Genomic DNA, 60,196 nt, shown 5'->3' with positions numbered 1-60,196 from the left:
GATATTGCACGCGTCGTTGATGGCACAACGGAAGGCCATGGCCGCCAAGCAGATGTCGGTGGCCTCCTTGCCCTCGAAGACCCCATCGACATATGGATTATGGGGCCTCGTCCCTATCCTCTTCTTCTATGATGAGTGCGAGCCAACAACGGGCGGAGGCGCCAAGTTCAAGGCGTGGCATCACGAGAAGCCGTGCAAGGGTGCGGTGTCGTGGAGGATGCCAGGGCAGTGTGGAAGCCGTGCGGGGGCACACGGAGGAGACTGGAGCGCGCACGCAAGGCTTGGAATTGAGAGCGCGAAGTATGTTGTAGGACCGAGAATGATGACTAGAGTGGGGTGAATAGGCGTCTCAATAAATTTCTTTCAAAATAGATGATATTTTTCTATTTCTCACACGCACCTCAAAATGCTCAAGTGGAAGCAAAATAATTAGAGAGACAAGATAAAAAGATTAGTTTCATGGCAACATGACTCCACGAATAGAATATGAACCATATGTTCCATTCAAGATCATTCCATGTTGTGCACAAAAACTTGCAACTTTCAAAGAAACTAAAGAAGATGGACACCGGACAAAATTATCCTCCAAGATGATAGTCTAGTGGCAAGGGGACTCAAGACCCGCTCAAATACATGAGTATATGAGTGTTGAAGTCACTAGCATCAAGAAAAATAACTCTGCAAAGGTGAAAAACTGTAGCTCAATGAAAAGATCACCAGGTAAAGAATCTCTCCAAGTTGATGATTTAGAGGCAAGGCTACTCAAGACCCATGAGCGTACACTCATATGTGAGTTTTTATGCTTCTAGCAACAAGAAGAATGACCTCACAAGGTGCTGAAATTTCAACCCAAAAATCAAAACGAAATCAAAACCGAAAACCAAAAAACTTGCAAGGGTACCAATAGAGAGAAACTAGAAGGAGTGGAATTCAAGCATATGCAAAAAAATATAAACTTCATTATTCAAAGAGGTCAGACCTATTTTAAACGGATTACAAAGATTTATCTTTTAAAACTCTCACCTATTACATAAGCTAAGCACCCATCCTTCTCTCCTCTAAAACCCCAGCCCTAAGGCTCTCAAATAAGTGGCACAAGAGGGCTCAAGTGGCTAATTCAAACTCTCTCATAGCCCTATCCCTCTATTTATAGGCTAGAAACTTGACCCCTAAATTTACTAGCTTTTCCTCAAAATACCATTCTCTTGTAGTACACTCCTATCTATCACCGATGGCATTTTAATCTATTTTCTTCTCCATTCGTCAGACGGTCGAGACACCTGCACGACTTAGCTTCGTCTCGACGCAAGCTTTGTGATGGTGCCACGTACTCCTCCAGCCTTCCCATGGTTTTAAGGTCAAACCGCGAAACCACATGCACGCTTCTTAAAGTATGACTCACCGTCTTATTTACACCTTAAGCAAGCACTTTGATATTGACGCGTGTACTCCGTCATGCGATCCTGACCGCCGGCAAGTTTCTCCCTCTCCCGATTTCTCGGGCCACCTTATCACTTGCATCAGCATCTCCTTCGCTTGACTTTTTCAACACGCTGTCTCCATCCGCCTTCAGTGCTTGACCTCCACGTGTTCAGCTAGGATCACTCTTGACTTTGCTTGGCCTCCTTGATCGTTAGGCACCAAATACTCCGCTTGACCCCGATCATCCTACCGTCAACTGCCAAGTTGCATCCATCACCTACACACCATGAGACAAGCAAACATATATCTCTAACTCCAATTAGTCTATTATCAATATGCTCAAATAAAATCTCAAATCAATTCAAATCACATCAAAACTTATGCAATACCGAAGATCATCAAACTAAATAAATGACAATATCAATTACTCATCACAAATAAACCAAAATACATTTCAACTTGATTTATCAGATACCGATATAGGAGCTTTGAGCGTGCTTCAACCATGGAGTGCAATGCAGCGCACGCGAGTGGGGAGGTGATAGACCAAGGAAGAAGATTAAGAAGGGAAAAAAGAGAAATCGGCTTCAGCCAAGAGCAACACATGTCATTTTGTGTCTCCCTTAATATTGGCATAGCTAGGTGGCACTAGAAAGTGAGGAAAATGGCGTACAAGTGATAAACTTTCTCTTCGATGACAAAAACTTAAAAGACAACAAAGTCGATGGTATTTGAATAATAACCATTCTTTATGATGACAAAAGGTTAAATATTTCGTTGGGAAGTTGACGAAGTAAGCAAAGCAAAGAGAGCAGCCAAGTGCAAAAGATAAGAAAGAAAGAAAGTAGCAGTTCGACCTCTCGATTCTATCGACGTCGTCTATCTATTGGGTTTGATTGTTTTGCGTTTTGGTTTCTCCCTTTCGTCACTTTCGTGCTCTCTGTAGCCATGGTGTACTGTTCTCCGAGGGTTATTGCTTGGTGTACGCAATGTTGCTATATTAATCCCGTAGAGAAGTACTCTTGTTCTCAGAGGATATTTTATGGTGGAAAAAACTAGATTACTTGCTCCAGTCATGAAGACTTGCCACTGACCTTGACCTATCGAGCTTTGGCAGCATATTTTTATATTAAGGGCTAATTAATATTAAACGATGCTATTAGATTTTATCAGAGTTGTATTAACAATATTGTACACTTGAGTTATTTACACATATCCAAAACGTTGCCATCAAAGTTCCATCAAACAATCCAACAGTTAGGGCCTGTTTGTTTCAGCTAGAGATTCTGAAAAGCAGCTTATAAAAGCTGGATTGTTAAAAGCTGAATTGTGAAAAACTGGATTGTTAAAAGCTTTTAGACTGTAGATTCTAAAAAAATTTAATGGACAGTTTAGTAAAATGGACTTTCACAGTCTATCAAAAGCTGAGAAAAACCAGCTTCTCAGATTATCACAATCCAACCAGCAGATTTTAAAAAGCTATAACCAAAAGCTGCCTGTTTGTTTCAGCTTCGGATTATAAAAGCTGAAAGCCAGAATCCGAAGCTGAAACAAACAGGGCCTTAGAAGTGCTCGCGAATGGAGGGAGATGGGAGGCAGGGTGCACGTAGCAAGCTTTTGCTTAAGCATGAAGTCAGAGAAAGACAATTTTGTTTGGCAATCTTATCGCTTAATAGCAAAGCATGTATGTATAGATTTTTTTTTAACACAGTAGTACAACCCAAAGATTAACATCTGAGTGTCTTTTGGATTTTGTTGCTTTGCTCTCTAGTCCCTCGCTTTCGTCGTTTTTTCTTGTTTTGGTGTATGCGCTGGTGCTATCGTTTTTTCCTTTGCTCTATCACGAACTATTGATCGAGCTTTGATCAGTATTTTTCTTTACGTTAATTCTAACATGACAATGGTATATATGTCAGACTTTGAACTGAAAGCTGTTTACTTTAGAATTTTATCATAATCAATAATAGATAGATCAGTTACGGATGCAGATGAGCCAAGAAAAATCACTGGAGAAGGGATGAGGAGACAGTAAGGAGTCCGCTACAATGGGGCAGCGAGACGAGCTCACCTCCCACTGTAATACCCATATTTTAGGAAGTGCTAATTATCTAATATTAATTGTCACTTAATTTTAATTAGATTTGAGAGCTAATGCTAAGCTAGCATGTATAGTACCTCACTAGCCATATTCTTTAATAAACATGCATGGCATTTGTTTGTTACTGCATGTATTTATGCTTGAATGTTTGTATCTACAACAGTTAGAAAAGATTTGTAGTTTGGCCTGTGTATGATTGATGGGGCCATGCTGCCAGATACAGAAGAATTTGTCCTGCTTGCCACAGGAGTACTTATATGACTTTGCTTTATAAATAAGCTATGTGTAGTAGGACCAGCTGTAATAGGAGAAAGAACCATAATAGCCGGCACCTATTTCTTCTTGCACCAATAAAATAATCGGCATGGGCCTAAGACAGTGAGCATGAGCGAAACAGAGGTCTAGACTGGTCTGTCAACATGTTTTCTTACACATATGTATCACGACTGCATTTTTTTCGTTCACGTCAGAGTGTTGGAGTTTTAAATTGAGCTGATCCATTTCACTGTCCGGTTAGATGACTGCCCGAGTGCTGCCCAGTTCTGTAGAAACCGCCTTCCGGATGCTACAAAAAGGCATGGCCTCCATTTGAGCGGTGCTCGCGCAGGCAACATCGAGCAAAGTTCTCGCATACTGCTAGCCCATGGGAGAAGCAGTAGAAGCTTGCACTTGTTTTAAGTTGTGATAACTAAGGTAAGAGAGCTATATGTTATTGGCATGCCTTTTCTTTTAAGTTGTTATATTGCTTATTTTCTACGTACATTCTGTATGTGTTTTACTTTTAAGCAGTGATGTTACTAATATTATATGAGCTGCTTAGATTAAGTATGTGTTTTACTTTCTAAGCAGCACTGTTATCTACATTCTAAGTATGTTTTACTTTTATAGTCGTGAAGTTACCTACATTTTATGCGCGTCTTATATTTGAAGTTGTTTATACCATCTATATTTCATGTGCATTTCTATTTATGAAATTATATGGACCTTGTATTACGACGGTAATAATATTGTATTGGTTGGGGCTGTCAGAATTTTCCATCCAAAATAGTTCTTGTTCTCAATAAAGTACTAGGTGATAGATCCGTAGGAACGACAAGTATTAGCGTAAGGGGGTGTTTGGCAGGATTTAGATCTTAGATTTTTTGAGCTGGTCATATCTAGCTCTAAAAAATCTAGGATCTCAACTGTGGTTGGATTGAGAGTATTTGGTTAAGAAATTCAAGAAAAAATAAATATTTAAATCACTTTATTTTATTATATAAACTCCAGATTTAACATGGATCTCGGATTTAGAGCTGTGCCGAACAGACCCTAAGTCAAGAAATATATTCCTTGGAGGGTGTAAGGGCTCTATTTTTCTAGAATGTGACATTTTAGTTAAGATTGTGATATCAGAATACCCCTTTATTGTGTGTAAAAGTGTGAAATTTCACCCCTTAACTCTCGAGTAGGGAAACTTACGATCATGTTTAACACCAGTTAAATATTTGTTTTGCTAATATCATATACTTGTTTGCTAGGTGTGATCTATCACACTCACCCTTGATGTATCTACTTTTTGCCGCTTTAAAAATATAGATTAAGGTAGGCGAGAAGGAGATGAATGATTAGGTATAGCAAGAGCCTTAGTTTATATATTTGTTTTTACTCACATGTAAAATATTACTCAACTATAAATAAAGATAAAAAACAATTTGTTCCATTTCTGATGTTTAATTATAGCCCTACATAATTATAAGCTAATGCGTATTGTGTAGTGGATGTCGTGTTTAGATCCTAATCGGAGGCGTGACAATTGGAGTGGTATGCGACCAGGTTTATAAAATAAAAAAATTACGTGGGGATAAATGGGTAGTACGTACTAATTGGATATTCACTTCTTGAATTATTTATGTTCTTATTTACATAAGTTTATTGTTGTTCTACAGGGAATGGCGATCAATCTTTTTAGCCTCTTGTATTCTTTTGTTTGCTACAGCCTTCACCCAAGCATTTTATTCTCTGGTTATATCGAATATTTTCTTTCTGGTCATCCAGCCGTTCACTTTTTGTGTTCACATGACAGGGAATCAGGGATGGCTTCTCCAACCATCCTTCGTGTCAACTTTGTGAAGGTCCTAGAAGAAGAAGCAGCTGGTCACTTCCATCTTGAACCACCGGTCTTTTCAGTGGCAGCTAACACTAGCGGAACTGGGTTCAAAGGTGCTGTGCATCTGCATCTTCGCCCACAGGATCATGGATCGTACAACACCTTTTATGGCAGTGACGAGTGCCAAACTGCCAACATGAACCTGTGCAGTATGCAGCACTTGCAGCTCTGCAACAACTTTTGCGCTCCATGAGCTTTGCTTTTGACGATCTGCATTTCCTTGCATATAGCAACTGATCATGGCAGCACGAAGGGAGCAGCACCATCGGCAAGCCATAGTCACTACCACGGTTAAAAAGCCGATGGTAACTGCTTAAAAACCATGATAACCGATCTTCTCAATCCGTTTTGGTCCGGTTTCAGAAACCAAACGGTAACTGAATTTGAATTAAAAAATCCGAAAAAATAAAAAAATAAAAAAATCTTTAAATAAACTAGACACAATTCTAAGACCTTTTGTGAAATTTTTTTAAAAATAATATCATTTGCATCATATTTTTTCTGGTGTAAAATGTATTTTAAAAGAATCTTTAAAATTGATTTCACGTTATTTAGAGTTTTATTAATTTCTCTATGATTTTTATAAGTTCACCAGCATAAAGTGAATATGCTAAGAAATAGCACTGTAATAACTTTTTCATATCTACTATTATTTTTTCTACGTAAATCATAGTATAAATAAGCTAATCAAAGTGGTTTCACTAATTTTTGAGATATGATGTGTCAGTTATGAATTAATCTAGCGCAACATATTTACATAATCATGCATGTTACAATAACTAATTCATGAGTTCATGTATTTTTAAAAGATATAGGATCATGTAATAAGACTAACAAAATTAGTTTTATGATTTTTGGATTAGCAAAGAATAAACTATGCATTTAACTTGGTTTAACAAATACAATTTCTCATAGAAAATTTTGAACTTTTTTATGAGTATAAATACTTTTATCATGTAGATCATGTTACAAGAAAACCAACAAAATTTGTTTCATTTGATTTGAAGCTCAGATGAATTAGTTATTGATTTTACAAGATTGAGATAATTTTTGGGTTTTTTGTTGAACTTCACTGAAAATCGAGAAAGCCGCTCGATAAATCGAGAAAACCGAGCGGTTACCGAGAAAACTGAGCGGTTACCGACAATGCGGAAAATTTGAGAAAACCGCTCGGTAACCGATCGAACGGCTAAAATCGTGATTTTTTTTTCAAATTTCAAATTTTGCCAAATGAATTTTGTCCGAAATTTTGATCGGTTACCGCGGTAACCGTGAATTTTCGGTTACCGCTAGAGCTCGGTAACCGAGCTCCAGTCGGTAAGGTGAACCTTGGTCACTACTACATTAATCACAAGTATCGGCTCATCTGTGTTGGGTAGGTTAAAATCGACATTGATAGACTATCAGACTGTTTCGTAGTGAAATCAAACATCCACCTATCTATTCAGGTAAAAACCGACCTTAATAAGTAGTATCAATACCGGTTAGTATATCAGTGCCGATTTTTAATACTAATTGGCACTGATACTACTTCTGGATCCAAGATTTTATTTCACTGCTGTTTTGGCTCTGGTTGTGTCCACTGTCTCTCCCTCCCTTATCTCTTCGCTCTCTCTGTTCAACCACAACCACTCGCTCATCTCTCAGTCTCTCTCTTCCTCTCTCCCTCTCTCTTCCTGTGCTGCGGAGCTGGACAGAGTTGAAGCACGCCAGGGCCGGGGGCTCCTCGCCTGGGACCAATTCTACGCTTGGTGGGGACCAGTTCGACGCAGCCGACCCCGTGGAGTAGCTCCAGGAGGCAAGCTTCTTCAACTAGTATACCTTGACCGGGGAGGTGAGCTTCATCAGGCGATTTCGTGGGGCTCCTGTTCGTCGTGTGGGTGGAGAACAGCAGGGGATGAGATCTCGAGTTCACCATGTGCGCTTTGTCCGTGCTGATGGGCGCTCCTCGTAGTCTCATGCCATTTATTTTTGCGCTACCCCATAATCTGGGTTTGAGTTAATTTGTTTTTGTTAGTATATGGATGAGATAGACGTTTTGATTGTGTTTTTGTGTTTGAGACGAGTATATGGATAAGATGAGTTGATTTGTGCTTGTGTTTGTATGGATGAGGTGTGTCGATTTATGCTTGTCTTTGTATGGCGGGAGAGGTTGACGGAGGAGCAGCAGAGCAAAGGAGAGAGGGGAGCAGGTGCTCGTCGAGGATGGACGTCGCGTGGCCGAGCCGCTGCTGCTTCTGGTGGCGGTGGAGCACGGCGGCGTACCGGCAGCTGACTCGAATCGGCTCTTATTTAGCTCGCAATCCACTTATCATTGCTGGTTCGTGACTCGAATCGATAATGATAGTGAATTTCTGCGTCGGCTGCACAACCGATACTGATACTAGCTGAGTATCAGTGCCGAGTAAAGAACTCTGATTGAAAAATCAGCACTGAAGCCCTTTTTCAACCGGCACTTTTGTATCTTTTTGCAGTAGTGAGCATAACTCCACCTGTATCATGAGATTCGTAGGAAGCGAGATATCCATGAACTGGAGCAAGAACACGATGGGCAAATGTTTGAACTTCAACAGCTTAAACCCCCTGCATTTTCAGAGAGTGCAAACCATTGCATGCAGAAGATTGGTTAATTGAAATAGAGAAAAAATTTGAGGTACTAATGCACTGTCCAAATCTCGAAAAGGTTACCCAGGCTACTTTCATGCTTCAAGGGGGTGCCTTTAATTGGTGGGGTGCATGTAGGAAAAAGTACCATGAGAATACCAATATTACTTGGGAATCATTTAAGGAGGAATTTTATAAGAAATATTTTCCACCGACGGTGCAATGTAAAATGGAGCTTGAATTCTTACAGTTAAAGCAAGACCGCAATAGTGTGACAGCATATGAAATTGAGTTTTCACGACTTGCTCGTTATGCTCAAACATATGTGCACCAAGATGAAATCAAGGCTCGTCATTTTGAGCAAGGATTACGTCAACCCATCAAGGCACGCGTGGAAGTGTTTGAGCTCAAATCATTTCTTGAAGTGGCTAACAAAGCTCTAACAGTGGAACAAGCATATGCTGGGGGGGGGGGGGGAGTGTGCAGAAATTGAACAACAATATAACGGTGCATTTAGCTGGAGAGCAATATCGAATGGGTTAGAGTCATTCATATTTTTTTAATGAGATAATTTAATTTTCTGTTTGGTTAGGATGGATGGGATGAGTCGGTTTTCTGTTTAGTATATGGATGAGATAGTCGTTTTGATTGTGTTTTTGTGTTTGAGACGAGTATATGGATAAGATGAGTTAATTTGTGTTGTGTTTGTATGGATGAGGTGTGTTGATTTATGCTTGTCATCGTATGGCAGAAGAGGTTGACGGAGGAGTGGCAGAGCAAAAGAGAGAGGAGAGCAAGTGCTCGTCGAGGATGGACGACGCGTGGCTGAGCTGCTGCTGCTTCTGGTGGTGGTGGAGCACGGCGGTGTATCGACAGCTGACTCGAATCGGCTCTTTTTTTAGCTCGTGATCCACTTATCACTGCCGGTTCGTGACTCGAATCGGCAGTGATAGTGAGTTTCTGCGCCGGTTGCACAACCGATACTGATACTAGCTGAGTATCAGTGCCGAGTAAAGAGTACCGGTTGAAAAACCGACACTAAAGAAAAATCGACACTAAAACTATTTTTCAACCGACACTTTTATATCTTTTTGCAGTAGTGAGCATAACTCCAGCTGTATCATGAGATTCGTAGGAAGCTGAGATATCCATGAACTGGAGCAAGAACACGATGGGCAGATGTTTGAACTTCAACAGCTTAAACCCCGTGCATTTTCAGAGAGTGCAAACCCATTGCATGCAGAAGATTGGTTAATTGAAATAGAGAAAAATTTTGAGGTACTAATGCACTGTCCAAATCTCGAAAAGGTTACCCAGACTACTTTCATGCTTCAAGGGGGTGCTTTAATTGGTGGGGTGCATGTAGGAAAAAGTACCATGAGAATACCAATATTACTTGGGAATCATTTAAGGAGGAATTTTATAAGAAATATTTTCCACCGACGGTGCAATGTAAAATGGAGCTTGAATTCTTACAGTTAAAGCAAGACCGCAATAGTGTGACAGAATATGAAATTGAGTTTTCATGACTTGCTCGTTATGCTCAAACATATGTGCACCAAGATGAAATCAAGGCTCGTCATTTTGAGCAAGGATTACGTCAACCCATCAAGGCACGCGTGGAAGTGTTTGAGCTCAAATCATTTCGTGAAGTGGCTAACAAAGCTCTGACAGTGGAACAAGCGTATGCTGGGGAGCGTGCAGAAATTGAACAACAACATAAGAGACTTAGGTTGGATGGTCATACTCAAGGAACTAACCAGAGGAAAATGTCAAGGCATACAACTAAGATTGAAAGGACACCATTCCAGTTTGAAAATACTGGATGTGATATATGCCAAGGCAAACACTTGGCCTCTCAATGTGAACATCTTAAAGGGAAATGTTTTGGTTGTGGCAAGGAAGGCCATGTTCTTGGTCAATGTTAAAGATGGTCAAATGGGCCAATCGAGTCGGCCCGGCACGGGCCCATCTCGGCACGGCCCGAAATCGGCCCGGCCCGATTGGCCTATTTACTGTTACGGGCCGTGCCGTGCCGGCCCGCGTGCCGAGCCGTCGGCCTACGGCACGGCCCAACTGTCACCGTGCCGTGCCGGGTCGGCCCACGGCACGGTCGGCACGATGGGCCCGACCGGCACGATGGGCCCGTTCGGCACGGTGGAGGCACGATAGGCCCGTTTGGCACGACGGACCCGACCGGCACGGTGGAGGCACGACGGGCCAGGTCGGCACGGGAAGGCACGACGGGCCCGGCCGACACGGTGGAGGCACGTTGGGCCCGTCAGCATTCAAAAAAATAGGAAAAAATCAAAAATAATAGCTAAAAAAATCCAAAAAACAATAAAAAACATGGAAAATAAATACATAACATCTTTATTGATTGGTTGCCTCGTTAAAAACCTTTCTACTAGAAGAAAAAAAGAGTACAACCAATGATTATGCTCCGAAAATTACATGGTTTCATTAGAAACCCCAGAATTTTGCTTGCAATTTTTAATATGCTTCCTCAAGTGTCCCGTTCCATGTGAAGATCTGGCACATATTTCTATACTGCATATATTACACTTAGCAAATCTTACCTGTTCCCCGTTAATTTCTTTGAAGACCTTTTCAAAATGTTGCCACACTTGGGACCATGCACCTGAGTTCTCGGCGTCTTGATCCATGAATTGAAATATGGAATTAGTTTCTTGATGTGAAGTGAATACTGGCTACTTGGCTAGTAAATAGGAAAAGAGAGATGGGTGGGCAGGGTGGGCAATGAGAATACATGGAGTTTGAGATGGAGTAGATGGTATTTATAGGCCACGATGAGAGGAGAGGTAGGTGGGGGTGGGGCCGCGGGGGGTATTTTAAAAAAATAAACAAAAAACATGAATAAAAAAACTTAGAAATAATAGGGGCACATGATTAATTCTAAAAATAAGCTTTATTGATAGGTTGCCTCATTAAAAACCTTTCTAGCAAAGGAAAAAAGAGTACAACCTAGCTCAGAAAATTTAAAATTACACGTTCTCATCAGCATCTAGATACAAATTTTGGAATGATTCTTCAAGCTCAGTATTTTCTGCAGTGTGTTGCATTCGTGCTTCAGCTTGTTCCCAATCCTTTACTATGGTGAGTATTTCAACCATCTCACTTGACAGATTTGTTCTTCTCTCTTCGATTATCCTTCCTGTAAGACTGAAGGCAGCCTCAGAAGAAACTGTAGATACAGGAACCGTTAACAAATCTCGCGCTAACAGTGAAAGGACTGGATAATTCGTCTTGTGCTCATGCCACCATTGCAGTATGTTGAAGTTTTCTTGTTCGTGGCTGATAACGTCACTGTCGATGAAGGTAATTAGCTCCCCTCCGGATGTTGGAATTCCGGTGCCCGTAGACGATCGTGACGAAGAGTCTGAACTTCTTGATGAAGAACCTGCACCAAATATTTTCCCCCACGTTGTCGTCTTCTTACTTGTTGTGGGTGTTAGTGGAGGTCGTTGCAGGCGAACTCCGCCATACTTTGTTTCATATTTACTATAAACTTCGAATAACTTAGAACGAACATTAGTATAATAATTAGAATAATCATGGCCAAGAGCATCACCTAGAATTGCAAGAACTCTACAGAAAGCTGCAATTTTAGCTCTAGGATCTAAAATAAAGGCAAAAGCGTATAACAAAGGAATTTCTTTCCAATACTTTAAGAATTTAGATTTCATAGGAACTACACAATCTCTTAAAAGATTGTCATTTTCATAGTTGTTTAAATGAGTAGCAATTTCAACAATATTATGCACTACTAAACAAGATGTTGGATAATAAACTCCTGATAAACTCACAGTTGAATCATAAAAAAATTCAAGAAACTCCAGTATCCTTTCAGCAACATACCAATGCGCTTCCATGAGTAAAGTTTGACCCCCATGCTGATGGTAATGTGTATGAATAAACACACCAAATGTGCTTTTATATGGTATAATATTTTTAAGCATAAAAAAAGTAGAGTTCCATCTCATCGGCATGTCCAGAGCAAACTTACGTGGACGCACACACATTGCAACACAATACTGTTTATATGCTGCAATTCGTTGGTTAGAGGAGTTCACAAAAGATATTGCAGTACGAAAATCTTCTAAGTATCGTGATAACCTCTTCAAACCGGATTTTACTATAAGATTGATAATATGACAAGCACAACGTTGATGTAACAAGAAAGATTCAGCATAAGTACTAAACAACGGAGTAAGAATATCCATTGCTCTAGAATTTGCACCGGCATTATCTAAAGTGATAGAAAATATTTTATTCGTGAGACCAAAGTCTGCAACTACTTGAGATATTTTTTCAGCAATATTTTCGCCGGTATGCGCGTTGTCAATCAAGCGAAAACCTATTATTCTCTTTTCTAATTCCCAATCATTATTAACAAAATGAGCAACCACACTAAGATAATCCTCTCTAGCCCTACCTGCCCATATGTCCGAGGTCAAAGCAACTGAAAATGTACATGTTTGCAACATTTCTTTAAGTTTGCTACGACACGTATTGTAGTATTTTACCATATCCCAACTAGTTGTCTGTCTAGAAACATACGTGAACCTAGGATTATGAGCTTGCTTAATGTAATCTTCAAATGCAGCAGACTCACCGATATTGAGTGGTAGATCCGCTCTTGCAATGAAGCGACATAGCTCTTTTCGAGCATTGGCAGAGTCGTACTCCCAATGATGAACAGAGCCGTCGGGGTTGTACTGCAATACCGTCTGCTTCATGGCTGCTCCACTCTTTCGCTTGCAACTTATGACGTGCCTCTTCAAGTGCCCCGTTCCACCCGAGGGCTTTGCAGATAATTCATTTTTACATATATAACACTTAGCATACCTGACACTTACCCCATCCTCCTCTTTGTAGATCCTTTCAAAGTCTTGCCAAACTTCGGAAGTACCGGCTCTTGATCTTTTAGACCCGCTGCTTGCTAATGTGTGCGCACTTGTAGAGCCTGACGATGGCACTCCTGCTGCATCACCTGGATCTGGATGTGAACCAACCGGAGGTTCACCGTCGGATCCATCATCACCTGCAGCACTAGTATCAAAGGGGCCGTAGTCCCCTGTGAGTCCTTGGAGAAAAAAATCATGATCTATGGATGTATCATGATCACCGGCATCCATGATCAATGTCGAATGACACTACAAAAATTGCAAATATTCAGAGTTAGAAATAATCAAATAATAAAACTAATAATAAAATAAGACTCAACAACGATGCAAAAAAATCACCAATATTTCTTCAACTTCAAGATAGCAAATCAGCAGGATGACGATTTTGGAATTGCTCGGATTTTTTTGCAACAATTCAAACTAATTTTGCCAAATTATCGCTAATTCTCACGAACTTTGAGACAAGAATGAGAGGAGGAAACAAGAGAGAAAATGGTGTTGCTGGTGTGGAATGGAAGGGCAAGGTGCTCCTCTATTTATAGGTGAAAAATGGTGATTTTTGCAATTTTTTTCAAATTTTTTGGAGCTCAAACGGTCACAAAACGGCTATAAAATTCAAAAAATATCGGGTTAACGGGTTAAACGGGCCCCGCGTGCCCCCGCCGGCCCATCGTGCCCCACGTGCCGGCCGGGCCGTGCCCCCCGCGGTGGGCCGTGCCGTGCCGTGCCGGCCCGGCCGTGCCGTGGGCCGCCGCGTGCCGAGCCGGCACGGTGGGCCGTGCCGTGATGGGCCGCCGCGTGCCGTGCCGGCCCGGCCCGGCCGTGCCTCCTGGGCCACCCGTGCCTGAGCCGGGCCGTGCCGTGCCCGTGCCGCCTGTGGGCCGGGCCGTGCCCGTGCCGGCCCGCCGTGCCGCGCGCTCGGCCCAGGCCCGACCCGTGGCCTCGTGCCGTGCCGGCCCGGCCCATCTCGGCTCGGGCCCGACCGTGCCTAGGCCATGCCTACAGTTCCATGCCTCGGACCGGCTCAGTAAGCACGGCCCATTTGGCCATCTTTAGTCAATGTCATATTGTGAAAGATCAGACTTTTGTACCACAGTTACTCATGCCTAATGCAGCTCCTCCACAACTACCAGCACCACAACAACCACTTTATTTACCCGTTCGAGTGCAAACCAATACAAACGTCCATCGCTAGACAAATTCTGGAAAGCGTCAACCAGCACCTCGGGCCAAAGTGAATAATGTAACCTATCAAGAAGTAGTAGAAGGTAACACAGTGGTGGCAGGTACACTCCCGATATGCTCTTGGAAAGTTTTAGTTTTATTTGACTCAGGTGCCCTCATTCTTTCATATCATTAGCCTTTGTGAGTACCCATGATATAAATAATACATCCTTAAAGAAAAGGCTCTTGGTAGAATCACAAATGGCTAAAAAGGATAGCTAAGAGAGTTTGAAAATCATGCCCAACTGTAATAAAAGGAACTGGGTTTAAGCGGATCTAATAGTGTTGGATATGCATGACTTTGATGTAGGAATGGATTGGTTGTCAAGAAATTGAGCCCTCATTGACTGCCATGGCAAGAAAGTGACTTCTCATATACCTGGTCAGCGTAAAATAGTATATCGTGGAGAACCTAAAAAAGGTGAAAACTTCCAAATGATCAGCTTAGAGATAAAGGAAAAAGATATACAAAATATCCTAGTAGTCAATGAATTTTCTAATGGTTTTCCTACTAATTTACCAGGACTTCCACTGGATCTAGAAATTGAATTCACTATTGATCTAGTTCCAGGAACTAGTCCTATATCTGATGCTCCATATAGAATGGCACCTGCAGAATTGAAAGAGTCAAAGGATCGGATACAAGAGATAGAAGATAAAGGATTTATTAGGCCCAGCATGTCACCATGGGGAGCATTAGTAGTCTTTGCCAAGAAAAAGATGGAAGTTTACGGCTTTACACAGATTATAGAGAATTGAATAAAGTAATGATAAAGAATAAATATCCATTACAAAGAATTGATGATTTATTTGATCAACTTCAAGGCGCATGCGTATTTTCAAATTTTGATTTGCAATTAGGATATCATCAGTTAAAAATGAAGAAAGATGACATTTCAAAGACGGCATTTCGTACCCTATATATATGGTCACTATAGCCATGTTTGACACAACTAAAATTTATGGGCTTTTGCTAAAAAGCTGTTTATACTTTCTGAGAAAAGTTGTTAACTTATGGTCTTAATTTTTAGGCTATCAGTACATTACTTTTTAGAACCGTCACTCTTAGCCAGCTTATTAACTTTTAGTTCATTTTATCAGAAACTAGCTTATCGACTCTTCAAAAAACAGCATAAGCTCAGCCTGTTTGGCACAGCTTACGGCTTATGAGAAGCTAAAGCTGCTGATAAGCTGTGCTAAACAGAGTCTGTGAATATATAGTTATGCCATTTGGATTAACAAATGCACTGGCTGCATTTATAGATTTGATGAATAGGGTATTCAAACCATACTTTGATCAGTTTGTTGTGGTATTTATAGATGATATATTGATTTATTCCAAGGACAAAGAGGAGCATGCTACACATTTAAGGATAGTCCTTCAGACTTTAAGGGACCATAAGTTGTATGCTAAACTCAAGAAGTATGATTTTTGGATGGATAAAGTATCATTTTTAGGGCATGTCATTTCAGGAGAAGGAATATCAGTTGATCAAAAAAAGGTTCAGATGTAGTAAATTGGAAGAAATCAACAACTGCTACAGAAATAAGAAACTTTATTGGATTAGCCGGATACTATAGGAGATTTATTGAAGGATTTGCCCAACTGGCTGCACCACTGACACAACTCACATGTAAAGGGGCTAAATTTGTTTGGACAAATAAATGTGAAGAAAATTTTCAAGAATTAAAGCGTAGACTAGTAACATCTCCAGCATTAGCAGTACTAATTAGTGGAATAGACTATTCTATTTTCTGTGATGCTTCCAAGATTGGCCTAGGTTGTGTCCTTATGCAGAATGACAAAGTTATTGCATATGCCTCCCGCCAACTTAAGTTGCATGAGAGAAATTATCCAACACATAATTTAGAACTAGATGCAGTTATTTGCTTTAAAAATTTGGAGACATTATCTATATGGAGAATATTGTGAAATTTTCACTGATCATAAAAGTTTGAAATGTATATTTACCCAAAAGGAATTAAATATGCAACAACGAAGATGGCTCGAATTACTTAATGATTATGATGTAAATATTAATTATCACCCATACAAAGCTAATGTAGTAATTGATACGCTTAGTAGGAAAGCTAATTGTAATCTAGCTACCCTGATTACCTATCAAGGGGATATTCTTAGAGACATGGAAAGATTAAACCTAGAAGGATACATACAAAGTCCATTAAATATTATTACAGCTTTATATGTTCAGCCTGAACTACATAATATTATCAAAATAAAACAATCAGAAGATCCTTTCCTTACAAGGATAAAAGATGACATAGAAGGAGGCAACCCCTCAGAATTTCAGAAAAGAGAGGATGGTTCTATTTGGTTTAAGAACCGTCTTTGTATGCCAACGAATTTAGACATAAAACAACAAATATTAGAAGAGACCCATAAATCTCCGTACACAATGCTTTCGGGAAGCACAAAAATGTATCGAGATCTAAAAGGTACATTTTGGTGGTCAAATATGAAAAAGGAAATAGCAAAATATTTTATAGAGTGTCCAATATGCCAACAAGGAAAGGCTAACCATCGGAAACCAGCGGGCACCTTCCAACCATTGCCCATCCCAGAATAGAAATGAGAACAAGTTAGTAGGATTTTGTTATAGGGTTACCAAGAACCTCTTGAGGGTATGATGCAATATGGTCATAATGGATAGGTTAACCAAAGTAGCCACTTTTATCTCCATCAAGAAAACCTACTCGCTTGAGAAGTTAGCAAAGCAATATATCAAGGATATAGTCTCAACCTATGGAGTTCCAATCAACATTGTATCAAATCAAGACCCAAGATTTGTCTCTAGATCTTGGAGGAGTTTACACAAGGCATTAGGAACAAAACCAGATTTTAGTACAACTTATCATCCACAATCAGATGGACAATCAGAATGAGTTATTCAAAGTTTAGAGGACATGTTGCGTTCTTGTGCACTAGATTTCAAGAAAACTTGGGACGATTCACTCTCACTAGTTAGGTTTGCTTATAATAATAGTTATCAATCCAGCATAAAAATGGCTCCGTATGAAGCATTATATGGGAGAAGGTGTAGGTCCCCAATATGTAGGGCCTAAGATAGTACAACAGGCAGAGGAAAAGGTACATCGTATTCATGAACATCTCAAATTATCACAAGATCGACAAAAGAAACAAGCAGATGTTAGAAAAAGGGAATTGGAATTCCAAGCTAGTGATTTTGTCTATTTGAAAGTTTCCCCAAAAAAGGGTACAAGATGTTTTGGCTTACGAGGGTAGCTGTGAGATCATGTGATGAAAAATTAGTTTGATTGATGAAATTGGCAGAGCAAAGTGATTTAGCATAATGACATTTGGTTGATGTTCATGAGTTGCTAAGATATGTTTGGATAGCATAGTTAGTTTGATACGCTATCATTAGTTGGGTATGCTTATGTTAGTGTGTTGGTTTTGCTTGGAGTTTGTGTGGTGTTACGTGAAATTATTTTTAGTCAAGTCAGGAAGGATTTGTGCTCGTACTCGATTATTGTTTGATTCATGTGCATGTGTTGCTCGAAGGTGAACATGGTCGATGACGGATCGACAGACTAAGTTCAGGGAGGAACTGAGGTTCGACGACTAGGTTTAGGAGGAACTGAGGTCATGGTGATCGAGGATGTCATGCGTGATGTTTGAGCTGAGAAAACAATGCATATGTAGACAAGACTTCGCGGTGGACGCAGGAGGCGATCTGATCGTGGGAGGACGTAAAGACTAATTCGTGTTCAAGCCAGAGCAGGCTCCAGGGAGTCGAGTGGTGGCTGGACTTGAGACAAGAGTTAGTGTCAGAGATGAACTCTGAGTTGGTTACGTATATGCATGTATGTGTGGGAGATGTGCATGCATGATTACGTAAGAGTTGTTGGCTAATTAGCTTAATTAACAGAAGTTATTTGTTCTCTTGTGATTAGAGGAGGATAGAGACCAAATTGAATACGACAGGGAGTTTTAGTTCGATTCAGTCACGTTTGTGCGTGTGGCTACCCTATAAATAGAGAGATCTGTTGTATTGGGTAGGAGAGCGCAGAACAGGGCAGCACAACACAACAAAGAGATAGAGAAACTCAAGAGAGAGCTATTTTGGGATTTCGTGGAATTCCTTGTTGGATGCTTTGGAGAGGCATCTTGTAAACTCATCTATGCAATGAAAATCAAGTTTCGTAAGTTGATGAGTTGCTGATTCGGAATTTTCTCTTTGTTCTATATTCTGCATGCTCAATTTTGATTTTCAATTAATTTCATGCTTCTATGAAGTTTCATCTTTGTTTAATCCATCCAAAATCTTGCTAGAATATCTAGTGTTTGATCTAAGAAAATTTCCAGTGGATTTAGTTTGATCTCAAGTAGCTTTTTGTCAATTCGACTAGGTTTTTATCTACTCGATTCTGGTTGACATAGTCTTCTTCTATCATGAATAACTTTTGATCCATATATCCAATTTACTTGATTCTTGTTGGGCTAGTTTTTTTATTTGAATCTAATTTCTGCTGACCAAATTTGAGAGCAATCCGACCAGTAGATCTTTCTGTACATCATTTTTACTAGAGCTTGTGCAATCTGTTTTGAGTGGAATACTGAGTTTAAATCGAGTTTCGATTTGTATGAGTTAATCTTTACATTTGGTTTTCGCAATCATTCACCCCCCTCTGATTGGATATTTTGCACATATTTGATCCTACTGTAGCTAAGCCCCCGCTATGTTGGACCATTCCAAATTATGGGCATGGTAGGACCGGTAGCATATCATCTAGAACTACCAACAAATTTATTAGGAGTGTACAATGTGTTTCATGTCTCCATGCTAAGAAAGTGCCTTAGGACCCCTTTCGAAATAGTTGAACTTCCGTTAATATAACTTCAAATTGACTTGTATTACAAGGAATATCCTATCAAAATACTTGATACTAAGGATTGAGTTATGAGACGTAGAACCATACGATTTATAAAAGTACAATGGAGCAACTGCAATGAAGAGGAAGTAACATGGGAAAAAGAGGAAGATCTATGAAAATACTTTCCATATCTATTCGAAAATAATGAGTAAATTTTGAAGACAAAATTTATTAAAGGGGGAGAGGATGTAATACTCCATATTTTAGAAAGTGCTAATTATCTAATATTAACTACCACTTAGAATAATGAATTTTAATTAGACTTGAGAGCTAATGCTATGCTAGCATGTATAGTAACTCACATATTCTTCAGTTAACTGCATGCATTTGTGCCAGAATGTTTGTATGTACAACTGCTAGAAAAGATTTGTAGTTTAGCCTGTGCATGATTGTTGGGGCCATGCTGTCAGATAGAGAAGTATTTGTCCTGCTTGCCACACTAGTACTGTGTGACCTTGCTCATAAATAAGCTATGCGTTGTGGGACCCAACTGTAATAGGAAAGAACAATAATACCCGTCACCTACTTCTTCTTGCACCAATAAAATAATCGGCATGGACCTGAGATAGTGAACATGAGTGGAGGAGAGGTCTAGACTAGTCTATAAACATTTTTTTCTTACCGCATACGTGTCACGACTGCATTTTCTCCTACACGTCAGAGTGTTGGAGTAAGGTAGGCGGGAAGGGGAACGACTAGGCGTAGCAAGAGCCTTAGTTTATATATTTGTTTTCACTCACATGTAAAATATTGAGCTTCATGTAAAATATTACTTGAATATAAATAAAGATGAAAAAATAGTTATAATCCACTTCTCATCTATGTTTAATTATAGCCTTACATAGTTATAAGTTAACACTTATACCTATGTGGCGGCTGTCACATCTAGGCCCTAGTCGGGGGCATGACACCCATCACGCCCCTCTCCTCCTCTTCTCACCGCGGGCCACATCCATGCCACAACAAGCGTTGTGATAACACCACAGAGGAGGATAAAGTTGGGGCTAGGGTGCGGCGACTCACACTATGCCCAGGTGCGTTGCTGGAATTTCATGATGTTGATTCACGAATTCAGCGGATGGATCAGTCAACTCTCGGAGAGGCATCAACACCAGAGTGGCAGGTACGTGTAGTTAGTAGTGTTGAGGAAGAGAAGGTTGATGCGTTCGGTTTTGCGATTGGGGCCTCAACGCTAGGTTATGAGGGCAATCGTGATGGGGAATTCCGACGCATGGAGTAAGAAATTCTCTACGCGCTATGAAATCTGCCTCCGCCACCCCCAAAACCAAAGTGGATGGTTGATGCGGAGAGGAACAAGTGTGCGAGGGAGATCCAGGAGCAGTTGTTTGTGACCCCATCATGGGAGGAGGAGGGATTGAAATTGTGAGAGGCTGCGGAGGAATTAGAAAATACAGTTAGGTGTATTCCTAAATTGGGCATTTCGTTGGAGAGGATTCCATTTAGAATGGCTTCTGTTCATCGTTCATCGATGATGCATCCGGTAGGGTCATCGAAGAGGGGGAAGAAATGCGATGAATGTTCTAGGTTTCAGGTGAAGATTTGTGAGATGGGCCAGGGTGAATTTTTGCGGATGGGCCAAAACTTCTGTTCATCTAGGCTGACGACCCACACAAGCTCTGGCATATATGCTCACTCGAGCAGACCTGTGTTGGCGTCGTGGGTGTGGATATGCAAAGCGAGTGCATTGTTAGGGATAGGGTTTCCGACGAGGAAGAGTGAAATCCGACGATTTGGGTCATTTGCGTGCAAGGTGCGTCACATCGGTCCTCCTCCCTCACTCCCCCTCCCCTTCTTGTTTGCTCAAGTGGTGAGAGGCGAGGAGATGGCGAAACATCCAGATCAAGGTCAGGGTCGCGGTTAGGGGAAAAAGGATATCTGATGAGGAGCAGTGGATGGATGAAGAAGATCTACTTGGTAGTGACTTCAATCAGGAACAAGATCTTCATTAGAAGCTCCAACGGGGGTTGGGTCCTTCGCAAGAAAGAAGGGGGAACCAAATATATGGAAGAGAGAGTCACCAGCAAAGAGACCAAGTTGGTCGTTGAAACTCTATGCAAGAAGGTACAAGCATGAATCCACAGAGTGGATGGGGTGGCAGGAATCCTTCTCAAGATGCTCATGAGGGAGCCAGATTTCAGAAGGCGGAGGAACCTCCAAAGAAAGATTCTGTTGACCAAAGAATAGATCCAGCTTGAGGTAAAGCTCCTAAACTAAAATAATCCAAGATTATTATATGTTTTCATTACCAGTAAGAGGGTCATCACCAAATTGATTGTAGCAATGACTATGTGTGTCACAAATGTAAGAAATCTGGGCATATGGTTGCGGAATGTAGTTCTCTAGCTTCTAAGGAGAAAAAACTCAAAATATATGGTTTTAGTATTCCTAGGTAGGATTTTTATTGTCTTAATATTTCTGAATCTAAGACTAAATCTTTCTTAACTACTGGTGTGATTTCTGTCATCAAGGGTGATGCTAATGAGGGAAAGCTGGAAACTGAACTTAAAAACCTCATTGACTCTAAGTGGAACTGGAATGTTAGGATGCTTGAGTGTAAAGAATTTCGTGTGGTTTTTCCTACAAAGGAATCATTGGAGATTTTTTTCAAGGCTTTCTATGGTTGAGTTAGCTATTCATTGTCCAGTTGTTAAGATTTCTAAAAGAAACATCAATCCAGTTGTGACTAACTTGCTTTAATCAGCTTGGGTCAAGATCTATGGTATACCTGACTTTGCTAAAGAGGAAGAGTTGATCAAGGAGATCACTGCTCTTGTGGCTAAGCCTATTGTTGTTGATGAGTTAAGTCTCTTGAGAACATGTCCAGCTAGAGTGAAAGTTAATTGTAGAGATCCTTTGAAGATAAGAACTACCATTGAGATTTTCTTCAACAAAATGGGTAAGGAAATCACCTTTGTTGTTGAAAGATTTGTGGGTAAGAGGCAGAAGGATGGATCTCCTAAGCCTGATCCTAAGGATCAAGAAGATGAGGAGGAGGATAATGAAATAGATGATGTTCCATCAACCGATGATAATAACCCTAAGAGAAGTCATAAATGAGTATATAAATTACATCAAGAGGGAACTTATAAGGAAGATAATTCATCAAAATTCAGGAAATGCTAAGATAATGTGGTTTTGAAGGAGTCAACTCCATATGATGTTGTGGCTCCAATTGCAGCTTTTGATCCCAAGGAGGGAGTTATAAGGGCCATTTCAGATTTTAAGAAGCATTTGGATGAGGGTGAATCAAACTTATCTCTGGTCATAGACAGTGGACCTGAGCAAAGTCAAGATTGTGAGAAGTGGATTACTCCCATCATGCCTCAAGATGATGTAATGTCATCTCATGATAATCAGCAGGGTTCTATACAATTAGACAATGTCTCCACTGTTAAGGGAGAGGGTATGCATAATGAGTATGTCCAATCATAGTTGACTGATGGTCAAATTGTGGTTCATAGTTTAGAAGGACCTTACCTTATGGAGATTTCTAAATGGATTGTTATAAAAGATTCATAATGAGGAGGTGGTTAATCTAGGAGAAGGTTAGTCTGCCATCATTTCTGGGGTTGAATCTCAGCATATGCATACATGTGTCAATCACATCTCAAGTCAGATCATGGCTAATCTTGATGATGGTTTGGAAGGTTTGGAGCCTGAGACTCAGCCAGAGCATAAATGTCTAGAAGATGATGATGAAGTTAAGGATGATAAAGGCCAAGGGTGGTCTATCCCTGCTATGAAGAAATCTAGAAAATAGCTAAACAAAACTTGGTAGCTACTAGATTCAGTGCAAGAGCCCCAAGGATGGTGTGCCCATTCAAGAGAAGGTCATGGCTAGAATGAAAGCCAAAAATCTGGAGGACCAAGGTAATAATTCTTCTTCTAACCCTTTTACTATTCTCAATAATGCTTCCAATAATCATATTAGATCGGTTATTGATCAATTAGATTCAGTGCAAGAGCCCCAAGGATGGTGTGCCAATTCAAGAGAAGGTCATGGCTAGAATGAAAGCCAAATATCTGGAGGACCAAGGTAATAATTCTTCTTCTAACCCTTTTACTATTCTCAATAATGCTTCCAATAATCATATTAGATCGGTTATTGATCAATTAGATATAGAAGTAGATGATGTTGAAGGTACTATTTCAGCTTTTAAAGCTAAAGAATGTGCTAGAGCTGTTATTGCTGAAGCTAACTATAAAGCCTATTTACAATCTCTAGCTGACAGGGATGTTAGAGATAATGAAAAGTATTTATCTGATATGACCATGGAGGTCATTGATGATAGTAAAAGAAATGTTACAAAAAGCAACCAGACTGGTAATACAAGGTGTGTTCTAGATAGAGCTAAGAAGAAGAGGTCAGGTAGTAAGAAGATATTAAAATGAGATTTCTTTTCTGGAATGTTAGGGGGCTAGCTAGAAAGGCCAGAAGAGGTCAAGTGAAAGAGATTATTAAGCAAGACAGATTAGATGGAATTAGACTGCAAGAGACCATGAAGGCTGAATTTGATAACAAGGAGTTATCTCTGCTGGTTGGTAATCTAGACTTTTTTTTGGTTCTGGTTACCTTCTAGGGGTCTCTCTGGGGGTATTCTGGTGGGCATCAAGGGAGATGCTCTTGAAGTGGAGGACCATTGGGTGGGGGTGTTTTGTACCAAGGTGACCTTGAGAGATAGAAGGTCAAATTTTATATAGGGTATGGTTACAGTATATGGGCCTGCCAATCGTGATTTATCAAATGATTTTATTAAGGAGTTGTAGGGGATTTGTGACAAGGAGTCACTTCCTCTTATTTTTGGAGGTGATTTTAACCTGGTTAGATCCAAGGAGGATATTAATACAGGTAATATTAACCTAAGACTTGTTGATTTGTTTAATGGTTCCATTGATCTTAATCATCTTATTGAGCTAAGAAGGAAAAGGGGAGGTTCACTTGGACTAATAAGTAGAAAAACCTGGTAATGGTGAACTTGGATAGAGTGATGATATCTTGTGATTAGAAAACAAAATACTCTCTTAGTATTGTAACTATCTGACCAGGATTGGTTCAGATCATACTCCTATTGTGTTGGACTTGGGAGAATAGCATATGTCTAGGCAAAAATATTTCGTTTTTGAGAAATAGTGGCTGCTGTAGGATGGTTCCAAAGATATATTGCTTAAAAAATGGGATGAGTGGAAGGAAATAGTGCCAGATCAGATTTGCTCCTTGCACAAATAGCATGGGTGCCTGTCTAAAGCTAGGCAATTTCTCAAAGGGTGGCAGTTAGCATAGATTGGTGATAATAAAAAAAAAGGAGAAATGAAAATATTGAGCAGTTGGTTGATCTTGATCAAAGAGCAGAACAAGGTGGTCTTATGGCTGATGATAAGGGTCTTAGATATAAGTTAGAAGAAAAAATAGAACATTTATATCTCATGGATGAAATATATTGGCAGTAAAGAGGTGGTCAAGATTGGATCTTACATGAAGATAACAGTACTTGGTTTTTTCATCGATGTGCTAAAGGTAGAAGAAGGAAGTGTTCCATTTTCACTTTAGAAACTGAGAATGGGCTGATTTTAGAGCAGGGTGATTTGGAAAAAAATTTATTGTGAGTTTCTATAAAAAAAAAACTGTTTGGTTCCAATGATAAGGATCTAATTCATATCAGAGAGTCTTTTTGGAGCATGGGGCAACAGATTCAAGACCATGATAGGAATTTTTTTTATCAGAGAGATTACAGAAGATGAGATGAAAGGTGTGGTGTTGTTTAACATGAAGTTGGACACTGCTGCCAGCCCAAATGCTTTTGGGGTCTCTTTCTTTAGAAATTTCTGGGATGCGCTAAAAATGATATTATGGATATGGTGTAGGATTTTCATAAAGGTGTTCTTGATCTTAGAAGATTAAACTATAGAGTGACTACTTTGCTTCCTAGGTTAAAGATTCAACTAACATCAAACAATTCATACCTATTTGCTTGCTAAATGTTAATTACAAAATGTTTATTGAGTTGATGACAGATAAGATAAGTCCTTTGGTTGACCAAATTATCAAAAAAGAGCAAACAATTTTTACTAAAGGAAGAAACATTTTGGAGGGAATAGTGATTATTCATGAGGTTTTACATGAACTCAAGCATAGCAGAAGACAAGGTGTCATTATGAAAATCAATTTTGAGAAGGCTTATGATAAAATAAAATGGAACTTTCTACAGGAAATATTTGAGAGAAAAGGTTTTCCTGCACTTTGGATCAAATGGGTTATGCAATCTGTCCAAGAGAACCAGTTCTGCATAAATGTAAATGATAAAAGAAACTCTTAGTTTAAGACCTATCAAGGGCTGAGACAAGAGGGCCCATTATCTCCAATTATTTTCAATCTGATGGCTGACATTCTAGGGGAGCTGATTGATAAAGCTGTTGATAAAGGGTTAATCTCTGGGGTGGTGGACCACTTAATTCCGAAGGGGCTGTCTCATATTCAGTATGCCGATGATACTATGATCATGGTTGATGGAAGTGGTCAGTCCATTTTGAACTTGAAGTTGATCTTGTATTATTTTGAGTAGTTATCTGGACTCAAGATCAATTTTCATAAAAGTGAGTTGTTTGTGTTTGGGTATGATCAGGAGAGAGAGAGAGAGAGAGAAAAGATTGCTAACATGCTGAATTGTAAGTTAGGGGTTCTTCCTCTCAGTTATCTAGGCATTCTTATTTCAGATCAACATCTTGGTGTGAATGTTTTTGACTATCTAAACCTCAAGATGTGCAAGAAGCTGACCCCTTGGAAAGGCAAACATATGTCCTCTGGGGGAAAATTAATCCTGGCCAACTCTTATTTGAGTAGTCTCCCCATTTATACTATGGATTTTTATCTTTTGCCAGTAAGGGTGCATGGCAAGATGGATTCCATCAGAGCTAACTTCTTTTGGCAAGGTGCTGAAGATGAGTTCAAATACCATATGGTTAAATGGGAGGTAGTATGCAGACCTAAAGAGTTTGGTGGCGTTGGTATTGCTAATACTCAGACTTTGAATAAGTGTTTATTGGTGAAGTGGATTTGGAAGATTATTAGGAATAGTGAGGAGACTTGATGTAGAATTCTTAGAGACAAATATATGCCTGATGGTCAGTTTTTCAACTCCAAGAAGAGAGGTTCTTCTCAATTCTGGTAGGGTTTGCATAAAGTTAAACACCTATTTAAATGAGGGGCTTATTACAAAGTCAGTATGGGAGACAATGTTGTCTTTTGGAAAGATATTTGGCTTGGTGATGCTCCTATTCACATTCAGTATACTGAACTGTTTAAACTTAGTGGAGACCTAGATATCCTTGTGGGGGATTGTGTCATGGATAATAATTGGAATATTGAGTTTAGAAGAACTTTAAATCAGTTTGAACAAGGAAAACTACAAGAGTTATATGGGAAGCTTCAAGGAGTGACCTTGAATGACAATGAGGATGAGGTGTTATAGGCTTTGGATAGATCTAGAAAGTTTTCAACTAGATCTCTTTATATATTCATCACTTTTGGGGGCATTATCAGCAAGAGTGCTGGTAAGATTTGGGAGAGCAAGTTGACTTTGAAGATTAAGAGTTTTTTTTGGTAGGCTACACATGATAAATTGCAATCCATTGCTTCTCTGAAAAAAGGGGTTGGAAAGGAAGTGAGCAATGTTGCTTGTGTGGGCATGTTGAAACAACTGATCATATTTTGTTTAAGTGTCCTTTATCCTGTTTTGCTTGGTACTGTCTCATAGAATGTTTTGATTGGTCGACCCAGCCCAAGTCTATGGAGGAACTTTTGTCTAATTGGCTTAGTTTGAATTTTAAAAGTTTGAAAAATCTGAGTGTCTTTCTTTCTGCAGGTTTAGCATTGGCATTTTGGTGAGCTTGTAATAAGATAGCGATAGAAAGGAAATTTCATGTGCTTCCCATTGATGTGTTTTTTTTCTGGAATTTCATATTTGCATAAATGGAAGATCTTGCTTAAACTGGAAGACATGATGGTTCTGGAGGCAACTTTGCCTAATGTTCTTCAGTGGATCTCAACCTTTAAGATGAACCAGAAGCTAGTGTCTGATGTGGTGGAACTTTAGAATTTCTTCTGGTGATCGGCTAGCTGGGTGTGTTTGGTGTAGTTTCGGTTTCCTTTTGTTGCTTCTGCTCATGATGAATCTTGTATATCTTTCTTTGCGAGGATGGATATTATTGGATATCTAGTGAAATACTTCTACATAATCACATCCTCACCAACTAGGCAAAGAAGGTTTGGCACCCTACCAGGCTGAATATGATTAATAAAAGCTGGCCAAGGCCATGGATATGACGTGCACTGATACTTGTCTATTACCACTTAACATACGCTTATTCGTTGACCCAACTTAATCAGATAACCAAACGCTTGACAAAGCCATCCCTGTTGCCTAGCATACACCCAACCCAACACAATCAATGCCCATTTTTAATCGATATGTAGGGATACAAATTTTGCTTTTTTTTGTCATAAGTCAACTAAAAATTCACTCGATTGAACTAAAGATATACTTCTGTCATGTCAAACAGGGATGCAAATGAAAAGTAATGATACACTACCCATTAGGTACTCATTGATAGGCTTGGGCAGTTTCAGGATAATGTTTGTAGCTTATGTCACAGGGGAACAGGAAGGAAGCATCTGCAAGCTAATCCCCTTTTTTCATAAAGCATCAGGCTGATCCATAATTCCTAACACAGATTCCTATTTGGACCAGCTTGCCATTGGCCACTTTGTTTGGCAGCATGGAAAAATGAAGACAAGTATGAGATCAACCATTCATTTTGTACTACTCCATTATTTATTGATGATTTAGGACGGGAAGATATTATTTATATTGATGTTACAAAATCTTGTTGTGAGACATAATTACATCTTTATCTATATCTCATTTAGTGATGACTACATTTTGATAAGCTTTTTGTTCATTGGTCACCAAGATTAAAGATAGGTGGTTACACTGCAACACAGTGGACATGTGAGGCGAGGCACGCAATCATCTTATACTTTTTTTTTTCTAGGTGACTTAGTTGAGGTCTGAAAACTCGGATGAGGAAGAATGAAGGGAGCAAAATAAGAACTTTTGTAATGACAACTACGGAGTCGTCAAAATCGGCCAACGCTCATGAGCACGATTCATGAACCATGGAAATTTTAAACTAAAATGGTTAGACAAAGCATCAAATACTCGTACAGATTTTGTCACGATTCAGGAACCGGCCGGTTGCCTCTGGTTTGTTGCAGGGTAACCGGTTAGTTAGTCATTATCCCGCTTGAACCTCCTCAAAAAGCTCTCCTGGGATCATTTTCTATACCAAAATACGTCTAATTTGTAGCCTGAATTTTAGTTTTGCATACATTTTAAATTCAAATTTGGGGTTGGGAGGGGGAGGGGGCAGGGAGCCCGGTGATCCGCATCTGGTTTTCCTCCACTCGGTTCTGCTGCTTCTGCACTAGACACGAGTTGTTGAAGAATGAATGGTTACTGCTTCATCTTAAATTTTTCTGCCCAAAGTTGCCACATTTAAGGCAGGTGACTTGACAAAGAATTCATGCTGATACATTAGAAGATATTTTTGAACTGCTTTGTGACAGTAGTGAGCGATACAGGCCACGGATTTAGCACTCACCAACCAAAGAAACGATAACATGAAACATGAACAAATTTCACAGCAATTTTTTCCAAGCTTCCGTTAGACCTGTAAGGGCAGAATAATGAGTAACCAACCCAAACCCAAACTTTTAAGATGCTGATCTGGACTTTTACATTCACATTACCAATCAATCAAACAACGACGTGACGCATGTCAGGTGCCAAAACAAATTACTTAGCTCGAACAGCAACCTTTCTCTAGGCCTTTTCCTTCGCTGGAGAAGTAAGCAGATGTAATGACGATGCATGGATTGTTGTGCTTGGAATGAGGTCCTTCCCTCGTGCTGAGCCAGGCCTCCTGATGCTGTGGGTACGCTCCATGTTGCTCCTCAAAAACTTCTGCATAGGCCTAGGTAGACGTGCAATCAATCGGGATGAACTAACAAGTAGTATCACTCCTGTGATAATGAAGAACCTGGAAGGTGCATTCTGATTTATTAGATTCTCCAGCAGTAGATAGTCCTCGTAATTGTACCATACAAATTGAAGCAGAGAGAAGAAAGAGAGATAACAAACTTGTTCAGTGATACTGTAATATTACAAACGAGAGAGTATGCCTTCGGTCCTACACTGACATCATTGTTCTAATATTTTGCTATTTTCCTTTATCAGTAACCATTAGTTACTTCGACAAAGGAAAATCAGTAATCTTGCTGGGGTACCAATGTCATCATGGTTAAAGTAAAACCAACATATATGTAACAAGGACAACTGTAAACAAACTCATCAATTCCAAAAGAGACCACCCAATTACTAGCAATGATGTGGGCTTATTTGGAACGCATGAATATCACAGGAAACAGTTGAATTCTCACAGGAATAGAAAGATTTACAGCATCTGAAACAGGCCTAGTACTGCTTCTATTAACATAATTAAATGAAATTGCTATGCATAAGACAATCGTGTAGCTGAGTATTAAAGCCAGGGAGAACTTCCAAATCAACCACTACAAGATCATATGGTACACAAGGAGAATATAATACAGCATAAAACTATTACCATCCAAGTAAGAGAAAACGTCGGGCTGTGGGAGCTTCAGGCAGATGTTCATCAAGTGCAATCATGCCAGCTACAACACCAGACACTATAGATGCCACCGATGTACATGTAGATACAACAATTGCCCTCCCATGCTTGAGACCTCGAGTCTCCACGAACAAAAGTACCATTAGAGGAAAATACAAATGAAATCAGAACAGCGACATTCAAAAACTACTGGATTAGTCCTTACTGCCAATGTTATAACTCATAAAATGGGTTCAACAAACTAGTGCAATTTAAAATGACGCAGCAATCAATAAAAATGTCTCCACTGAGGCAAACAATTAAAAATTTGCGAGTGTCGACTGAATATTTTTTACACATTTTTTGCCGAAGAAAAAGTTAAATAGTTTCAGTCTCACTAAAAATACTGTTATACATTTTTTGGAGAATCGTTAATGGTTATGTGATATGTCACTATACCCCAAAACTCTTAGTGAAACCTTATGTGGGTCAGGTCATATTCTAGTCTTTATCTATTTTCGGAATTTTACTTTTCAACTCTTGATTCTCCTTCCCACAATGCAGCCCCACTTCATAGCTACGCACCCCAGCCCCTCGTTCTGCTTCACAGCACCCTATTTTTCAATGTAATTGGACTAGTACATCAGGTTAAACACCACCAGGAGGATAGCCTGGTGGCAGCGGCAGCTTAGGATGAGAAACTAAACTGTTGATGGGGAGGACTTGGATGGGACAAGGCTATTTCATTCTTACTGCGTGCCATGCCTAACGTGAATGATGCCGGCCATCTCCTTAAATGGAGAAGGCTCACGCAAGGCCCTAACAGAATACCGACTAACAAACTGAAGATGTGATTGTCTAACAACAAACTAGAGATTACGTGCTGCTGCTACTTTTGTGCACAGGCTTATTGGAGCCATACGGCCAGCAGGCGGCGCCCTGTGCACGTCCGTGCTCATAACATTCAATTTGTGGACACAATTCACAAATTGGTATAAGAGAACATTATCTTCTAGAAACACAAAAGAGACACAGCATACATTCTGTGAAGGCTGCAGTGCAAGACATGAAGCAGGGAGGCACATCTCCGCCGAGCCAAACATACCTGATAAACAAATCCCACAGCACTGCAGCAAACACTACAAGAAACGGCAGCCGGCACAACAATCTTTGGAAAGCCCATTTCTGACATCACAAATCCCGTCTTAGAGATCACCGATGAAATCCTATATATGTAATACGGTTGTAAGTCATGATCTCCTCAATCATAAATAGTAGTAACAACTAACATGCGATGGATGGGAAAGCCTCATTTCAGTCGTATATATGATTTTAGTGACCAAAGGCCATAGAATGATAAGGAAATGGGCACTAGTAAATTACCCAAACAAAATGCCCGATTCTAAGCCATATATGATCTCCTCAATCACTTCGGGTCCAGTCTGCATGGGATGCATTGTGTTAAGTTTTGCAATATGCAAACAGGCATTAAAGTTTTGAAATACTCACCAACTCCTGTTCACGCCTTTGCTTTTTGTACATATGAAGCCAAGTGTTGAGCAGAACCTGAGATGGAAATTATTTTAGGAGGTAGCACAAAAGTATTGGCAGAGCATAATTTAGATATGCAGATGCAAGTAGAGTAAATAGTGCAAACTCTTGTAAGTTTGTAAGGACATTGAAGCAGAACAGACCTAGCTAATTGCATAGCACAAGATGTACTTGGTACAAAGAATACTTAAGTGCCTGCAACGTAATACTGAAACTTATGCAGCACAAAGTATGGTACCTACAAACAAGATGATGATGGAGAGCACTAGCCAGGGTATATTGAAAAGAGGGATCTTATCCACTTTCTGCTCCTCGCCTCCAACACCAACTCCTGAAGCAAGAGAATGCACGATCAACCAAACGCGTCAACACTAGCCATATTGACCAGCATTCAAGTGGTTTGTTCGAATTCCATTTCTAACACTCCAAAGAGCAATGGTTGTGTGTATCACCGATTGTGCCGAGACCGGCTAGCGTGATGGCAACCCAATCGAGACCGTTCATGACCTCCTTTAGGTAAAAGTGGGAGAAGACGCAGAGTATTGCGAGGCCGCACCCAGCAATCGGCTGCACGACGGAGACCTGCACCACCGTCAGTAAGCAGCATAAGCGACCCAATCACCGCAGGACCGCACAGAACGCACAGGAATGGCGTGAACCAAACAGGCAACGCACTGGGGCCTGGGAGAGCGCGGTGAGCATGAGCGCGGCGCCGCACATATCCATGAGGAATCCGCTGATCCAGAGCTGGTTAAACGCGTACGCCCGTATCACCTGCGTGGGCAGACAGGAACGCCGTAACTCATAAGGGACTCGGCGGCGCGATCTGGAGCAGAAGGAATCTGGGGAACGAAGGCGTGAGGGGAATGGGCAGACCTTGAGCTTGAGGGAGAGGGGAGGGAGGATGAGGGTGCCCTTCTTCTGGAGGACCTTGCCGATGTTGTTGCCGGCGGTGCCGGCCAGCGTCAGCGCCACGGACTCCCACATCTCGCGCTCGCCTCCGCCTCCGCCTCCAGCGACGCCGATCCGATCCAACGCCCTCGTGAGCCGTGCGGCGTGCGCCTTCGGGCTGCGATTAGGGGATCCCTTCTTTTTTGCTAAACTTTTTGGAGGAGACCACGAGGGGCAGCGCGAGGAGGAGGACAGGAGGCCGAGTCGTGGGCTGACCCAGTTAAACCGGTAGCAAATTTTATAAGATTTTATTAAAAAGATTTTTTAATTCTATTTATATTATCTATTTTGTAGTATAATAGCTGTCTTTTTTAAACTGGATCCTATAAAATTTGTTTCTGTTAAACGACGGTGCAAAATTTTATTTTTAGTGACCAATTATACGTAACAGCCTATACAATATCTCTTAGTCTAATAAATATGACATTTAAATTTCTAGTAGTAAAATATATAATCATTTTTTATTGTAGGTCCGTGACTGGTCGTGGGCTCGTGGCAGCCTGCGCTTTTCTCGCTCCAGCGCCCGTGGCCGTGCCTGCTCTGCAGCTGCCGCGGCCGCTGGTGGTGGGTCGCGAGTGCGGGACGGGATCACGGGTGGGCGAGTTTGCGACTCGAGCATATTCTCTTGTCCGTTCTTCGCATCCAGCTTACCTTGATTGGGCTCTTGGAAGTTGGAAATGAGAGAACAGTTTTGGGGCTTTGGAATTTGGAAGGGGCAACTCTTGGCCGATTTTAGCCCCGAAATTGGTTCAGATTTCACGCATTTTGTCAAATCTGCTCATACGATTCCAACGTATCAAGTGCCTCTTCGGTGGTGTTGGATGATGCGCACACAGCGAGTAACAACACAATCGTCATCATCTCTGACGCCGAGTAACGAAAATGCCCCGGTTAAAACTGTAAAATGGAGAGACGGCCATAAGCGGGTCATCTCTGACACAGACAGTTATTGTCGGTTGTGCACCCTTTTCAAGGAAATAGAGAATAGCTGTAATTTGATTCTTTATCGGATCATAAAAACCTACTTTTTGAAAATGTAACCTAGAAGCGTATAAGAGGTTTTCTCCTCATACGTATAGGAGGTTATCAATGCTCAAAATGTAAATTCTCAAAACCATATGAAATCACGACTGCCTTGCTAGTGTAATGTTCAGCTGGAGCTGGGCTTACAAACTACTGAATATTGACCTTCTGAATATTTGCTGCAGGATAGGTCTCCAGCATCATTTGCTGTTCTCGCACACAAATTGGAACAGGAATTATAGATCGGGCCTGCTGCACCATGCGCTTGCTTTCTGATTAGCCACGAAGTTCATTTTGACACAAGGGGTACGACAAGTGTTCAAACACACAAGTTTTCGCACAAACGCGTGAGACTAAGCAAAAGTTTTCCTCCACGCAAATTTGCAAATTAGGACGCTCACTTACATATGCAAATATCTATCTACATTTATAGCCTTTATATGGCCGACTTGCAAACGGTAGCATATGGAAGGGCGATCACAAATCACAACCTATAACTATGCAATGGAGCAAAGAAAACTGCGTATATTTGGTCTATAACTATTATGTAACCGTTAGCGCTTGTGGCTACACATTGGAACGAACAATTCCACACTAAAGAATGCCTGCAAGCATGAAGTGACTGTTGCAAGCAAACTTCAGCAAGTGTAGTGACTAGTGAATTAGGTACACAATCTAGTTTTGCATGAGTGCAAGAATGAGCTATTTGTAATCTGTACTATTGTCCAATAAGAAAGAATCACAGAATTTATCTATTTAATATGAAAATGACCAAAGGCATTGATGCCCACCATAAGACAATAAAGCATGTTCCAAACAGAGAAAACTTGAACATCAAATCGTAGAAAGAGGATAGAACGGACTACACCTTGGTAAAGTGCCGTAGTGCTGCAATGATGCATCAAGTAGGAGTATTACTATTGGAAACATGGAGTAACCATATGAAATCACGACTGCCTTGCTACTCTAATGTTAAGTTAGGCCCATACAACTATAATAGATACTGACCTTCTGAATGTTTGCTGCAGGATAGGTCCAGTATCATTTGATATTCTTGCGCACAAATTGGATCGTGAATGAATTAAAGATCAGGCCTGCTGCACTACGTGTTTGCTTTCGGATTAGCCACATAGTTCAATTTGACAAGGGGGTAACACAGTGTCCAAACACATAAATTTTCACACAGATGAGTGAGACAAAGCAAAAGTTTTTCTTCATGCAAATTTGCAAATTAGGATGGTCACTTACAAATGCAAATATCTATCTGCATTTATAATCATATGGCCAACTCGCAGACAGTAGCAATGAAAGTACAATCACAAATCACAACCTAGAACTATGCAATGCAGCAAAGAAAACTCTGTATATTTGGACTAGAACTATTATGTAATCATTAGCGCTTGTGACTACACATTGGAACGAACAATTCCACACTAAAGAATGCTTGCAAGCATGAAGTGACTGTTGCACGCAAACTTCAGCAAGTATAGTGACTAGTGAGCTAGGTACGCAATATAGTTGTGCATGTGTGCAAGTATGAGCTATTTGTAATCTACTATTACTGCCCAATAAGAAGGAACCTCAGAACTTATCTATTTAATATGAAAATGCAAATGCATTGATGCCCACCATAAGTCAATAATGTGTTCCAAACAGAGAAAGCTAGAACATCAATTCGTCGAAAAGAGAATACAACGGACTGCACCTTGGTAAAGTGCATTGGTGCTGCAATAATGCATCAAATAGGAGTATTACTATAGGAAACACATGGAATAACCATAAAAGAAGATTACTGAGTAGTGACCTCCCACAAGGCCACAATCTATCTAAATCTGGGAATGTAGAATGTAGACAAAGCAAGTTACTGAATCACGAAACATCAAAAACCAAAAGAAATCTGCTTATAATAAAAACAAGAGCATCAAAATTTAGAGCGGGGATGAAAAGGCAGTAGAAAATGTTCTAGCACCAAGACATCCGTACCATCATATACTTGCAACCATAACACAACAGTGCACAAATGACTAACACGAGTTCTATCAAAATTTCTTGGTAAACTCAGTGCCAACGTACACATTTTGAACCACACACACCAAATGCCACTAATAAAAAACAATAGTCTTAAAATTATGAAAAGGATTTCCTAATTCCAGTCTCCTCGTTTGCAAATCATCTTAGACTCCCATGAATGGCCATGGCAATCATATCAAGGAGAATCACTACCGCAATAAATGAGAAACCACCGGATAGCACAGTGAGCAACCTACATCATGAAGGGAACCAATCATCAGCTAATAGCAATCACAAACCACACATACTAATCCAGTGACATGAGGAGTACCTGCTGCGGAAGAAAGGGTGTAACCCGAGGACTGTCCTGATTAGACTGCCCTATAGCAGCACAAGACCAAGCTCCGATGGCTTGATGCCATTGCGGATACGGTAATTGTAGAGGTAATAGTGGAGCTGCCCATCTCCCGGACCAAACTTGAGCTCCTTGAGGAATGACTCGTTCTCCATGACATCAAGAGCATTGAACACATCATAGTCCTTCTGCTTGGCAACAATCAGCGCGTCGTTCATAAGCTGCTGCAGCGGAGTCTTGGTGGAAACATTGTAGTACGAGTATGCAGCCTTGAGCGTCGCATAGATAGCATTGTTCAGCACCGATGAAGGCAGTGTGTAAAAGCTGCAGAAATCCGTGACCTCATGCGTCTCAGGGCTCTCCACAAGGTAGCTGTCCACCACATCCTCCTGGGGCAGCAGCCAGTGCTCCACATCCACCTCATCGAAGTCCGGCGCCACCACAAACCTCGCAAGGTAGGCCCTCAGCAGCCGCGTGACCGCCGCAACATCCCGCAGCTCCATCCTGCGGAAGCCAGGGGTGAGCGGCGCATCAGGAAGCTTGTAGAGCCGGACCGTGCGGCTCATGGTCATGCGCGGGCCAAGGCGAGAGAACCCAACATCGATGAGCTTCCTGGGGTTGAGGGATCGGTGCCAGTAGCGGCAGGTGGTGATGGGGGTCGGGAGGACGACCCCCGCGGTGTATGCAGCCTGCCAGATGTTCTCCTGATGGACGCGGCGGGTGACCTCGCGGATGAGCACGGGTGCGAGGCGCTTAGATCGGAGCTTCTTGTGGACGCAGAGGAAGTTGATCTCTGCCATGCGGACGATGTCGTCGCGGGCGCGGATGCGCGCGGGGACGCCCGAGATGAAGGCGACGAGCTTCTTGGACTCCTTGGCGCGGACGCCGATGTGCCAGGCGCGGAAGAAGGACGGGGGCTTGAGCGCCCAGCGGAGGAAGCCCGGAGAGTAGTTAAAGCGGAACATATTCTCGTCGTCCTCCACGTAGTTGTGGGCGAGCAGCGAGTAGAGGTCGGCGAGGAACGCGTCGTCGTCGAGGTCGCAGGTGAGCCACTCGAAGGCGGCGGGCAGCACGTAGGGGTCGGCGCGCACCTCGGAGAGCAGCGTGGGCGGCTCGATGGCGCCGTCAGGGAGCGACGTGTCGGCGGCGTCGCGGAACTGGTCCACGGGCTGCGTCTCCCAGAACTTGTGGCGGCGGGCGGTGGGGTTGGAGGTGAGGGTCATGTGCGCATCGATGGAGGTGTCCTCCTCGCCAGCGGTGCCGCTGGCGCTGGCGTTGGCGGCGTCTTTGCTGTTGGGGGCGGCCATGGCGATCCGGGCCCGGATCGGCGGTAGGGTTTGGGGGATTTGTGGGGAGAAGAGGCGACGATGCGGGGGAGAGGAGCGCGAGGGGGCGGATCTCTTGGTTGACTCGCCGTCGTAAGCGTAGCAAAGCCCCAGCAATAAAGATGCGTTAATATTTTACTATTTTTTTCTAATAGAGCGTTCAGCTCGACCAAGGCTACTTTACTACGGGTAAAGAAGATATCTATATATTTTTTTAATTAAAAAACATTGTACTATTGTCAATGATACGTTTGGTGATAATTTTTTTGGGCCACACTATGTTTTAATGATAAGTTGGTTTCCATCAACGACGTGGATCGTCCGATCTAAATTGGACTCTTCTTTTTTTTCCTTTTGCTTGTCCACATTTGTTTCAACTCTGACGTACCGCATCTCTCTGACATAATCCTCTTTGTGATCCCTTACCTCCCACCCGCCAATCACCGGATACTAAGTGGCATCCTATAGCCCCCGCTGCGCTAACTAATATCCTCGCACTCACCCTGCCCACCCGTGATCTTTTCATCGCCCCGCCGTCTCACCCGTCACCACCACCGCTTAACCGGCATGTCTCCTCCTGAAACCTATTTTCTAAGCTTGCCGGCTATTAAAACCTCCCGACAACCCCACCCTCTAAAACCCTAACCTCTTCAATGAACATCAACCGAAGCAAACCTCGATTTCAATCGATTGCATAGTAGTAAATACGTTTTTTAAAAAAACGTTTGGTGATGATTCGACTAAAAAAACATATGGTTTCATGCTGTGCAAACATAAAATTTCCATTTTATCGTGCTCACATCAGAACTTGATCCAGATCCATTTATAGCCGTCGGCAATGCACGGTATTCGTAACTTGAAACCAAAATAGCAAAGTACAGAGCAGAAGACAATCATGGGAGAATCTGCTTTACGAGCCTTCTTTTGACAAAGGTCATCGACCATGCCACAGGTTAAGCATCAGAGAAAGTTAAAATTCCCACTCGTGAGGAAAGGGTCGAGTACCACACAACCTTGTCGAACTGAAAGATACAGGTGAAGTGCGGCACAGCTTATACATTATGATGAACAAGGAAAACTTTGCCTTCTTACCCTAATGCATCAGTTTAATTCACTTGTTCCCTCTATCTTCCTTCTTTATTCTCTGATCATCTCAGGAAAAAAAAAAAAAAAAAAACAGGACCGCCATCAGGAATCACGATCACAGCTTGCAATGACACACATGCAAGGAAAGAGGTTACGCATATTATGATAATTTGATGACAGGCGGTACACGGATGTTCTTTAGTTAACCCTAGGACATATCCCCAAGCACAGCACAAACTTTAAGTTATACAACACAGGAGCAACATGGGCAAATAACATGCTAGGCCAGCATATCCATGTACAAAAGAACAGAGGCCTCTGGTAGATTTCAGAACTCCCTTTGCGACACTTGATTTACTATGGTTATCTCTCCCCTTGAACCTGAACCATCAGCACCAAGTTAGACGATGGAAGGAAAAAAAAACGGCAGAGTGTAAGGTGAGATATGCTGGATGAAGAAGATGAAATACATCGTTCATAGATCTCTGCTGCAAGTGTAAGGAGAGACTCCGTCTCCTCAGCCATCTTGAGGATCCTTTCAGCCTCCATCATATGCTCATGTGCAACGTTTGCTTTGGCCTCCGCATCAGCTACTTTGACAGCTGCCGCCGCCGCTGCCTCTAGTGCGGGACTCACAGCGGCAAACAGTCCTAGATTCTTTGATGCCTTCGATGGCTTGGATGGATCCTTCTGCTTTGGAGCTGAAGCTTTTATTGGCACCGGAGTTTTTGTTGCAAAGGAATCTGTGACCTTATAGAACTTATTATCAACCTGCTTTGTTTTAAGGTAAAATAATGTAATTAGACTACCGCTAGTTGCATCTAAAGCTTTTTGCATCTTCTCAATGTACAAAGAAGCCCCAAAGATTAGATAATGGACTCCAGGATATTACATGTGCTCCATATAAATATTTTCAATCCATATTCTTATGTAAATATATATAAGATAAGCTCCCAAGTATGGCATTCTGAATTTGAAGTGAAATTCCTTTTGAAGGGACGATCAAAATGTCATGAAAAATTTGGAAATTGAACTCCATGGCCAATTTTCAGACAAAATCATTGTAAATTAAGATCTGGAATGTTAATTTTCATAAGCAATCTAAACAACTTGAGTTCTCGATTTGACAAACCAAGTGCAAAATTATTCACACAAATCCAATCAAATCCACATGGCCATCGAAACAAATCCTAAAGGGAAACAGGTTAATAGAAAAGAAAATAGAAAGAGATGCCATACTCAGATATAAAGAAAATAGAGAAAAAAAAATTATAGTCTAAGCTAAGGAAGAGTGAAGAGAACAGGCTACAATAGATTTGCAGTAAAATAAGTGTCACCTTTTCAACTTTTTTTGATTCTATAAGCCGCCTGAACTTTGAACTAAGCAATCTTCTAAAGTTTGGTTGCACCTGGTGCCTGTCCTGCATATGGTACCAAAGATAGCATAAGCGATTTATCATCATTCTAGAAAAATATTAAAGCAAGATCTAATACTGCATGGTATAAAAACAAGGCACATCAAGTATCGAAAGAAAATCTCAAGAGATTGGCATCCATCATACTGAAACCTTATCAAATACATCAAGCACCCCCACCATGTGGTACAAAATGAGATTACAAAATCCAAAGTGCAAAAAGCTCCTGCAGTAAACACGGCACTTCAAAGAGCTTCCTTGAAGCTCAAATAAAGAAAATGGCATGTGCATGGCCTCTATTAAATGTCATAAGAATCAAGCACACATTTCACACATACTGAGGATCAGGTAATCATAAAATTCTTCTGAAATATGCAAGATCCATTTTGAAAAAAGAAGTTAAATTGTTCTGTATCATCAAGGTAGCTCTTATAATCAACAAGGTTCTCAAAACAGAAGAAGCTTCAAAACTAAATTGATGCTTCCATACGAACGAATCAAGCAACAGCATATTCTAGAGTAGTGATCCTTATCATATCATGTTTGCTGTATATCTGACTCAAAAAGAGTACATAGTTAAGAGAAAACAAAACTTGAATGAACTCCAAAGTCCAAACTGATGAAAAAATAACTGCTGCAAAACAATGAAATCAAATAAATAAGAAAAATTTGTAGAGATACCCAACCTCTATGAACTTGTAAATTGCACCAATCTCTGAACCATTTGGCTCATTCAATTCAGAAAGAGCTTCCAGGATCATGGCGCCGTACCTGGTAGACAAATTGGACACATGGTAATCAGATTCCAGAATCAATCACATTCCTAACTTTCAAAGCAAATGGAATGAGAGTCCTTGCTAACTCTATCAACTTTTCCACCATAAGGGTGGCTTAAATCTTGTCAGCGTTATTTGAGTTTTTCTACATATTCGTTGGTTTATCTACATTCCTGCTAAACCATGTCCAGTATTCCACATTTCCATGCCAACAAGTGCTTGCTTCAACCCAGATGATGTTCCATCTAGTGCAAATTGAACTAAAATAACCATCCAAAAGCTTATATTCCTCTCAAAGACTGACAATATAGGAGGCAACTATCTGGCATTGGATGAATATAAACATCCTAGATTTCGCTCAAAAATATAAACATCATGTGATCATGCAATCACCCCTAAATCAAGGTCTTTTTTAATAGGAATATTTGTCTATCTTACAGGAAAACTAGGCATTTAAAATTAGGTTTGCTGATTAACTAGACTTCGGTATGAAAATAAAGAGAGACCAACTTTGGAGGAGTCTTCGCATCCTGTGGCTTTTTTTCAGCATCTACAGGTGGTGAAGCTTCAGCAACTATATTTGCCGCTGAGAGAAGCAGAGCCTGTGAGCTAGGCAATGGGGAAGATGAGGGTCCAGTTATCTTTGGAACCCTTATTTTATCCCTTGAACCCAGTCCACTTGCACTGAAACTCAAATTCCTCCATTTGTCCTGAAAATACCAAACAGAATGCCACGTAGAGAATTAAAACAACTATAACCAAGGTACGAACTGCACAGTACAACTAAACTGGCACACTTTTCTTATGTCCAAATGGCAGAACTGTTACAACAAGCTATCTAACTTTTCAGAAAATTTTGCGTCATATTTTGTGCATGGAAAACAATTACAATGTCTATCCAGATTTCTTCTAAGTTAAACTACAAGGAACATATCGCATTTTTGTATCTTGCTACAATGTACATGACATATATCATGCTTGTGGACTGGCCAAAAATGCTATCGAAATACCTATATCATGTGATTTTTCAGTTTTCACAAGAATGTTCACAAACTAAAGGGATTATAATTAATCATTTGAGAAATATATGCCGTTGTACCTTTGTTCCCATTATGAACTTATGGAAGGAAGAAACACAAGCATTCAACTGTATTCGCTACTGTAATTCAAGTTTCCCATGTATATTATCATCATAGAAACTTTTGGTTCAGGACTAAGAATGGAATCATTCTGGCAAAACTACCTAGAAAGTGGCTATGCAGGGACAACTTAGAATGATAATTCTATTACCAAGAGCATATTTGTTTTTCAGATATAAAAAGGGTAGTTTCTCCCTCTTAAGAAATAGATGATATTTCCGATAAATTCTGGTTGCAAAAATAGATGATGTTTCAGATGTTCAAGAAAAACTTCTTCATGTAGTTGGTTAGCAGGAATGCTATTCTTACCAGAGTTCTTGTTGGGAAGAGGAGGCAATAGAAGCAAGACATGTGAGTTCTATACGGAAGAGAAGAATCCTAATACTATTCATCTGTTTTTCTGCTGCACAATCACCAAATGTGGGTGGAGTGCGGTGATTCTGTGCTTCAAACACTTGTTCTGCTTAGGAAGTAGGAACATGGAGCAGCTCATGAGTTGGCTCTTCAATTTGTTCCAGGAGGCAAAGAAATGCATATCAGTTATCTGGCAATAGTTGCATGGGCTATTTGGAGCATTCGTAATGATTCACATCTTGATGGAAAGGTGTTGCAACATTCATTTGATGTTATCACTAAAATTGATGTCTTCTTGCACTACTGGGCAGTACTACACAAGGAGTGCAACGAGGAGGAGGAGCAAGGCGCAGAGATGCAAGATGACCAATGCAGTATCTGATAAAGCTGAACACCACCAGTGAAACAAATTAGGGTAGGTTGGTGTTTTTTTTTATGATTCCTTAATATGTGTGCACATCATATGTTTTGTATTGGAGGGGACACAAGATAATGTAAAGGCCACATGGCAGAGGAAGAACATATTTCCAGATTCCAACTAAAACAGTATGGCCTTAAACGCAAAGGGCAGAAATTCTAAGCAACTTCTTGAGGCAAATCTTCCCAGCCTCCTGTACAATGTGGTATCATCACTAGGCTATCCATCAAACTCTATCAACGCTGAATCCTATTCCCAAGAGCAACAATTGCTGAGTGCACTGATTAGAATGCATCTGTTCTTGTATGCTTGATTCTCCATCAAACATAATGAAAACTTATTCATGAAAACATGCCATCATCACATGATCAAGAACACAAACAAATCAAACAATTACGGAAAACAAGAAAATGGCTCTTATTGGTAAATTAAGATCCCAATAAGCAATGGCATGACACAGAGCAGCATCTATGGGCAAAAGGACATCACATAGTCTGTCTCATGAAACCACTTCTTTCTGAAAATCTGTGTCAATTTGTGATCAGCAATACAACCGAATTTGACTATAAGATTATCAATTGTTCACAAATATGAGAACAGCTCGCATTTATGACACACAGTCCAGACCACAAAACATTCATCCTGCCACATGTACTCCCAAATCGCTCGCCCGGAACAACACCCTTGTCCTGGGTAAAATATCATCACATCACATCACATCACAGGATCCCTTGGCAGCAGGACGCCACTATTTCTACCTTCGCCCACATTTATTAGTTCTCCAAAACCTAAAATCTCACCTTCGACGCCCCAAATTTAACGATGAAATCACAGCAGGGGAACCACCTGGCATCCTAAAATCACCACACGGCTGACAGAGCACCGCTCAGAAACCAGACGACGATACGAAACATCACAACAGTTGCCGCAGCCGGAGCAAAAGGGTTCCCGAGACGAAATCTAGAGACGCAGGCGCGAGCTCCACCGCGGCGTGGTAGGTAGATGGGAAGCGCCGGAGAGATGCAGGGGATGGACGGTACCTTGAGGTCGATGTTCGAGCGGGAGGAGAGGACGGGGCTGAACTCGGGGTCCTTCTGGATGGTGCGCCACTTGCCGGCGCCGTGCTTGAGCACGCCGCGACGGAGCGCCTCCTCCTCCTCCGACGTCCACTTCTGCTTCGGCGCGCCCATCGCCCGTGCTCCTCCTCGCCTCGCCTCCGCTGGTCTCCTGCGGCCTAAACTAGCCGACGCAGAAACCCTAATCTAACCAATACTACCTGGGGTTTTTGTCATTTAGTTATCTTATCTTTAAACGCGGGCGGTTTCACGCTTGCTAAGTCTATCCACGTCCGCAAGTATATGGGACCGTCAAGTGCGTATAAGACCGTCAAATCTGATAAATTGTGGTTGAAGACTGTTTGATTTGAAGTCGTTGTATTTAGCCGTTGTAGAATCTTATCTTATATACCTAAACGCACACGATTTTACACTTCTTAAATCTATTAAGTTCAATAATTATATTTGGGACTGTCACATCTGAGCAATTGTGGTTGAAGACCGTTTGATTTAGAGTGATTGTGTTCAGCTATTTTAGAAACTCGCTCGCTCGTGCATTTAGAAACGTCCTTCCTCATCGCTGCTTTAATCCTCCTTCGATTAATCCCAAGCTCACTGTCGTTGGCATCTCCGCTCAATACGCCCTCGCAGACGTGTAGTGGAGAGATTCATCTAGGCTTGGATCTGCGCCTTCCTTCTCTGATAATAAGTTATGCATCGTCTAGATCTAATTTCTCTTACTTTAGAGGAACACAGTAGTGTGTTAGGTGAGCTACAGTATTTTACAGTCAGTTATTATAGAAAAATAACTTGCAAGCGAATACTATACTAATTTTTATTGTGGCAATAGTATTGTAATAATATTATAACACTAAATCTGATCCATCTATTCAAAATTTAACAACTCATGATAAAGTGAAATAAAGATGTTCATATGGACCGTGCCTACTGGGCTCGCTCGAGGCACGGCACTGTAGGCACGGCCCAAGCACGGCCCGACCCGAGTCGAGATGGGCTGGGCCGGCACGGCACGAGGCCACGGGTCGTGTCTGGGCTCGCTCGAGGCACGGCACTGTAGGCACGGCCCAAGCACGGCCCGACCCGAGTCGAGATGGGCTGGGCCGGCACGGCACGAGGCCACGGGTCGTGTCTGGGCCGAGCGCGCGGCACGGCATGGCCCGGCCGAGTCGGGCCAGCACGGGCACGGCCCGGCACGGCATGGCCCTGCTCGGGCACGAGCGGCTCAGGAGGCACGGCACGGCCCAGCGCGTGGGGCATGGCCCGGCCAGCACGTGGGGGCACGACGGGCCGGCGGGGGCACGTGGGTTAACGGGTTAAACGGGCCGGGGAACTGATATTTTTGAATTTTATAGCTGTTTTGTGACCGTTTGAGCTCCAAAAAGTTCAAAAAAAATTTACAAAAATCACCATTTTTCACCTATAAATAGAGAAGCACCCTGCCCTTCCATTCCACACCAGCAACACAATTTTCTCTCTTGTTTTCTCCTCTCATTCTTGTCTCAAAGTTCCTGAGAATTAGCGATAATTTGGCAAAATTAGTTTGAATTGTTGCAAAAAAATTCGAGCAATTCCAAAACTGTCATTCTGCTGACTTGCTATCTTGAAGTTGAAGAAATCTTGGTGATTTTTTTTGCATCGTTGTTGAGTCTTATTTTATTATTATTACTTGATTATTTCTAACTCTGAATATTCGCAATTTTTGTAGTGTCATTCGACATTGATCATGGATGCCGGTGGTCATGATACATCCATGGATCATGATTTTTTTCTCCAATGACTCACAGGGGACTACGGCCCCTTTGATACCAGTGCTGCAGGTGATGATGGACCCGACGGTGAACCTCCGGTTGGTTCACATGCAGGTGATGCAGCAACAGTTCCATCGTCAGGCTCTACAAGTGCGCACACATTAGCAAGCATCAGGTCTAAAAGATCAAAAGCCGGTACTTCCGAAGTTTGGCAAGACTTTGAAAGGTTCTACAAAGAGGAAGATGGGGTAAGTGTCAGGTATGCTAGATGTTATATTTGTAAACATGAATTATCTGCAAAGCCCTCGGGTGGAACGGGGCACTTGAAGAGGCACGCCACAAGTTGCAAGCGAAAGAGTGGAGCAGCCATGAAGTAGACGGTGTTGCAGTACAACCCCGACGGCTCTGTTCGTCATTGGGAGTACGACTCTACCAATGCTCGAAAAGAGCTATGTCGCTTCATTGCAAGAGCGGATCTACCACTCAATATCGGTGAGTCTGCTGTATTTGAAGATTACATTAAGCAAGCTCATAATCCTAGGTTCACGCATGTTTCTAGACACACAACTAGTAGGGATATGGTAAAATACTACAATACATGTCGTAACAAGCTTAAAGAAATGTTACAAACATGTACATTTTCAGTTGCTTTGACCTCGGACATATGGGCAGGTAGGGCTAAAGAGGATTATCTTAGTGTGGTTACTCATTTTGTTAATAATGATTGGAAATTAGAAAAGAGAATAATAGGTTTTCGTTTGATCGATAACGCGCATACCGGTGAAAATATTGCTGAAAAAATATCTCAAGTAGTTGCAGACTTTGGTCTCACGAATAAAATATTTTCTATCACTTTAGATAATGCCGGTGCAAATTCTAGAGCAATGGATATTCTTATTCCGTTGTTTAGTACCTATGCTGAATCTTTCTTGTTACATCAACGTTGTACTTATCATATTATCAATCTTATAGTAAAATCCAATTTGAAGAGGTTGTCACGATACTTAGATGATTTTCGTACTGCAATATCTTTTGTGAACTCCTCCAACTAACGAATTGCAGCATATAAACAGTATTGTGTTGCAATGGGTGTGCGTCCATGTAAGTTTGCTCTGGACATGCCGGTGAGATGGAACTCTACTTTCTTGATACTTAAAAATATTATACCATATAAGAGCACATTTAGTGTGTTTATTCATACATATTACCATCAGCATGGGGTCAAACTTTACTCACGGAAGCGCATTGGTATGTTGCTGAAAGGATACCGGAGTTTCTTGAATTTTTTTATGATTCAACTGTAAGTTTATCAGGAGTTTATTATCCAACATCTTATTTAGTAGTGCATAATATTGTTGAAATTGCTACTCATTTAAACAACTATGAAAATGACAATCTTCTAAGAGATTGTGTAGTTCCTATGAAATCTAAATTCTTAAAGTATTGGAAAGAAATTCCTTTGTTGTACGCATTTGCCTTTATTTTAGATCCAAGAGCTAAAATTGTAGCTTTCTGTAGAGTTCTCGCAATTCTAGGTGATGCTCTTGGTCACGATTATTCTAATTATTATACTAATATTCGTTCTAAGTTATTCGAAGTTTATAGTAAATATAAAATAAAGTATGGCGGAGTTCGCCTGCAACGACCTCCACTAGCACCCACAATAAGTAAGAAGACGATAATGTGGAGAAAAAAATATTTGTTGCAGGTTCTTCATCAAGAAGTTCAGACTCTTCATCACGATCGTCTACGGGCACCGGAATTCCAACATCCGGAGGGGAGCTAACTACCTTCATCGACAGTGACGTTATCAGCTACGAACAAGAAAACTTCAACATACTGCAATGGTGGCATGAGCACAAGACGAATTATCCAGTGCTTTCACTGTTAGCGAGAGATTTGTTAACGGTTCCTGTATCTACAGTTTCTTCTGAGGCTGCCGTCAGTCTTACAGGAAGGATAATCGAAGAGAGAAGAACAAATCTGTCAAGTGAGATGGTTGAAATACTCACCATAGTAAAGGATTGGGAACAAGCTGAACCACGAATGCAACACACTGCAAAAAATACTGAGCTTGGAGAATCATTCCAAAAATTGTATCTAGATGCTGATGAGAACGTGTAATTTCAAATTTTCTGAGCTAGGTTGTACTCTTTTTTCCTTTGCTAGAAAGGTTTTTAATGAGGCAACCTATCAATAAAGCTCATTTTTAGAATTAATCATGTGCCCCTATTATTTCTAAGTTTTTTTAATTTTATTCATGTTTTTTGCTTATTTTTTTTAAAATAACCCCTACGGCCACGCACCTCTCCTCTCATCGTGGCCTATAAATACCATCTACTCCATCTCAAACTCCATGTGATCTTATCGGCCACCCATCTCTCTTTTTCTAGTTGCTAGCCAAATAGCCAGTAGCCACTTCACATCAAGAAACCAATTCTATATTTCAATTCATAGATCAAGACGCCGAGAACTCGCGTGCATGGTCATGGGTGTGGCAATATTTTGAAAAGGTCTTCAGAGAAATTAACGGGGAACAGATAAGATTTGCTAAGTGTAATATATGCAGCAAAAAAATAGGTGCCAGATCTCCAAATGGAACAGGACACTTGAGGAAGCATATTAAATATTGCAAGCAAAATTCTGGGGTTTCTAATGAAACCATGTAATTTTCGAAGCATAATTATAGGTTGTACTCTTTTTTTTTCTAGTAGAAAGGTTTTTAACGAGGCAACCAATCAATAAAGCTCTTATGTATTTATTTTCTATATTTTTATTGTTTTTTGAATTTTTTTAGTTATTATTTTTAATTTTTTTCCTATTTTTTGGAGTGCTGACTGGCCGAACGTGCCTCCACCGTGCCAACTGGGCCCGTCGTGCCGAACGGGCCCGTCGTGCCGACCGTGCCGTGGGCCGACCCAGCATGGCACGGTGACAGCTGGGCCGTACCGTGGGCCGACGACTCGGCACGCCGGCTGACACGGCACGGCCCGTAACAGTAAATGGGCCAATCGGGCTGTACCGAGTTAGGCCCGTGCCGAACCAATCCGATTGACCCATTTGATCATTTTTAAAGTGAAGTGAGAGAATCTATCCGTATCATCCACCATCGTGTGTCACCCCTCCCATAGCAATTAATTAAAAAGCAGTCGGCTCCATATCTTTTATCCACCTATGCTCCCGTGGATCTGTCATCCCAAATCCTCTACAGTACTATAGAGATTATACTGTTTGTATAGTAATTTCAATCCGTAGCTATAGTTACCTACAGTGATGTTTCAGCGTTTTCATGTAGCGATGGTTCCACATAATACTGTAAACAATTTCTCTACCGTAGCCCATGTACTGTAGCTCTGGGTCTCCATGGTTCCTTCGAATGAGACGCAGACGACTGAGATCACTGCTCATGTAATTCATTGTTGATCCTCTGCCTTGGTACCTTTAATACAGAGGATCCCGATCTGCCATCTCCAGGTCCAGGTACATGATATCTCTCTCGATTTGGTATAAATTAAGCTCCTTCGGTCACATGGTTGGCTAATTTTCTGAATTTTTTGGTATGATTATCTTCTATGGAGTTGATGATCGCCGATCTTGAAGCCTTCGAACTGTACATCAACTACCATTCGACCATCCTCACTACCCCGCTTCCCCAGCATTACGATGTCGACCTCCTTCTCAGTACCTCGCCTCACGTCTTCATATACTGCCTTTCGTACCACTCAGGTTAATTATGATTAATCTCCCCCTTTACTAATAGGCCCATTTGCTGTCCATCTTTGCTCTGTAGATACTATTTGCATTTGTCTCAGCTGCAGTAAAGTTGCAAATTTTAAGCCAAGTTGACCACATATGGTACCTACAGCAGTGGCAACAACAGCAATGGCTTCAATGCTTCCCAACACATGGTTGGCCAACATCTCAAGGAGACGTTTTTTTGACCTTGGACCTACTTTTGTTAAAGGTCGGGCAACCACACTTGGTAGCTTTAAGACTGCTCTTGACATGCCTGTCTTTTCTTATGAATGCAATTGGACAATCCCTTTCTACAATACCTGATATGATAGGCTCGGAGATTTAATTCTGAAGTTAGGTAAATTACTCCTTGTTCTGCATTTTCGTTGCTTCATCAGCTTTTGCTTGACAGTTTAGTGGTCCACGGGTATTCTTTCACTAGAAATTAATTGGCCCATAGCTACTCAATTTTAGGCCCTTGCTGAGTTGCGTGAAAGAGTTCCTCCTTTCCCAAGAGAGGATGCAATGAAGATAATCGAGGGAGAATTTGGGTGCCCTGTATTGGGCATTTTCAGTTACGTTTTGGATGAGCCTGTAGCTGCAGCTTCCTTTGGACAGGTAAATATTTCATTAGCCTCCTTCCTGTTTGCACTATCTTAGAGCAAATGGAATTTCCGATGTATTCACATTTATTTTCCTTGTATAATCTCCAAATAGGTTTGTGTTGTTATGCTAAAAAAACTCTTGTAATTTCACTTTAGGTTTACCAGGGCCGTATAGTTGATGATGCTCTTGTGGCCATAAAGGTTCAGCGGCCGAACCTCCTTATTTGATATATAAGATTTTGCCCGTTGGTCATCGGGTGATTTCTGTTGTGCTTATATAATAACCAAACGAAGGAGGAACATTTTCCCTCTATGATGATGAGTTGAAGTACTACCTCTATTATCCTTATTTCAACCCAAGTTAAATTACTCTATGGGATGTAGAAATTAGTAGTAACAAATTGGAGAAACAAACGAAATTTTAAGTGCAAGGACTGACCAGTGAAAACATATTACTGTCATTTGGTATTTCTATGAATAGTATTTCAAATGGCAACTTTCTAGCATTGTACATCCGTGAACTTATGTACGGTTTTCAACTATGTGTATGCACGCTTTTAAGCGCTCATTATCACTGATAACTCATTCAACCTATTTAAGTGAAGAGACATTTTTATTAAACTTAGCCAGTACTTACGGGTATGACTCCTTTTGTTGACTAACTATTGTAATGTTTTCTTGACTTCATCCAGGTTACTGTTAAACAAATGAAGAGAAAGTTTTTCCAATGGGAAGAATGCATTAGTCTGCGAGAAGTGAAGGTATTTTGTTTCGTTGTTACTGGATGGCATATTTTACTAATGGCATATTTTTCACCTGCATTATGAAAAAAATTGAAGCAAAGGATTAACTGCTGAGATGATGTAGGTTTTTGTGCTGGCTAACACCAGAATGACACTATATAGCAACATGAACAGATTTAATGTATATTAACCTCAAAATCAATTTGCGTATGTTCCTACACTAAATGATGAACCAATGTTATTTTTCTAAGATACTTTTCCTACATGAAACTATCTGTTTTTTTCCTGTAGTGTGTCAGATACTGAACTGTCAACTTGTTTTCCTTTTTAGGAATGTAATTTATATGATGTTATTAGAGAAAGGTAAGGTGCATTTTCTGAAGTGGATATTCGGAGTTTTATGGTCCAAATACTGCAAGGTCTTGCATATATGCATAATAATGGATATTTCCATTGAGACTTGAAAGCATCTACTGTTGCTGGTCTATATTATGTTGACTTAGACATAGGGGTGAGAACGGTTCGGATAGTTTACGGTTGATTCGAGTCGAAATAAAAAATGGATAGTTTTTTTTAAGAATCGGCATCGAGTCTTTTTTTGCAGAATCAGCGTAGTAGTTTCCAACGAAATTGGCATCAGATATCTGAACTACCTGAGTGCGGATATCATTCGAAACTAAAGGCTGAAACAACATTTTAATACTCTTAGAATTCAAAAAATTATTGAAATAATTATAAAAAATATATATTTGAGAGGATCCTATAATCTAGATTAAAAAATTCATCTCTAAATATGATCTGTACAATGAGAAAAAAAGATAATTTTTATTATACACATATCATATTTTTCTCTGAATTTTTTTTTTGAGAGTTAGGTCATAGAATTCTCTACATCACTAAAATTATTCAGATTTTTTCATGGTAATTTCAATAGTGTTTTGAATTTTGAGAGCAAGCGAAGTACTTTTTTTTTTAAATGTGTCGCTTGTTAGAAGGGCAACATGTTTACTTTTTAAAACGGGATGCTTCTATCTGGATCTTTAGCCACCATACAGGATGACGATTAAGGGCATGGATGTGGTTGTCTGTCAATTCCCGTCGTACCTGACGGTGGTGCTGGGGCGACACTCTTGCTACTACGTGCAGCGCAGGGGTGGCACTCTTGCCGTTTTCTTTCCCTACGGCGGCAGGCTCGTCTGAGGAAGACTCTTCCTTCCATTTGTGTATATATCATCTTTAGTCTTTTACTAGCTTTATGTGTTTGTGATGAACTAATTTTAAATATATGTACTAAGTTTAAGTATTGTGTATCTATGTGAACTTGTACCAAGCATAACGTGTGAACTTGTGAAGTTATGATAAATTAAGTTGTGTTGTTTTTTTTAATCTAAGTGACCAGCTGTCAGTATGAATATACTCTTTGTTTTGTTATGGTTTTACATACAATTTAAGTAGTATTTCATGTTTCGGTAAATATTTACCGGTCGTATTCATTTTATATGCATTTCCTACATTATCCGTGATTATATTCGTATCCGAACTATTCGTATTTGAATCCATTTTCGACCAAAAAAAATGGCTTCAAATACAATGGAGCCTTATTCCGACCGATCCAAAGCCATTTTCACCCCTACTTAGGCAATCTCCGTACATACAAAAACTAATTGGAAATTTTTAGGTTGCTTAATTAGAAAATTTATTGGTGAGAATGTTATTGTTAAAATTGCTGACTTTGAGTTAGCAAGAGAAGTATCATCCAGTCCACTTACATTGATTATGTTTTTACCAGATGGTTAGTTCTGGATGATCAGGATGAAATAAAGTTGCATTCGTGTTGTGAACATGGCTTGTTACTATTGTTTTAACAACTTTTGTAATCATTCAAGCTAATTTTTGCAACTCAGTAATGAACTTCGGAAATTATCTACTGTAATATGCATATCTGTAACATATACTGAAAAAAATATCCAATTAATATCCTACTAGCTGAACTTTGGTGATGTCTAATTGCATCCTATTATACTTTTGCGGTTTCATATCACTATGCTCGACGACGGGCTATATGGCGCGCCAATTGCACGCTATTTCTAGTTGTATACTAGTGTTAGGGCATCTAATCCAAGATTAAAACGAGATCTATTTATTTTAAAAATAAAATAAACCTCACGTCTTATATCCATATCAGACCATTTTATCGTGCCATTGCAGCGCACCGTAATAGAATACACTAGAATACTGCCATGTCGAGAGAAAATGATGGCATGTCAAGATTCGGTCATGCCACCTGTCATTTGACAAAAGGTTATTTTTAGAGTTTATTTTCAAATTTTAAGGAAAGGATTTAAAATGAACAAAAACTTATAACAATTGAGAAGTTCTAATTTTTGCAGTGATTTTCTTTTTGAAATTGCATAATGTGTAGGGACATATACAACCCAAATAGTTCCTGTGTCCTATTGCAGCAAGATAAAACTTTGAAGAATTACACAGAACTACCACACTGAACTTAGTAAAATTATCATAAAACATGATTTCAAACAATAGTTTCATAGAACACCACTAAAATGTGCATGAAATTCACAAAACTAGGTGGTTTACATGTGAAGTTACAAGAATGAATATGAAATACCGAATTTCGCAAAGTGCTAAAAAGCTGAGTATCTTTACAAACTTGGTTAGAACCATTGAACTATTTGAAAGCCCAATAAACACAAACACCCGGTTGTCCTATGATAGCTACATAGCATATACACACAATCACAAATGAACTTTAGCATGACATCCCTGGCCACTCTCACTTTTAGCTCCTTGAGTGCCGATGGAGTTACTTTGTTTGGATAGGCTTTGTTCCGAATCGACTTACTCCCTCCGATCAAATGTTTTGGGTTGCGTGCAGTTAAACTCTTTATAATTTGATCATCACTATATTTTGTGCATTATAACTTAACACTTCAAATCATATTAACTGATTTCTAGAAAAGTTGCACATAATGTTCTAGTTTTGATTTATCTTATAGATATACAGTAAAGAGAGATCAGTGGCGGTCAAATTCGAAGTCCAGGTGAAGTGTCCATATCTTGTAGCACATAATGTTCTAGAAGATATTTTGTTACCGGCCGATCCAAGACAAAATGTATTTGAAACTCGTTTCATGTTGAGTCATTTTTATTTTGAGCAACGAAAGATAACTGGAGCCGTTTTCGGGTATGATAATCAGAGCAATTTGGAGAACCAGTGAAAATTCGGTTCGCCAGGCCACGTGACCAAACTCCAAACAAGAAGAAAAAACGGACTACAACGATGGGCCAAAGGCCCATCGGTTATGAAGTCACTTATCAGTGTCCAAAATTTCGAAGTCTAACAATCATATACTAGTTGATACACACGGCACACGATGTAGGCGCCATGAGTGCGGCGTTACCTTGCAAACTTGAGCTCATGTGCCATCTACGGCCGCAATGAGGTAGCTAGTCAATGGCGACCCTCTGCCTCCAAATCTCCATGCAACCAACAGCCGTTCGCAACAACATCTGGCTTCGCCAACCCGCGCGTGCATGCGGTCATGGCTGCATATTACGCACAGTCACGACACGAGCACCCAGCGATGGAGGCAACAAAAAGTGATGAAAGGGTCTGATCTTCTTTCTCCACCTCGTCTCGTTCAAATGGAGGGGACTGCATGGGAGTGGCAGCGGGTAGGGGGCTTTTGAGTTCCACGAAGATCCGCTGCTGCGTGCACTAGGAATAGTGATGCGATGTACTCCTGCCGTTTCTCGTCGGAGAGGTCAGCGATCGAGACCAATTCGAAGCAAATTTTCCGGCCGTCGTATATCACAAGTTCACAGCAACCACACACTGGAGGCCGGCGTTTCTGGAAGGTTCTGTATGCTAGTACAATTATACCTGAGAGAAGTCGTATACAGGCGAGGTCGGGGCACAAGTAGTCCGGCCAAAGGGCGCGGATAAATTGCGTTTCGGCCTCCCATCCTTGATGGTTACGTTGCGCCGTACACCGGGGGCATGCAATGCATGCAACAGAGTGTGTAGCCGGCAACATTCAGAAGCTTTGCACTGTACGTGCACTCCGCATCAATGGAGATGCCGATAGCATCTAGGTGGGAGGTTGGTGCATCAATTTCGCGCATCTCGGCTGATGTCGATGCATCGCGACCGCGACGGCCACAGTCGATGTTAGTGCGAACGCAGACACTGTCGGAGCTACAAAGGTAATCTATAAGTTCTAATCTCACATAAAAACCCTTTTCTATACGTGTACGTGTTCTTCTCTTATCTTATCTGTGCTGCACAAAACTATTAAATTAGAAAAAAATGGTATAAAAAAATCTTTTTTAATCTTTGATGTCACAAAATTTGCTTCGCTGCACAAAACTATTAAATTAGAAAAGAATGGTATAAAAAATATTTTTTAATCTTTGATGTCACAAAATTTGCTTCTGCGGCCCAGAGTTGGGACAGCGTGCGTGCATGACAGGACCGGCTTTGTAGCCTAGGCGGAGGCGCGAGCGAGTACGTTGCAGTCTTGAGCTGACACCTCCTTAGTGGAGTACAAAGCACCGGGAAGCACACACCTCCACTGTATGGCTGTGGTAAATGCTTCAGTAGCGAGGATGCCTGCTGAAAGCATATAAACAGTTAGCAGCCTGGTGAACTTTGGAAGTGTTTTCTAGAAGCTACTTTGTTACCGAGCTAACGGGCGAGCGAAGCCAAAATAATACTAAATTCATTTCAAATTGAATCATTTTAAGTCCGAGCATATCGGAGGAACTTACCATAGGTATACGTGAGCTACAACCCTAATGGCCGAGCGAAGCCAAAATAAAACTAAAGGACGAGTGGGAACTCGTTTTTCCAGCCCAACGTGAGCTACAACACTAATGGGCCAAAGTTAACAATATGGCCCGTTTCCAATGGCCTTAATTTTTTTTACAACAGAGGCCCAGGCCCCATGGCAAATCATTGAGTAAATTATGCAGAACTACACTACATCGTCAAAAATATCACAAAACTATAATTTTAAAAATCTATTTCATAGAGCTATATTTTTTATTCTTTATACTATAAAATACACATTTCGCAAAAATTATCAGAAAACTACACTTTAATGTGACATTATTGAAGAACTAAACTATTTTTGCTCAACGATATCGTAGAGCTACACTCCTATTTCCTAGATTCACTATAATGGCTAGACCCCACCTGACATACTCAGTGATGTATGATAGATTCCGTTCGCTGACGTGACATTCCTTGCCATACGAGCTCCGACAATACATGTAAGCAAGTCGATATAGACTTAGTGAAGACACGTTTAGGAGCAGTTTGGGTGGCGAGATTTCATACTGCCAAAATCTGTCTATGTGCTTCCGTATGACACTTCTTGTATTTCAATGGCCCAACACGGACTCTAAAGCCTATTTTCATGCAACACACGGTATGTTGCATGAAAATAGGCTTTAGAGTCCGTGTTGGGTCACTAAAAGATACATAAGAAGTGCTATGCGGAAACACAAAGGTAAATTTTGGCAGCATGTTAATTTTGCCATCCAAATTGCTCTCAGGCGTGCCTTCATCAAGTCCAGGTCGACTTGTTTATATGTATTGCCAGAGCCCGCGTGGCAAGAGATGCCATGTCAGCGAACAAACTTTGTTGCGTCACTGAGTATGCCAGGTGAGGTATAGCCGTCAGAATGGATCTGGGAAACAGAAGTGTAGCTCTGCGATATAGTTTGACAAAAATAGTGCGGTTCTTCGATAAAATCACATAAAAGTGTACTTTTCTGATACTTTTTTAAAGTATTTGTAGTTTTATGATACAAAATGATAGAAAAAGTATAGTTTTATGAAATAGCTTTTTAAAAGTACAATTTTATGATAATTTTGATGGTTATAGTATAGTTTTGCGAGATTTATCCCAAATATTTTTCTTTTGTCCCATGGCAAATCGGTAGACATTGTTAGACCGTGCGCATAACTGCATATACCGGACAGACTAATACACACACGCGCTGTACCTTGCAAATTTGAGCTCATGTGCTAATTGGGTTTCTGTTACCAAAAGCAGCAATAAGGTAGCAATCTCACAAGCGCAACATGACAATTAACGAGGGGAAAAAAACTACTAACAGTAGTACATGCATGACCAAGTATACATAGCAGTGCATGCTAACTTACTACTTCATATGTAATTGTAGCCGCAGCCTCGCAAGCGATACACCCGTACTCGTACTTTGCCAACAGGGGCTGCCATAACTGATAATCCGCGGGAATCATGCCCGGTCGGGACACGTCGCGTGTGTATCAGGGAGCACGTACTCGGCGCCAACCAAACTGCGCATACGCGTGTGGGCGCGCGCGGCCTCATCGTCCGTCGATGAGTCACTCGCGCTTCCGTGGTGTGACGAGGAGGAGGACCACCCACCCTGGTAGGTGGAATTTTTATATTTTAGTCATTTTCTTACAGGACGATACGAGGAAATAATATAAAAAATAACTATTTTTACAGCGTCATGATTATTGACATCATTGTTAAATAGTACTCTTTTTGGTTTTTTATACACCACGTTGTAGGCTTATTGGAGAAGTGTTTAAGTACTTGCGTTGTTCGTGCTAATCAATTAGCTCTTCCAACTTTGCTCTCTATTATCGGATCCCATGAAACATGCGAATCCTAATCCCACCATGAGATCACTAGTCAATTTAGTTACACGTTAGCCAACTCTGAATTGGCATATCTCATTAGGAGACGAGATCTTATAGGTGCAATACGCGTAGGAGGTGAGATCTCTATAATGAGAGGAGGGGAAGGGGTGGCTCACCGTTCAAGGATGTTGCTGTCAGAGTTGGCGAAGAGCACAGTTAGGATCATCTTCTCTACGGTCTCTCTAGATGGTTGTTGGGGTCTCCCCTCTCTATATGTGAATTTGGTGTGGGAAGAGGATCTGCTGATTGAACGAAGGAGGCAATGATGAGGAGATTGAGCCTCTGGGACACAAAGTTTTCTCTTATTGGGTTGAGAATGAGCTAGCCCAGCACACTTTCGCTCCATTTTCTTTTTTTCCTTTTCTTTTGCACCCTAATCTGCAGCCGTCTTCCTCACCTCAGCCGTCTTCCTCTCATCATCTCGTTGTCGCTCCTCCTCCTCACACTTAAGCTTGATTAGAGCTCCTCAACCGCCACTCAACTCCTGCCCTATTCTCCTACATATCATGCAGACTCTCATGAAGCTTCATAAACTCTCCTCTCCGGTGGCCTCTTTCCCTCTCCTCTAGATTGCCATGGCTCACAACAAGGTGCGCACTTTCATGTTAACCCCATTGGTTTTATGGGGACTGTGTTTTCCTTAATAGGCCTTTTCACGCGGTGGTAGATTGAGGTTGTTGCGACGCATTGCGGTGGTGGATGGAGGCGGTGGCGGCGTGAGGCGGGGCATTACGGGGAGGAGCGAAGAACGCGTGTGCGTGACGGGAGGAACAAGGGCAAAAGAGTAAAATTACCTTTACCTTAATTTCTTTGTACCGATTGGAAATGTCAAGTAAAAAGAACCAGAGGGAGTAGGGCATTATGGCAATTTACACTATAACAGTTGTCACATATGATCTGGTAAGTCTGAAATAGAAAATTATGCACGTGACAGCTACCACGACATCAGTTATCATGCGCCGTGCTATTTAACCACGATACCAAAATATCATGGTGCCGCATAAAATATTAAATTTAAAAAAAAAATTTAAATCTATTTGTAGAATATGTTTTTAAAAAATATAAAAATTCCACTCCAGGCAGGCGGTAGCACAACGCTCGACCTGACCGTCAGCCCGCGCATAGTAGGCAGGCACGTACAGGCGTACTGTACTCACATGAGCGCGCGGCGCGTGGGGGAGGTTCGCTCGGCCGCGCCGCTTGGGCACGGCGCGCAAGCACTGTGGCGCGAGCTGGATCGGCAACCAACATCCGCCCGGAAAACGCCCCGCGCGCGCTGCCACCGTGTGGTGCCATCGGCTGACCGCGAACCGGCCGGCCCGGCGCCGGTGGCCACCGGCCGATCAAACGATTCTATTCGGTAGTGGAAATGAATGAACACTCAAACGCCACCTTAGGTGGCTGGTCTTTGTTGCGGCTGTCATCAGTTCTCTAAGGTCGTCACTTGGACCACCTTAGAACTACTGTAGATCGTTAATTGGGTTGATGCCATTATTGATGGGATATAGTCCTACCGTTTGTGGTCACGACTCAGTGATCGAGACCAATTTGAAGCAAACTTTGAAAGGAGATGCAGCGGTCCAATGGGTGTTTCGGTTCAGCTGTGATCAAGCGACGATGATACCTACAAGTAAGGTATACCTATATATACTAAGCAAAAAAGGTATTCGCCTTAAATCCCTGAGATACACGTGTACGCCGTCAAGTGTGTTGCACGGGATTCAACAGGTCTGTTGTAACTCACACAAGCAAGTCCAGCACATGGCACGAATAAAATGGATGCCTCGTCATCCAATCCTTGATGGTTACATGCGCCGTATACAGGAGCATTTTTAAGATAAGATGTGTTCTATTTTTATTAAATTAATAAAAATATTTCAACCTCTACATCAGTGAATATAAATAAATAACTGATACTTATAAATTATAAGGTTTAAAGCAACCAAGCTACTATAAAAGGTCTAAAAATTGACCAAAAATATCAGATTATGAATATAAAATAACATTAGAAGCATATCATATTCCTAAACTTTCATCTATTTTTCACAAATATCTTCATTGTTGTAATCTCCATGTTGATGATAAAATTTGATATTTATAGTGGTCATTACAGCGATGACTGGTTTAATGGGCGACCAAAAGAATACCGCGACCAGATGAACAGTACCACGACAGGATGAACAGTAACGCAATCAGTGAACAGTAACTTCCGATCAGTGACATCGATTTCAGACTAGTGAATAGTGATTCAGACTAGTGAACATGATCGATGGTCATAACCAATAATCAGGTGACCATTGATTACGGTTTGTTTCTGCAGTTGGTCTCCGGACAGATAGAAGAGTTGGTCGAATATAAGAAGGCTAAACTACATTAAAGCGTATTTGGTAGATTTTTGAGAGTTTAACGTGTTCAAATAGAAAATATATGTTTATTATAGAAAGTTTGGAAATTAAGTATGCATAGCCGAACCATATCTGTAAGTCTCGTTCGGTTTGAATTAGGAGTCCTGATATCTTATGGCTAAGACCTACTATCCTTTAAATATGAGAGAGTCATGGCCGATTGAGTACATCAACCAATTGATCAAACAAAATTTACATTATTTTTCGTCTTTTGCCTAGGTCTAGTCATGTTCCTCCTTCTTCCTCCTTCTACTACTCGTTCTTGATCTCGACGACCAAGGACAAGCCGCTGACTAATTGTGCCCCGACGGGATCCCTCTCGGGTGCGATTTGCTGACAAAGATCCATCACCGCAGTACCAGACTGGGCTTCCCAGGTGTTGCTCGCCGGGTTAGTTATCCTTTGCCGGTTTACTCGTAAATCGGTTGCTCGTTGTCGCGACAGTGCAATAGTTATCTTCGTTGCTGAACACCCTATGCGTGGTGCTATAGATTGCACACGAGATGCTCGTGTGTTGACACTAACATCATTCCTCAAAGATACACCTAGGTTTTTAATGCTGGTAGATATATGCTTATCAGAAAAAGCTTAAAATAGAACTTGGCATTTTTTTACCTTGAGTTGTCTCCTCCAGGTTCTATTTTGCCACCAATCTAGCCGCCCTTGTTGTTGAGTCCTCATCCATTTATTTTGCTATATGTTTACTTGTTC

At 41.0% G+C, this 60,196-nt stretch overlaps 4 protein-coding genes across 4 annotated transcripts; all 4 read right to left on the bottom strand.

Annotated features, from left to right (window-relative positions):
• Positions 1 to 11,128: 11,128 nt before the first annotated feature.
• Positions 11,129 to 13,048, bottom strand: LOC133918955 (zinc finger BED domain-containing protein DAYSLEEPER-like). The gene is made up of 2 exons (XM_062363120.1): positions 12,910 to 13,048; positions 11,129 to 11,694 (listed from the first exon to the last, which is right to left on the bottom strand). The coding sequence occupies exons 1-2, from the start codon at positions 13,031 to 13,033 to the stop codon at positions 11,279 to 11,281; spliced, it is 540 nt and encodes a 179-aa protein (XP_062219104.1). The 5' UTR covers positions 13,034 to 13,048; the 3' UTR covers positions 11,129 to 11,278.
• Positions 13,049 to 29,016: 15,968 nt separating this feature from the next.
• On the bottom strand, positions 29,017 to 32,737 carry LOC133918950 (probable magnesium transporter NIPA9). The gene is made up of 9 exons (XM_062363105.1): positions 32,477 to 32,737; positions 32,276 to 32,374; positions 32,053 to 32,182; positions 31,843 to 31,931; positions 31,559 to 31,615; positions 31,433 to 31,491; positions 31,155 to 31,275; positions 30,044 to 30,192; positions 29,017 to 29,458 (listed from the first exon to the last, which is right to left on the bottom strand). The coding sequence occupies exons 1-9, from the start codon at positions 32,585 to 32,587 to the stop codon at positions 29,242 to 29,244; spliced, it is 1,032 nt and encodes a 343-aa protein (XP_062219089.1). The 5' UTR covers positions 32,588 to 32,737; the 3' UTR covers positions 29,017 to 29,241.
• Positions 32,738 to 35,593: 2,856 nt separating this feature from the next.
• On the bottom strand, positions 35,594 to 37,400 carry LOC133918944 (glycylpeptide N-tetradecanoyltransferase 1). The gene is made up of 2 exons (XM_062363092.1): positions 35,916 to 37,400; positions 35,594 to 35,837 (listed from the first exon to the last, which is right to left on the bottom strand). Exon 1 carries the CDS (start codon positions 37,244 to 37,246, stop codon positions 35,966 to 35,968), a length of 1,281 nt encoding a protein of 426 aa, XP_062219076.1. The 5' UTR covers positions 37,247 to 37,400; the 3' UTR covers positions 35,594 to 35,837; positions 35,916 to 35,965.
• A 1,087-nt stretch (positions 37,401 to 38,487) lies between these two features.
• On the bottom strand, positions 38,488 to 43,642 carry LOC133918988 (single myb histone 3). Its single transcript, XM_062363167.1, has 6 exons — positions 43,493 to 43,642; positions 41,052 to 41,251; positions 40,452 to 40,536; positions 39,688 to 39,771; positions 38,821 to 39,121; positions 38,488 to 38,731 (listed from the first exon to the last, which is right to left on the bottom strand). The coding sequence occupies exons 1-6, from the start codon at positions 43,640 to 43,642 to the stop codon at positions 38,679 to 38,681; spliced, it is 873 nt and encodes a 290-aa protein (XP_062219151.1). The 3' UTR covers positions 38,488 to 38,678.
• Positions 43,643 to 60,196: the final 16,554 nt, after the last annotated feature.

The sequence above is a fragment of the Phragmites australis genome, chromosome 1, assembly GCF_958298935.1.
Source record: "Phragmites australis chromosome 1, lpPhrAust1.1, whole genome shotgun sequence".
Lineage (NCBI taxonomy): Eukaryota > Viridiplantae > Streptophyta > Magnoliopsida > Poales > Poaceae > Phragmites > Phragmites australis.
The sequence above is the reverse complement of the archived record's forward strand: the minus strand, read 5'-3'. Positions and strand labels throughout refer to the sequence as shown.

What these genes read in the sequence shown, in the direction of transcription:
- LOC133918944 (XM_062363092.1), bottom strand. Translation starts at nt 37,246, where the DNA reads ATGGCCGCCCCCAACAGCAAAGACGCCGCCAACGCCAGCGCCAGCGGC.
- LOC133918950 (XM_062363105.1), bottom strand. Translation starts at nt 32,587, where the DNA reads ATGTGGGAGTCCGTGGCGCTGACGCTGGCCGGCACCGCCGGCAACAAC. An exon ending in CCGCGCTCTCCCAGGCCCCA is followed by an intron (nt 32,183 to 32,275) that starts GTGCGTTGCCTG and finishes ACGGTGGTGCAG; the next exon opens with GTCTCCGTCGTGCAGCCGAT. An exon ending in AGCCGGTCTCGGCACAATCG is followed by an intron (nt 31,932 to 32,052) that starts GTGATACACACA and finishes CTCTTGCTTCAG; the next exon opens with GAGTTGGTGTTGGAGGCGAG.
- LOC133918988 (XM_062363167.1), bottom strand. Translation starts at nt 43,642, where the DNA reads ATGGGCGCGCCGAAGCAGAAGTGGACGTCGGAGGAGGAGGAGGCGCTC. An exon ending in GATGCGAAGACTCCTCCAAA is followed by an intron (nt 40,537 to 41,051) that starts GTTGGTCTCTCT and finishes TTTGTCTACCAG; the next exon opens with GTACGGCGCCATGATCCTGG. An exon ending in AGCAGAGATCTATGAACGAT is followed by an intron (nt 38,732 to 38,820) that starts GTATTTCATCTT and finishes CTGATGGTTCAG; the next exon opens with GTTCAAGGGGAGAGATAACC.
- LOC133918955 (XM_062363120.1), bottom strand. Translation starts at nt 13,033, where the DNA reads ATGAAGCAGACGGTATTGCAGTACAACCCCGACGGCTCTGTTCATCAT. An exon ending in GGATCTACCACTCAATATCG is followed by an intron (nt 11,695 to 12,909) that starts GTGAGTCTGCTG and finishes TATTTGGTGCAG; the next exon opens with GTTCTTCATCAAGAAGTTCA.